Source organism: Quercus lobata, chromosome 2 (assembly GCF_001633185.2).
Source record: "Quercus lobata isolate SW786 chromosome 2, ValleyOak3.0 Primary Assembly, whole genome shotgun sequence".
Classification (NCBI taxonomy): domain Eukaryota; kingdom Viridiplantae; phylum Streptophyta; class Magnoliopsida; order Fagales; family Fagaceae; genus Quercus; species Quercus lobata.
Window position 1 is genome coordinate 33822411 of NC_044905.1, and position 55344 is coordinate 33877754.

The following is a 55344-nucleotide window of genomic DNA, read 5'->3' on the forward strand; positions in this document are numbered from 1 at the left end:
GTTGGCTACTAAGACAGTTTAGATTGTTACAGTGTTCTCTCTTTCTATTTTTCGATCCCACCTCCATGAAGAGTTTTCTACCTTATATATCCTCTTTAGTGTCATCTTTACCCTCAACTTGTTGATTATCTGAACCCCCACTTGAGTACTTGTCCCATCAGCCATCTTCCCTGGCACTCTGTGAGTAGCGGTAGCCAATGTGACACTGTTCAGAGGTCTTCTCCAGAAAAATGCGGCCAGTAAAGTAGCTGTTGTGCATTTAATGTGGTAGTGTCAGCCTTCTCTTAGATATTTTTAGGTTCTCTTCCTTCTCTCATGCCCATGAAGCACGTCTCTATCATTGAACCTTCTCGGCAGGCCACTTTAATTGTTGGGTTATATATTTTGAACCATATTCACTAAGTCACTCCTCGGACAGCCACTCATTTGCTCTCCACTTATAGGTCTTGGTTTGAGAATTTCTTATCATTAGTAGTTTCTCTTCGGACTTGTTTATCCCTTCGGATAAAGCCCAAGGTCCAATATGCGATCTTGGGCCCTTACTCCTACAATAATCATGTAGTGTATTGGTAGAACTTTTTATAAAAATAATTGATTGAGAGGAAAGTCACGTCATTAGTTTCGTTCACTATATATTAAATTGACTTAAATCAAATATTATCTCTAAACTATATTTTTTTACAGTTTTTTATTATGAATGAAACCATTCTTGAAAAAATGGCAACATGGTGGATGTGGTAACGTCAAAGAGTGAGTTTATACTTCCATGATTCCGTCTGTCTTAAGGTAACTGTCTTATTCTCTTGATAAATGGACTTTCATATTCCTCATCAATTCTTCTTCCATTTGTCATTTTTTTTAAATGTTAAATTGACTAAAAAGTCAATTTAGCAATGAATACCTTAAAAATGTATTCTACTGCAAAGAAGGCAAACTTAAAAAATTTTAAGTTTGAGCTATAGTGAGCTGCCAGAGATAGCTCAAAATAAAAACTAATTTTTTAATATGGGGTGTTAAAAAAATAGTATTTTAATGTGTTGATTGTTGTGTTTGTTGTTTATTGTGTTGGATATATTATTTTATTGTACTGTTTATATTATTTTAATATATTGAATGTTAAAATAAAATCTTTGATGTTATGTATATTATAAAGTGATGTGTTAAAATAGATAAAGTATTGTTTTAAATTACTAAAAACTATATTTTTTTAGCAACCTTGCTGTGAATGCTCTTAGCATTTATGATTTGGGCCATCACACACACACATACATACAATTTTTTTGGATAATTAAATAATTACAACAATAAGGTAGAAAGGATTCGAACCCTAATTCTCTTAATAAAAAAATTTAGAAAGAAACAAACTATACCTCTGAGACTTTGAGATACAAGACTCGTGGCCATCACACACATTTAAAAACTCTCTCATTTGTGTATTCTAACATATGTGTATACTCAATGGCAGCCACAAGGCCCTAGAGTTTTCTTTAGAGGTTGGAATCTTAACCGCTATTCTTGGTTACTCAAAGATTATTATCAACTTGCTCAAAGAAGATAATGAATCTCTTGCACCATACAAACACTTGATCTCTGATCCCAAAATGTTTGCAAAATCCTTCAATTTACTTGTCATGTATGTTGCGTAAAATATTCTATTTTAAGACATTTGTCCCACTTTTTATGTCTCACTTTGTGTTCCATTAATCATAACATGTAATATATTCGATTTTTTTCTATAAAATAATCAAAATTTAAAATAAAAATAAATAAATTAATTAAATACATGGCATATTATAGTGAAGCATAAAATGTGTCATAAAAAGTGTGATAGAGATTTTAAATTCACAGATAATCTTCTAAAAAATCATAGAGAAGTGTTTGACATTTGGATTTACATAATTGCAGTACTGACTACTGAATGCAAACAAAATTACAATTAAGTTGGCAATAAAACTTTCGGTCAAACGGGGAGAGAGGGAGAGAGGTCAAACGGCAATAATGGTGGAGACTGGAGAGGAAAAAAGGGGTAGAAAAATGTCACATGATTGGCTCTCAAAGAGTTAAAAATTTCAGTGAGAAAAACTTTGCAAAAAGTGAATTTGGTAGTTGACAATTGAAATACCAAATTGTATGGCAATCCGAGTTTGGTAATTGAAGTAATGCATTGCAAAAAGTGCCAAAAAGACACAAATTTCACCACCAAATTTGATGGTTCAAGAAATGAATAATTTCATGAGCCAAACCCACTTTAGTTTTTTGATATTTTCCCTCCTCATATGTGGCAACCCGGTAACATGTCACTATATAATTGCACATCAAATACCTTCGGATTTTTTTGTGAGTGCTAAAAATGTAACTCAGGATGCTCATGTTATCACAAGTCGTGTGAACATGTTCTGTACACATTCTTTGCACCTTGGATTGAAAGACAATTAGACAAACAACTCATTATTGAATCAGCATGTAAAAATAATAATCATGGTGTTCTAATTAATTTTCATGTGTTTTATCTTCAGATATAATGATTCATTGGATCAGTGCTTATTCGATATTGTAGGCAGTTTTTGGCTCGTTTGCACGGTTCACATTGTGGAGCCTAGCCATTCAGCGAGCCACTTTGAAATGGTTTAGATTGGGAGGAGGCCTACAAAATTATTGAGAATGTACATTGAGTAATGACTAGTCTTGAATTTGTATAAATATATTAAAACCTAGTTGAGTTCAAGTGGTAAGAACTATGAATGGAACTGACAAAAACAAGTTTTCAATATGAAAACATTTTAGTCCAGTTAGATTTTTATTAAGTTTAATAGTTGCTACAGTACTGCACACAATTATAACTTGATGAAGTCAATTTGTACCTCTTAGGTTAAGATTTATCTCAATCATGGTCAGACTCTTACTTAGGGTGAATTTAGTTGTGCTTTTTGAAAGAAAGTAACAGTTTTAATAAATACGATTTGAAATTGGGTCTTTTTAAAAAGTATAGTATTTGATAAAAAAATATTTAAAAAATACTTTTTGAAAAAACTAAGTATTTAATTAGCAGTAATATTTAATAAATAAATAAATATATATATATATATATATAGTTTCACCAACCACAAAAGTGTAATTTTATTTTTCTACCCATACACTGCCAAACGCCACCGGAATATTTGATTTGTTTTTTTTTTTTTTTTTTTTTTTTTTTTTTTTTTGGGTGAGTACTAAAAAGTAATTTATGAAATAAGATGCTCAATTAGAACTTAGCACAAGACGTGTGAACTAGTTTTGTACACGTAGAAGCTTTGTCCCTTAGATTGAAAATGAAGAGCCTATAATTATTGCATCAGCATGTAAAAATAATAATCATGGTGATTCTAGTTCATTTACATGTGTTTTATCTGATGCAGCGGTGGGGCTAGATCACTCAGTTATTGCCATTGTGGCGAGAGATTGGAGGGGGGATTTGATTTTTTCCATGTCCAAACGGGTGAAAACCAACATCCCCATCCAAGCAGAGGCTGAAGCCATTAATTTGGCGACTTGTGTAGCTGTTAACTGCGGGTTTGAGTTTGTTGTGGTTGAGAGTGATGCCAAAGCCTGCATTGATGCTCTCAAAGTCCCCTTTGATGAAGTGCCTTGGAGAATTTCATCCATTACAGCTGATACTCTTTTGCTGGTATTCCATGGTAAGAAGTTTGTTTTCAGGTGGAGTCCAAGAGAATCCAACAAAGCAGCCCATGTTTTAGCTTCTTGGTGCCTTGGAAAAAATGTATCTGGATGTTTTGGTCAGGGTTATGCTCCTAGACCTTTTTTAGATGTAATTAATTCTAACCTCTTAGCAGCTGTAGCCGCTGCCTAGCCTTTGTTTCTTTTCTGTTTCTTCAATAAAATTTTCTGTTCATCAAAAACATGTGTTTTATCTTTAGACATAATGATTCATTGGATCAGTACCTACTCGATACTGTAGGCAGTTTGGCCCCTTTGCACAGTTCACATTTTGCAGCCTGGCTATTCAGTCACATCAAAATGGTTCTGCAGAATGGGGAGGCGTACAAAAGTATAGATATGTTTTTTGAATAAAGAAAATATTGAATTTGTGTAAAGATATTAAAAACTATTAATTTGAGTTCAAGTGGTCAGCACTACGATTGAATGGAATTGACAAATACAAATTTTCAATTTTGAGTCCACTTATATATTTTTATTAAGTTTAATAATTGCTATAGATAGAGTACTGCACAACTTAGAACCTGATGAAGTCAATTTTTATCTCTCATGGCCGGTTACGATTTATCTCTATCATTGATCAGAGTCGGACCACCACTTATATGCTACCAAAGTGATCTCTACAGAAGCTAAGCTACCTGGCTTCGACTCAATCAGAAGATATTCATGACCATACAAATTTTTTTTTCTTTTTCTTTTTTGGCTGAATAAACAAAAATATTTTTTGAATATTTGAGGTACATATTTGCAGTTTTTCTTTCATGTTCCTATGTTCGTTTGCTTGCTTGTCTGTGGTAATCTTTTCTTTTATTAGTTGAGCAAGGCAAGTGATGAAAATGGTGGTAATGGACAAGCTTACAAAGATGCTGATAATTTATCCATCACCACTTGATAGGGTCGATCTTTCTTTACGCTTAAATATGGAACAGACCAAATTCTTCCTCTCTTTTTTTTTTTTTTTTTTTCTACAAAAAAGGAAAAAATAAAAAGAAGTTTAGATAAACAATAAATTTCACAACTAATAAATTATAATTTATGTACAATAAAAATGATATCAACAGTAATTTCAAATAAAACTGATATTAAACTAATCATAATCTACTACCTCAAATATAGTGAAAAAATATATATATATAAAATTTGATGGGTAAGCAGAATGGTTGAAAAAACTAAAAACAATTGGGAGGTGAATTGAGGATGATTCACCATAGTGGTACAAGAAAATGGCTCATTATCTAGTAAGGGTGGTGGGGTTGCTTTGGTGAACTAGAAATAGTGTGAATCAAGCAAGTGGGGTATTTGGGGCGGTTTGTGGGACTATAGGAGGTTGGGCTGCTTCGTCCCACATACATTAATGTAATGTATTATAACATCATTTTCAACCCTTCTCATAATATCCATATCTATGCCTTTTTTTTAAACAAGAAACATTCTAGATTATAATAGGGAAGAGAAGATTAATTTACTAAAATTGATGATGACTTGCAGAAACCTTCTAGAGATTCATATAGATAGAGAGAGAATGAGGCACAACCAAGGTTGATAATGACATGTCTCCTCACACAACCCAAGTTGTCCTTTCTTTTCTTTTCTTTTTCTTTAGCTATCTTATGGTTTTGTTAGATCTTACCTTAATGATATAAGAGACATAAGGAGTCATGATTACTTGTGGGGTTTATTCCTTTTGTCTGTTCTTGTCCTATTCCTATTTTCAATAATTTAATTAAGACAACAAAAATCTTTGACATTTGTGATATGGGGACCATGCAAAATGTGAGGCTTTTGTTTTCTTAGTTAAGTAACACTACGTGGAGTAACCAACTTCAATTCTCTCTAATAATAGCAACATGTTAAGAAATTTAAAACCAAGGGAGGCTTGATCAGTTTCTTTTATTTTTTTAAGTTCAGAAAGTTCTGTTTTATTCCTATGTTGTTCCCTTGTTACTTTGTTTGAAAATTGGATAACATATTCTACCATTAAAAGTTGCATATAGAGCCTGGATTTTATTTTTGTTTAATGGTATGTTACACATGTCAAGTGAGTTTTGAACTTATGATCTCATTCTTTGTATTTTCTTTGTAGAGAAAGAAGTGTCATTTAAGTTAAAACTTATTGAAACGGAACTTGGTATTTTAAGAAAATTAAGACCTATAAAAGAGTTCTTTATTTATCAATTGTATATCCAAATTAAATTTAGATATTTTATTTATTATAATTTGATAATTGGGGAGAGAAAATTTGAACCCTTGAAGGACATCTCTATTAGAATACCAGAAATTGATGAAGTGTCAATTGAACTATAAGACTTTTAGCATTATAAATTTTAGTTTTAAATGATGAAAAAAAGTGTCTTTTGGTGAAGATAGCATCAAACAGATCCAAAAAAAAAAAAAAACTATTGTATATGTGCCACTGCCATGAAGAAAACGGATTGCTTTAAGTGTTCGATATCCAAAGCATTCTCATTGCGAAATTTAAACCATACTCTTGTAGAGTTCACACAATCAAAGAAATCTTACAATTTTTATCAGGAAATCTATTCTTAAGATGAAATTGTGAATATTAAAATGAAGCAAAGAATACAATTACTAGTTGTTTGATACGTGCTTTATCACCAATTAAAATAGTGACGTCCAAGCATCTTGAAGAAGTCTAGTATATCAAAAGGCTACTCTTTGTAAGTTAAGTAAAACCAGACATATTTAGTCTTTGACAAAATTGAACCTAGATCCCTTAACCTGACTCAAACTTGAGGAAAATACCTGACTCGAGTAATTTTATTATACTTATAATTATGGTGAGAGCACATTGTCATTATATAACGCTTACTTTGAGTCATGTAGTGCATACACGTGATGTGTAAAATCCAACATTTATTGTTAAAGAAAATATGATACATGGCTTAAATAATTTGAAAGAAATAATAAAATGACAATGTTTGACTATAAACTTAGTTATGCCATTAATCAAGTGTTTAAATTTCAAGTTTTTGTAATTTAAAATTATACATAAAAAATAAGTTTATGAATCAAATAATAAATTACATCCGATTAACACGAAATTTGATATGTGTGTAAAGAATATAAATAACATGCAATTTTAGATTTTTAAAATATATAATTATGTTAATTTTTTTAGTTGGAGTTGTAGCCTTAGGCCAAACTTTGTCCATAATATTCTTTTATACGCGCGCGCACACATGGAAGGTGTACCATAGCTTGCTTGAGTTGCATCATATTGTCCCTTCTATGAATAGTTGCAAATGGAGAGATCTATCATTAAATCTTTTAATACATGCTAATACTCATTGTTAAAGTGGCTTCTCTCATCGCTATTTCAGCGATCAAACTTTTCCTTGTTGAGATCAACACAGCTTCTTTATTTAGTTGTCTTGCGATCCTCTTTGTTTCAAATAAAATTACCTTCTTACGTCACAATTTATATTTTATATATTATAGTTTATTGTATATATGGTCACCTTATTTAAACTTCTTAATGACCTAGATCCTCTTTAAAATTTATAATATTATATTACTCCCTCCGTTTTAATTTGTTTATCATGTTTGAAAAATCAAACTTTTTAAGAAAACATCATTTATTGTATTGTTTGCCTTATAAAAATGTATAAGTTTACAAAAATACCATTAAATAAATTTATCAGCTTTTAAAAATATATATATATATTCTTAATAAGACAGCCCCAATTAAATTGATTTTTTTAAATATTAGTTAGTTTTCTTTTCAAATAGTTTTGAAAATAAAGCAGGAGTATAATAAGAACATTAGTAAACTAATAATTTTTATTTTTAGAAACAGGACAATATTTTAGGACATTCTAAAATGAAATAAAGGACAAACAAACTGAGATGGAGGTAGTATATATCAAGGAGATTTTCCTTTAAATGCCTAACTTGTTTTTTGAGCTAAAGGTGATAAAATTAAAACAAAACTATTGTCATACTCACAATAGCATGACAAAACTACTTTGATGTTGGGCAATTGTCAAGTGTCAACCATGAGTTCTTTGACATGCCTGTTAGACAATCTAATGGTTCTTCTTCTTCCTCTTCTTCTTCCTTTTCTTCTTCTTCTTCTCAGTAATGAATCAATACATCCTTTTGTTTGTTTTTCTTTTCTGGATGAGTATATCATACAGTTAGTTAGCTTATTCATTGTCATGCGTTACCTAATTTGGACATCTTATGCCCTAATCTTTTCAATGACAAAACGTTGTGGACGGGTTTATACCATCACAAAAACAAAAATAAGAAAGAACATATCAAGAGTTTATGTGCATGAGGGTTTTTTGTTTGTTTGTGAGATCGATGCTTTGAGACTTGAAGCAACAAACGCATTATTAAGGGGAAGGTTTGTTTAAAACATAAAAAGGAAGGACAAAAAATAATAGAAGCTGAGTTAGCACCAAACCTCGAAAAGGGATACGAACTTAGGAGTTTGCATTATGGTCATCTTGAAAGAAAAAAATTAGAGTGTCACTCTGACCCCTTGAAGTGCCAATAAGAACACAAAGAGGTCGTTTCGGCACTTCAAGGTCTTTTTGAAATGCCGATCGGCCATACCCCTTGGATTTTCAATTTTTTTGTCTTTTTAGGTTTTTCCCAATTTTATTCCAATTTTAAAGAATAATAATTGGTTTCTTTTATAAATAATAATAATGGTTTTTTTTTTATTCGACTTGACTTTTCTTTGAATAATAATGATTCCAATTAAGAAAGGATCTCCCAAATTATCAACTTTATTTTTTAAATTAGTGTAAATAACCCCCACCTCTCTTGCGGTTTCAAATAATGACACTCCTAACTCTAGAGATTTATAAATGCAACATCTAGGTCTATTCCCTCTCACTCTAGAGATTTATAAATGCAACATCTAGGTCTATTCCCTCTCACAATGGGATGAAAAAACTTTCCTCCAGACTATTTGTGCCACCATCTAACATGAGTCTTCTCATCAAGGAAAAGTATGGTAAAGCTTGATATAAGTAAACTAGGCCCCTAAAATTTTTGTTTGACCCATTTATGCTTACACCAACTAGGTTCAATTGAAAATTGAAATAACAAAAGACTAGATTTCGAAGTAACAAATGACATGAAAAGACTATAGCTCGCTCATCAAAATGGTTATATATGGTCCATCGTTCCTCATGGCTTAATGTGGTGTCTTTGGAGGGAGAGAAATAGTCGTTGTTTTGAAGATATTGAGCGATCTATTCCGGACCTCAAGCTTTTCTTTTTTAGATCTTTGTTGGATTGGTTGTTTGCTTTGCAAAACAAATCTTTCCCTTCTTTTTTTGTTTTCCTAGATTCTTGCAATTTTTGTTGTTGATTTGTTGTTCCCTTGTTCACTCCCTGTGTACTAGGGTGCTTCCTCTTTGATATCAATATATCTTATTACTTATCAAAAAAAAAAAAAAAAGACTGTAGCTCGCTCAACTATAAGGCACAAACAAAGTTGTATTTGACTAGACATATAAAGCTATAACCTTACAATTGTCTAAAACCTAGCAACTCTTAGACCGACACTTCCTAATTGAGAGACATATCTTGGGATCGAATCCCCAAAAAAATTAAAAATGAAGGAAACAATTGCATAACCGCATAAGATATGAAACTAAGTTATTAAACATGTCTCGATAGAATAACATCAATCACACGACGCACCAAGAAAGAGAGAGGGAGAAAGTGTCATTAGAATATCCACTTTTCTCTAATTGATTAAACTATAATGTATGAACAAAAATATGAATGAAGGAGAACTGAAATGTCAAACTAATTTTATGTACTGCAGATATACAACCGCAAGGACTAAAGGAAGTTTCTTTGGAAGTCTCCAGAAGAAAACCTTGAGGTTAAACCTTCAGCCATGTTTTCTGAATCCAAGTTTATATTCTTTCTTCCAGCTCCCAAGTCCTTGTCACGATCCCAAGGCTTCCAAGGATGTTGCCCCACCCACTCTTGCTTCTCTGGCTGCACTTTGGTTTTTTTCTTTGAACGGCTTGTAGCCTCTTCCTGGTGCTTCTGTACCAAAGATTTTGATCGCTTTCCTTTATTATATTTATCCACCAAATCTGCATCTGAACTTTTCTGTACTTCATTGGAAGCAAGTGCTGCAGCCTCATTATACGCTTCTAAATAACTGCCATGGTAAACTAAATGCATTACAAAATACCTTCAACTAAGAGAGAGAGAGAGAGAGAGAGAGAGAGAGAGAGAGGAGAGTTGACTGCCCAAAGCATTCTGGAAACGAAAAAGTGAATACATACTTCATCTTTGCTTTCTGGGCTCTCTCTGTAGGGGTATCTGTCCAAACACTAGTATCGCCGCGTCCTGCTTTAGAGCTCTTGCTAAATGTAGTTGACTGCGTAGTCATACCGGGCTGAGAAGGAAAAGCATGAGGGTTATGAAATGGAAAACAACATAAAGGCTTGCATTTGGAGTTTCAGTGACCATCAAGTGAAACCTTCAGGGTGCTATCTTTTATTCCTTTCACTAAGTAAAAATATATTATTAGAATGAGGGGAATCTCTTGTACACAAAGCTCTCTTAAAAAATTAAATCTAAAGGAAAGAAAATCAATAAAGTTTACACAAGAAGTCTCAGGAGTGGTGCCAGGCACATGAGACCATTCAAATAACAATCTAAAAATACAGCTTTGCACTCAATAATAGACAACTCCACACCATTAAATGTATGATCGTTTCCACCAAATTGCCCACATGACACAGGACAAATTGAGGAACCAACTACTTGTGCTTGTAGTAGGCTCAGAATTTGAAGAATTTCCAAATTTAGGGTTTAAAACTTTAGAAAGAACAATTAGGGTTAAAAAATAACCAAAGTTTTTGGGTATAAAGCAAAAAACTAGATTAGCGGTTACAAAGGAGGTTTAGAGTACATGGAATGTAAGTCAAGTAGAAGTAGGCAGAGATGAAGAGGTTGTTTGACTCGATGGTCAAGAGATACCAAAGAGTGAGAGCTTTCGATATCATGGACCCATAATTCATAAAAATGGAGAGATTGAAGAGGATGTGAATCATAAGATAAGAGCAAGGTGGGTGAGGAGGAGTGACACATCAAAATTATTTTTTAATTGTAGAATACCAAATAAGTTAAAGGGAAAATTTTATAAGATAACAAGACTAGCTATGCTCTATGGTACTAAATGTTGGGCCATTAAAAGCATCATATTCATAAAATGAATGTAACGGAAATGAGGATGCTAAGATAGAAAGAGGAGGAAGAGTCACTTGAGATGGTTTACTCCTGATATAAACTTGACAAATATTCATGTGTGTGTGTGTGTGTATAAATATATATACATGGGTTGGGTTTAAATTACACTTGGGAGTAACTCTAATTTTTATTACACCACTCAATATTTTTTTATTGGATGCTAATTTTAACAAATCCGCCATTGGATTAGATTTTCTTTTTATACTCTACATGTTTAAATTTCAAGTTTTTGTATTTAAAATTGTGCATAAAAAATGGGTTTCTATAAGAGTGACATATACAGGAGGTTCCCAAGTCCCAACAACTAATGACAAAAGCAAAAGTAAATAATTTAAAAATCACAAAATGACAATTGAATGAGGAGGGCCTTACTTTTCTTTCAGGAGGCAATGTTGTCATCCATTCATCTCTTTTAGGTGCCACTTTAACATCCATATCTGCCAATAGCTCATCATCACCCTCCATAGATATACCTGCCAACACCACAGCTTTCTTGTGGTCAGTTCAGTAAATAATTTTGCAAGTCGCAAGCTGTAAATATCCACAAAAGGAGGAAGCTTGCCATCATACCAAGGTCCAACCTCTTGTAAAATACCCACTAAGGAAAGATAAAAATAACACCAACCTGAAATTATAAAAAATTTCTTACACAAGGACCTGAAGCGAGCTATAATACTATATTTTGTTATAAAGCTTAGACTGTAAGACACACACACAGCACAGCACAAGACAAACGCAACTAAAATGAGTTTTCTTTTGGCCCTTACCACAAGCTTCCCACCACCCTCTCCAATCTGTTTGGTAGCACCTTAACAATAATTTGAAGATGCCAGCATGAAACTATATGACCTGAAGTCCTAATGTGTAGCTCCAGTTTCTCCATAACTTGCAGGATGAAAGAAGTACCCCATGACTACTCAAACTTAGTGAGTGGATTATAGGTTTTTTATTTAGGGTGTTGTTGGAAAAGTAAATTGGGGTCATGCTCTGATACCAAGTTGCAGAACCAGTGACATAGAAATACAAAAAACAAAGGGAGAAATGGGAGAATGGGCTACAAAACCCTAGGCTTCACCAACTACAGATTGTTTAGGAGAGGGGAAAGGAATGGAATGAAAGGAAATTCTTCAAGATATTCCGTCTATTCTCCATATTGGAAGTTTAATTAGAATGAAGGACAGACTATAAGCAAATGCTCATTCCATTCAAAATTCCCTCCTAAGTATTCCTTCCAAAAGTGGGAGGAACAATCATTCCTTTATTGAAATAGAAGTGAAATATCAATTTTATCCCAATAAATATATAAACAATAAAAGGTGAATGGTATAATAGTAAAACTATATATTTCTTTCTTTCCATTCCTCCTTTTATAAACTCCCAAACACACTATAAAAGATACACCATTTTCAAGTCCATTCTTTTATAGACTATCCTTTTCATTCTTTTAAAACTCCTAAACATATGCTATGTTTGGATGTTGGGGGAAGGAGGGGGAATAGAGTAGAGGAAGGGAGAGTAATTTAATTACCTTGTTTGGATGTTTTTTAAGGAAGGAGGGAGAGGGGTTTGGAGGGGTTTGAACTACTTCTAACCCCTCATTTTTAATTCCCCCAAATTGGAGAGATTTGGGGGGAGAGTGGAGCATAAAAATATTTGACCAAATGAATTATCAAATTTACCCGTACTATATTAACAAAATTACAAATGAAAATACTAATTATTCCCCTCCCCCTTACTTAATTTTAAAAACATCCAAACAAGGTGGAGGATAACCATTCCCCTCTACTCTTCTCTCCACTACTCTCCTTCCCTCTACTCCCTTCTACTCTCCTCTCTCTCAAAACTTCCAAACATAGCAAGTGTTAGGGTGCTTAGAATCACTGCCAAGCTGTAGAGCAATCTCTAACTAGAAATATCTTATTCAAAATATACTGCTCAAACTATTGCAAGAATCTCTATTTAATTGGCGTCCAGAATCACATCAAATTGCTAGAGCCTCTTTTTAATAGGCTTCCAGGCTAGAGCCTCTTTTTAATAGGCTTCGATGATTACATCAACAAGGAGAGTCCTAACCAAATCATAAAATCATAAAATCCTCAACAACAATAAAGCCTGAATTCAAATTTCAAAAATGAGATCAGGTATCTCAAATAAGTAACAACCTAAAATATCAAATTCTGAAATAATTTTGGTTATACTCTTTACATCAACTGGAAGTGTCAAAGTGAGGGGACTTTTGTTGAATGATAGTCAATAAAAACGATTTGGTTGCTTCCCATTTGAGTGGTGAACATGGTTGGAATCTTCACTTTAACAAGTCACTTCAGAATTGGGAATTGGAGTCTATGTATGGCATTTTTTATATATTGTATTCAAATTTCCATTCTAGACTAGAGGACTGAATAGCTTCCAAACCTTCAAAAGCAGGAAATTTGAGGTTCACTCTCACTATGAAGTTCTGCGGGGCTATAAGGGTCAAATCCCATGTTCTGTATTTGTGGTGATCCTAGAAATATTGCCCCCTTTGCATAGATGGCAGCATTGGATATAATTTTATCAATAAATAATCTTTGAAAGCATAATATAATGATCATTGATTGGTGTTGTATGTGCAAGAGGAGCACGGAATTAGTTGAGCACCTTTTACTTCATTGTATGGTGTCTTGAGATATTTGGTCATTTGTGTTTGCTGTATATAGAGCATCATGGGTTATGCTGAAAACATTGGTTTAAATGCTAAGTTGTTGGAAATGGAGCTTTCATCATCAAAGAACCTTAGCTTGGAATGCAATTTGGCTGTGTATCTTATGGACAATTTAGCTTAAGCAATATAATAGAACTATTAATGAAATTGAACGTCTAATCCACATGATCAAACAATCAATGCTACAATGTTTGTATGATTAGATGATTGTTTTAGGCAATACTCCCCTATGTAATCTTTTAGAATTCTTTTTTTTTTTTTTGATAGGTAATCAGAAAATTAATATTAATGATAAAAACAAAGAGAAAAGTACAAGATGTTCATGATGATGAACAACAAGAAAGAAAAAAGAGCACACAGCACAACAAAAAGAGGGAAATCAGGAAACTAAGCTAAGAGAAGACATAAACTCAGAAAGAGAAGAACAATCAGTGAAACCCCAACAATGAGACCACTCCAAAAGTAGTATGTACTCTTGAAAATGTAGATATCAAGATATAGTATGTACTCTTGTTTGTTTCTTTCTGGAAGATCTTTTTTAGAATTCTCATATAGCTTAAACTTGAAAATGTCAATCTCAAGATATATTAATATTATATACTTTTGTTTGTTCCTTTTTTAATAAAATTATTTTTACTTACAGAAAAATCATTCTACTTCCTTTTTTTTACTTTTTATTATTAAGTTATACACAATTGATCCTGAACTTTACCATCCAGCCTAATATTTTTTTGATAATTCAATAGTTGGAGGAGAGGGGGTTTGAACCTTAGATATCTCCATTAGAAACACCAAGAGGTGTCAACCAATTAAGCTACGAGGCACCTGGCATCACCCAACCTAATGTTATGAGGCGAGAACTGCAATCTGAGCTAGAAGGTAAAACTTGAACCCACTACTTCACCCTATTCCCTGTTTTCTTTTATCAGTAAGTTATATACATACCCAATGAGATTTGTACCCACCACTAGACCCTCTATACATTCTGACACAAAGAAACAAACGTACACACACAGATAGAATGTAGAAAACCAAGAGAAACCCTTAGCATCTGCAGAAAATGGCTAACCTTGCAATCTTCTCCATTGTGCAGCTTCACGCATTGATTTCAACTCAGCCTATAAGAACAAAAAGAATTAATAATTTGATATAGGAACACACCAAAGAGAATTTCAGATATAACTTCTAAAGATATAGCCAGACCACTACTACAACAAATTCCTTAAAAAGAATTAATATTGTATGTACCTTAAATGCCTCCTGTTCTTCCTTGAGTTTAATTTTCTCATCCATTGCTTTCCGCTAAAACAAGCAAATGAAGTTAGAAAGAAAAATCAATGTCAAAATCGTATATCTCTGTTGTGAAGATGCCAAAATACAACTATAATCACCATATGATAATTGCATGATATGCTTTTAAAGGTAACATTGTCTCCTTAATGAAATTATGCAAGTTCACTTGAACCACCAAAATGTCTCAAGAAATTTCATTATAACCATCAAAGATATGTAAAAGAAAATTTTATGCACCAAACTACCAGTTCCGTGTGCACATATTCCAATATTCCATGACTAAAGTCTAAACAAGGTTCATACATAACAACTGCTACTATGATACAGACATTTATCAATTTTGCTTTTCAACTTGTAAGAAATTTTTTTAAGTAGAAGGAACAACTGAAGTACATAGTGTACTGTTGACCCCCCTCAAAAGTGACATTAAAAGACAAAAAGCTCAAAATGTTTCACAGGGAAGAAGTTATGCTGCCATATGCAAGTGGCCACTGAACCAAAGAAATAAAAAAAAAAAAGGTATTTATTCCTATCAAGGGGAAGCTCAATCCCATAAAATGTCCTTTCACACCAAATCATTTACATGAGGCAAAACAGCACTACATTCCATATCCTTCTACTATGCTATCGCCCAAACACTCATTTCAAACAAAGAAGCAAATCATACACCCTCATTGGCATAACACATTTGAGACCAAATGATTATCTAACCACAAATCATATTAAAAAGGGCAACTGAAATTCAAATATACTTATCAAGACCAAATCAACTGTAAGAGATCTCAATTTCGATGAATTAAAAGAAGTATCACAGAATGTGACTGCACAAATAGAAGCATTTTATAGATTCACATATTAACCATGTATGCATAAGAAACTCACCTTATCTGGATCTTGCAATTCTTTAAAAGATTTGTTCAATTTGATAAATGCTTGATGGGCCTGAGGATGAGGGCATTTATCCGGGTGCACTAAAAGAGACAACTTCCAGTACCTAATTCATGACCATGTCAATAATTAGATAAAGAGAAACAATTACATAATGCACAAGCTCACCAGTTTGCAACCATACAAGATCAATGAAAACTCTAACAAACAGCCTAGAATCCATTAATTAAGATAGTGATTGCAGCTTACAGATTGTGTCCATATCTTTGTTTTCAGCCATATAGTGAACTAAAAACCACTTTTTGACTGGTACTATCTCATTTTACAGCATGAAGATGTGTAAATTTTCCTCCTTAATTTCCGATTTGAACTTTTAAAGTAAATAAGCCTGATTGCAAAAATAAAACATCATTCACACCATGAAGGAGATGGTATTCGACCAAATATAAAGGTTTAATTAGACCGTTATGATGGTGGTGGTGTTCAACCAAAACTAAAGTTTTAATCAAATTAGACCACTGAAATAGGCACAAAATTATTTACCCGCTTCCCTAAATAAGTAGATTGCAAGAGAGACTATAAACAACTCTCTTCTTCACTATAGGACCTACACACTTAGGTCTTACTACTTTATACTAATAATTACTAGCTGTTACCCCCCAAGACATCTCCGATTCAAAGAGACTTAACTTTCCAGCTCTTAGGTGCTACGGATATATGGTCGAAAGCATTTTGTTCACAAGTTAAGAAACACCTTCAAGCCTTTTGAAGCTATATAAAAAATAACTTTTTGTGACAATTACATTCTGGATCTCAGCTTTCAAAGTTTTGGCATGCCTCAGCCCTATATTACTCTAGACTAGATGACTATTATCATTGATCTCAGAACAAATCCCTATCAGAAACCTTTCAAGTTACACTCTAGTGTAGTTAAGCCAAGCATCAAAAGATGCTTACTAGTGTAAAGTAGGCAGTTTAGGGGTATCTGGCACAGAAGGAATAATTTCATGATGGAAGAAAACATTATTCACCAAACAATAAAATTAGAATATAAAAAATATAAAATCCAGATCTAACTCCTAAATTTGCATCCCATGAACAAAATCAACCATTAAGTATCATAAACAATTCATGGAACAAGATAGGTTCCATTTTTTAAGAGATAAAAATAAAAAATAAACTTACCTTTTTTTAATGTTATCAGCGGACATATTATGGTTCACTCCTAGAACATCATACAGACAATCAGCATCGGCCTCCATGATTCTGGTGACCTGATCAGATAAATGTAACTAGTTTATGAGTTATTGCACTCATGCAATTACTAGGAAACCATCCACGATGCAATTATGTATGGTCAACAAAAAAGATATATCTTAACCTCATTTCACCAATAGTTCATAATAAATAAATAAATAAATAAGCATATATACTCCCCAAAAAGAAGATATTATATAATGCAACTTTTTTTTTCAATAAGTAGAGAGATTTTATTAACAGTAAGTCCTTAAGTTGTCATCTAGTTTGATGGCAAAAGAAGTAAACTGGGAGAAAAAGAAAGAGAAGAAGGAATGAGAGAAAAAAAAAAAAAAAAAACAATACAGGGTTTTGTGATGATTGAGCAGCATCATCACCATTACATAATATAAAATACACAAAAGCTCCAAAATTATCCTTACACAGATAGCATAGTTATCGTAATACTTTCCCCAATGCCAGTACCAGTACTACCTCTATCACTGCCCATGATTTGTTGGACACCTCTACTTGAAAAGTAGCATGCTTCCTATATTTGGAACTTTGGACCATTATGCTTGATGTGGCTATTGTGGGGAAGCATAATAATCGTACTTTTGAGGACACAGACAGATTAAACACTCAGAAGAATTGCTAATTCGGACACCTTTTATTGGTCTCGTGCGTGGGGTCTTACAGATAGTAACACTAATAGATTTCACATAATCACTTCTATTTCACAGAATCAAATCTTTTTTGTGCGTAATTCTTTGTAATTTTTTTTTTTTTTTTGATAAGTAATATAACTTCATTGAATAAAGAAAAAAAATACAGGAAACCAAAGCACACAGGCAGTGTACTAAGGAATCAGAAAAAAACAGCAAAAACTATAAAGCAAAGAGAATACAACTATCTAACAAATCTGTCAAAGAATTAAAAGTAAAAACACACAAAGCATTTGTCCACTCTAGCAAAGTTTGGAGAAAAAACAACTTCATATCATGAGTTGATCTCTCAATCCTTTAAAAGTACAAGCATTCCTCTCCCACCAAATACCCCACATAATACAATGGGGAATCATAAACCAAATCACCAAGGACTTACATCTGCTACATTTTTTTTTTTATAAGACTTAAGTTTGCTACATTTATACGACTAGCTTGCTAGAAGATCCACAACATCGCATGGCATAACCCAATGAACCCCAAATAAATAAAATACCATATTCCACAACTCCCTAGCTACATGGCAATGTAACAATAAATGATCAATGGACTCCCCATCCTTCTTGCACATGCAACACCAATCCAACACAACTACTCTGCATTTCCGCAAATCATCCATATTCTGTGCAATTCTTTTAGGTTATGGAGTACTCATCATCATGAGCTTGATCTAACCTACTATTTTAATAAATTTTGTAACTTATCAAAACAAAAATTAGCACATCAGACAGGTAGAACACCACACCCATACCTGAAACTTGTTATAGACTTAAAAAACAACAAAAATTACATTTTACTCCCTTGGGCTTGCCCATGAACACAATGCATCTCTTTGTTCTTTGGACTAAGGTTATATGGTTATGCCATTACCTTGGGCATCCAACTTTACAGCAAACATAGGGTGACATGCAAACATCAATTTGTGATGGAAAAGTAAATGAAATCTTCTTGTTTTTTCATGCTAAACATTTATGCCTCTATTTCTTGAGAAAAAAAATAAGCAATTTTTACAAAGGTAAATGACCCTTTGGATTGAGCAGAAATCAGTTATGGTCAATATGGCTGGCATCATTAAACCCGTGTCCTTAGCTTTTCATTATATCAATATTCGATACATAATATTTACAGCAAGCGCTACCATATTAAACTTTTGGTTCTAAATTGGTAAGAGTTGGCAACAATATCACTTGCAAAACGACAAACATGGAAACAGAACACTTAAATAACACACACACGATGCTTCGTGGTCGTCCTTTGGTGAATCGTTGTTGTATGTGCTGTTGTAATGAGGAATCTGTGGATCACCTGTTACTTTTCTGTCCGATAGCTCATTCTTTGTGGACTTATATGCTTCGGTTGTTTGGGATCAAGTGGGTCATGCCAGGTTCAATAGCGGACTTATTATTTTGTTGGTACCATTGGCTTGGGAAGCATAGCTCCGATATTTGGAATCTGGTTCCAGGCTGTTTAATGTAGAATATTTGGACTGAACGGAATCGGCGTTCTTTTGAGGATAAGGGGAAAACTATGGTTCAGTTAGTAGATTTTTGCCAACGGACCCTCTTTGATTGGTCTCGGTGTCGGGGTTTTTCGGATTGTTTTACCCTTATGGAATTCCTTTCGTCTATTAGCTTTTCTTAGTTTTTCTTAGTGGCTGTTTGTGTCTTTTTGTTCACTACCGTGAACCCTTTGTATTTTCATGCTTTTCCCTTATTAATAATATTTTCTTCTAACTTATCAAAAAAAATAAATAACACACACACGCACATACAGATATATATGTGTAGATATCCACATATACATATATACAAACATGTGCATGCTGGAATCAGTTGAACCTGCTAAAAGAATCTTGATATACAACAATATTCTAGATTCTCAAGCCAAGGGTGCTCTTTGAAGCAACTGTGATATATGCAGAGTATTATAATTTGATCAATATGCATAAGGAACAGGATAAGAATACCTCTTCAAATCGCTCCGCCTCATTTGCAGATTCAGCCTCAGCAACCACAGCAGGTGGTGGAGGTCCTATAAAAATCTCAGTATCTTCCTCCAACTCTGCTTCTCTGGAAGTATTTAGAAAATATTATTACAAGTCATCTTAATCACATTACTTTTTCATCATGATGTATCACCACAAAATCCAAAATTACAACCTCAAATAAATCCAGAAATACCTGAGCTCAGCCTGTGCTTCTGTTAGTTTGGCTGCAGCTGCGAGTAACTCAGCTGATGGCATCTCAGGACCAATAACTCTGCAACAAAAAGTAAACAAGAACAATAAAAAGTGTTCTTTATAAAAAATTAGATGATTGTTCGTTATATATTCCTTTTCTATCAGTTAGTAACATACATATACTATATCTCAATACCAGGCTTTGAGTTTTGAATCATCCAACAGGTTACCTTCAAGTTTAAAGTCCATAACTGTTATAATTTTTATTTATAAATAATAAAACTTCATTGTAAAAATGACAGGATATAATGAGCCAAAGCACACAGGCAGTGTACTACGATATGAGATCAACCACTGAAGCATCCCTATTGCATGCAATGTGAAACAACTCTGGAAAGACCTCCTCTAGTGGTCTTAGGCCTTTTCTTTTGCATTGTATATTTTACTGAAAACCTTCTTTCTTCTTTGCTTAAAATATACTGCCTGTCTTTTTAGGACGTAAGTGAGGTTAGAACTTTGGTGTAATTTTAAACCTTGGAATTCTAGGATAGATTCAATTAATAAAATGATGTCTATTGTGTTTTACTTAATTTGAACAACTGGCATATTTGGTTTTTACCCTGCAAAAGTTACTTTTGATATTTTGAATCATCTAACAGGGAGATCAAAATCATCATGGTGTCAATCTGGAGGCTTAAGAAAGCTCAGATGCACGTACACCAGAGGTAATGGTGAAAAGATTTTTATTGATAATAACCATGCTTTCACTTTTATCAGACTTATTGTATATTCTTTTATCCAATATTTACTTTTCACAATGTAGTTGATGACTTAAACATTTGCTTCCTAGACTGTATACAATTGTGACAATCCCAAGAAGCCTGAATCTCCCTGTTTTCAAGCTACACTACATGTCACAAGTGCATCTAGAAAGAGGTTTCCTGCTGATATCAAAAGTTTTTCTCATGAACTAAATTCCAAAGGTGTCCGACCCTTCCCATTTTGGAAGCCTCAAGGCTTAAATAACTTGGAGGTACTTAACTTTTAGTTTGCAATATATTTTCTTGAACAAGATGAGTTGTGCTTTTGGAAGGTCTAGTCATTCTTAATTTCCTTGCTGTTTTATGCAGGAAATATTGGTCGTCATCTGGGCAAAATTTGACAAAGCAAAGGAAGAAGTAAACTATGATTTGGCTATTTTTGCAGCAGATCTGGTTGGAATTCTGGAGAAAAATGCAGATAGTCATCCTAAGTGGAAGGAAACTCTACAGGATTTGCTGGTTTTGGCTCGGAGCTATGCTATGACATCTTCTGCAGAGTTTTGGCTTCAGTGTGAAGGCATAGTTCAGGAATTGGATAATAGGCGTCAAGAACTTCATCCAGGTATGCTGAAGCAGCTTCATGCCCGAATGCTTTTCATTCTCACAAGGTGTACCAGATTGCTGGTTCCACAAAGAAAGTGGGTTGGCCGAGGATGAAATATTTTTCAGCTTCGTCAATCTATAGTCCCGCATTCTGCAGAAAAACGAATTCCTCCAGGCATAGGAAGAGAGTCCAAAAGTTCTAGTGCTGCAAAGCCCTCAAAGGCAGCTGCAACTAGGAAATCTTACGTCAGGAGCAGATGGATTGGATGAAAAACCATTTTGTACCGCCAGGAAATTCTCTCACCTCCCCCTCCTACATATGAGTATATGACACTTCATAAACTTGGAGTCTCCCATAAGCAGGGACCGGATGGCTTCTTGGGAGAAACTCCCATCTCCAGCTGGGAAAAGCACGAAAGAAGCTGCTCCATTGAAGTTGCAGAGTTATGGTAAGGTTGAATCTTTGAATGGGAGAGGGGTTTCTGATGCAGATTTGGCAGGAAAGGTGCCTACTTTGAACATGATGATTTTCCACAGGTATTTCCTTTTCTTATCTAGTTCTATGTTTGGGTCTTGTAGGATCACTTATTGCCAAATTTCTTCCATAGGTTTGCTAATACCCATAGACTATCTTAATATGTTTTCCCAATGCAAACACTATATTGCTCTCATCTCGATGATCCCCTTTCTATTATCACAACATCTAACAAAATGTATACACAACATAGCTATCTAAATACTAATAAATGTAACTCAGGAACCACAAACCGGCACTTTATACAGAAACTCCACATTCTATGATGTCTTATAAAGTAGTATACAAACCTTTAAGCAAGAAAAAATTTGCAGATTTTGTTTTAGTATGGCTATGCAATCCATACAAGGAAAAAAAAAAAAAAAATGATAGAGAGAGGATCACAGCATACAAGAGTACATATGTCTAAATCTTGCACAAGTTGGTTATTTCTCATTAAAATGGACAAGACACTGTCAATAACTTATTCACCAGTCCATATTTGTGATTCTTTAGAATAAAACACATAGTGATTGATATTGCAGCTAATTAGGAAAAAAAAAATTAAAAAGTATTTTTGTACCTTCTTCTAGGAGGAATGGTATCATCTTCTAGACTTGGCCCTGCCACATTATTTTCAAGCATCACTTCTCCGCATTCTGCATCTTCCACTACTGAATGTACACCATTTGCTGATACAGAATGTTCAAGATGTTGCTCTTTAGGTTCCATATGAGCATGAATTAGGGGTCCTACAATTTCTAAAGTAGGACGAGCATTTGGTGGAAGTAAAAATAATCTATCACCACTCTCCTTCAGTCTTAATGAAAGGAACAGCTTCTTTAGATGTTTTATCAGAGATCTTTCAGATATACCCTTTATGTCTACAGCTTGCCCATCATCAATCATTTGCAGAAGCTGTATATCAAAAACAAGGTTAAAAATAATAATAATAATAATAATATTAATAAAATAAAATAAATAAAACTAACAATCATACAAACATCACAAAAAAGAGAATAAAAAATAATATAAAAGAAAGTAGCATATAAGAGAAAGACCAACAAAGTACAGCACAAAGAATACAACAACAACAACCAAGCGCCTTAGTCCCAATTTTTTTTATTAACTGATAAAAAGTACTCTTTGTTCACAATGATGAACACAAAATACCTAAAAAAAAAAAAAAAATACAAGAAAATCAATTCGAAAGGCTATCTGAAAACTAAAAATCCAAAATCGAAGTAAAATGCATAAACCCCCAAGCCCGAGACCAATCAAACAAAGTCCTAATTAGCAAGGATTTCATCTGGTCAATAGATTTCACAAAATCCTCAAAAGTAAAGCTATTTCATTCCTTCCATACTAACTAAATCAAACATGCTAGCTCCAGATTCCAAAGATTCCAAACATCTAAGGCATGTTTTCCAAACCAATTCCACCAACCAAAGAAAAGAGATGCTATCGTCTCCAGCATCACCCACTAAATCCCAAACATAAACTTCACTCCACAGCTCATGAGAAAAGTCATGATGGAGTAGGAGATGATCCACCATTTCCCCACTACACCGACACATACAACACCAATTTACTAGGGAGAAACCCTTCTTAATGAGATTATCAACTATAAGAATCCAACCACACGCCAAAATGCTCTTCCATGAGAAAGAAACAATATAAATGCCACTTATAGTATTATAAAAGCAAGGACAAAACTTAGGTACAATACCTTAGGTGTTGTTCCTTAAGTTCTCCTCTTAAGATTCTACCATGTGGCTACTTAACTAAAAAATACACTTCCATCTCATGAGAAAAAATCCATATGGCAGAATCTTAAGAAGAGAACTTAAGAAGCAGCACTTAAGTACTATACCTAAGTCTTGCTCTAAAACCAAACATCAAAATAACCATTCCTGTTCAAGCTCCAAATCATTCTATCTTACCTTTCCTCCCTAGGCATCTTGGAATAAATGTAATCAAAAAAAGAATGCACTTCTTCCAATTCCCAATCTTGAACAGCTCTATTGAACCTTTTATTCCAACTCCCAGTCCCCCCATTAGAGGAAGAAACCAGCACATCAAAAACTAGGGCTTCCTTATTAGTGATTTAATTGGGAGGTAAAGTGGAGAAGACAAGAATTGAACTCAGGATCTCTCGCTCTAATACCAAATGTTAAAAATCTCACGTGTTGGACCTCACTTATTAAAAAGAAGTTTGAGCCCACACGTGAGAGGAAGTATTAGAATTATGGTTAAGTGACTAAATTCACAATTTCCTAATAGTTTAAGCTTTTGAAAGAATCGGTAATTTAACATGGTATCAAAGCAGGAGATCCTAAGTTCGATACCTGCCTTTGCTCTACCTCACTTTTAAAATGTTAAATTCCTAATTGTTGGGCCCCCAATTATTAAGGGGAAGTTTAGGCACACAAATGAAGGGGAGTGTTAGAATCATGGTTAAGTGATTAAATTCATCATTTCCTAATAGTTTAAACTTTTGGGACAATCGGTAATTTAAGAATACTCTTTGTTACTTCCTTAATTGATATATTCTTTTTCACTACTTCTACTAATTTTACTTTTGCTCTTCCTCTACCTCTTTTTTCATTCCCTAAACTTAACTCAACTCACCATTTCCCATTGGTGCATTAATGACTCTCCTCTGAACATGAACAAACCATCTCAAGTGACTCTCCCTCATCTTTTCATCCTTAGAAGTCACCCCTATCTTTAAGCCTAAAAATTAGTCACTCAGAGCCTTGGTGAGATGGCAACTGGCAAGTGGCTTCTGCCAAAAGTGACAGCTTTTGGCAGGTTGCTATTCGATCCCGGAATTAGCCTCTCCAACAAAATTGGGGGTACATACCCCCACAAAAGTGGGAGCTTTTGCACTCGGTACCCACATTTTTAAATTATAAAATGGCAAAAAGAATAACAATAGGGAAAATTCAATTCCTAAGTGGTGACAAGCTGTGCTTTCATAAAAAATAAAAATTAATTAAAAATGTCAGAAACAGAATTTGCATGCTGTAAGGATAATCATGCTAATAACAAAACAGATAATAGCATAACTACTTTGGCCAATGAAACATCAAATTCAAAGTTGAAAAATTCCTAATTACCCACCAAATATCACAAAATAACATTCAAAATTGTTGTTGCAAAACCTAAAAATCGATTAGTATTGAATTTAGAAGCTTCGGATTCACAAGAAAAATGGATACCTGGATCAAGTCATTGGAAACATTAGGAAATTGGTTCAACAAGTCTCCCACCACCGCTTCGGGCTCTAACTCGGGCTCGGACTCGGACTCAGATTCGGACTCGTAAGCCCTACTCTTCTTTCTCGATTTCCTTCTCTTCCTCTCTCTCTCGTCCCTTTCTCTCCTCCTCTCTCTATCTCTCCTTTTACTTTTATCACTGCTCCTGTGCCTGTGCCGGTGCCGGCGCCGCCTCTTCGACGAGTCGTCATCAGAGCTCGGTGACGACGACGACGACGACGGCGACGCCGAAGTCTCGGTGTCATCTATATGCTTCCTCTTCTTACGCTTCGATTTATCGCCCATTTTAGAATGCAACTACTACAGCTTTTGCTCACTCAACGAAAAATTCCTGATTTTCTCAGGAGCGGCTCACTTCCAATTCACCACCGCAACAATTTCTCTTATATCGCCTCTTCAATCCCTTCCTTCTCCTCAGCCTTCACCAATCCATGAATCACTGCACTGTTCGGTTGGGGTTTCACTGTTTCAGTTTACGCTGTGTAATATTTTTCTGTTTAAAAGAGAAATTGTTAGGCTTTTTTTCTAACCGTTGGATAATGTTTTTTTTGTTACACGTTTCACTCATCTAATGCGAACTGGATTTGGGCCTTTGGGGGACTTGGGCTGCTTGGTTTTCGTGTTTTAAATTTGAATGTTTGTGACTACGGGCCTACCCATAAGCCCACTTATTTAATGGTCTAAAACATAGACCAAACTAGAAACCATCTAGATTCTCAAAAAAAAAAACAAAAAAACTAGAAACCATCTAAAATGAGTTTATCAAGTGACATATATTGATGTTTCTAGTCTAGATGTCTAGGGTTAATCTCCTCTCCATCAGCAATCAAATTATAAAAAATAAACAATCACCAGGAACAAACACTATAGGTTAAAACAATTTCTTAAAAAAATTATATAAAATAAAATGAATTTAGTATAAAAATCTGCTAGCTAATAACTAACTGAATTTATGTTTTTTTTGTTGAGGTTGTAAAAGAACTCTTGTTATAATTAATCTCACTAACCTTCCATATGCTATTCATTCATTGGCTTGTAACATAGTTGAATTGGCATATCTATCATAAGAGGTACTTTCTAGTTTGAAAAACAGCATAAGTTATTTATCCTTGACTTTTGAGAGTTTTTTAAGGATCCTTTAGGTCTCAAAAGAATACCAAGCAAAAACTTAATGAAATTATCTTTCCCGTGACATAAAGTTTATATAAATTGAATGTTAGGGTGAGGAGTTATGGTTTCCGAAAGTTGACACATCATAAACTTGTTTCATTTATCATAACGAAAGTTTACGCATTTCAATGGAGACCTTGTTGAACTCGGAATTAGGCGAGCCATACGCCATTTACTTAATATAAACTTTATGACCATGCTTTGGTTTGGAAGGATATTACATCCTTTTAAGAAGTTGTAGGCCTTTGAAATGTCTGTTTATATGCCTTTTGAAGTCTCATTGTTATGTAATTATATATATATATATATATATATATATGTGAGTTTTTTTTTTTTTTTTTTTTGGGGGGGCTACCCCAAGCAACTAAAAAAAAGCCTTTTGCTCAATCTTTCCAATGATATGTTACTCATACTATTCGAAAATTGTTTGACTTAGTTTCAAACAAACCCTAGGCTAGGATTAGGGTTTCTAGGGGTTTTCATTTTTGTGATATCTTGTTTGTTTACCTAAAATTTGATGATCCACCCCTCATTTCAAATGTGACTAAAATATTTTTGAGTTAGTGCAAGAATCGTTTCAATCAAATGAATGAATTTTTAGTCAAAGTTCTATCAAACTAAATCAAACCTCATATTTTGCTCTAAAACTACTATGTTGGAGCATTTTAATATTAATTAATTAAAATGGGTTTATATGACAATATAAATGTAAAGATGTGGGAGTTAATATGGAAGATAAGGAGTTAGTGAAAATGTTTAATCCCACATTAAAAATGAGAGAGACTTTTTTTCAACAGTGCATATGCAGTAGGAGTGCTTAGTAGATTTACTAGCAAACCTAATAGAGATCATTGACTGGCTATTGAGCGAGTCATGAGATATTTAATTGGTACCAAAAGTTATGGCTTATTTTATAAAAAGTACCCTGCTGTGATTGAAACTTTTAGTAATGTCGATAGGAATACTTTGTCAGGCAATTCTCTCTCAACAATTGCTAACTCAACAATGGAAGCTAAATTTCCACCTATATTAATTCATTATGATACCACTGCCGCAATTGGTAGAGTTAAAAACCATTATTACAACGGTAAATCCAGACCTATAAGAAGAAAGCATAGTACTGTGCGATCTTATTTGAGTAGTGACATCATAACTGTGGGTTATGTTAAATTTAATGATAATCTTGCAGATCCATTTACCAAGGCCTTGACAAAAGATAGGGTCTAGAATACATCGAGGGGGATTTTAGCGTGTATAAGTGGGGTTTTAAAATTATAGGAGCACCCCTGACAAAATTTCACCTATGTGAGTATGGGGTGGGGTTGCTTCCTATGAGATTTGAACTTAATCTCAAATACACTCATGAAATTGGGATCTGCACATAGTCGTGACCACTACAACTTTGGAGTTGAGATGACTGTTTTACTAAGTGAAGATTCAATGCAGAGCACACCTTCATGATGCATAGTGACTCATCTTTGCCTGGTAATCTCTTTTTAACTAATAAAATTTAATATTAAAATGAGTGGGGGATTGTTGGAGCATTTTAATATTAATTAATTAAAATGGGTTTATATGACAATATAAATGTAAAGATGTGAGAGCTAATATGGAAGATAAAACATTAGTGAAAATGTTTAATCCCACATTAAAAATGAGAGAGACTATTTTATTCTTTTTAATTGTGATAATTAATAGGTTGATATGTATTGGAGCAAATTGTGCGCTAGATACATTCAAAATATTTCCTTATTCATTGGTGAGAAAATGGATTATTTAATATGGAAAAATGAAAAGCCATTCACCCACTTAATGGATTTGTTGTTTCGGCCTATTTATTTCTTCAAAAACTCCTTATCTCATCCATTAATAGTGTAACTCTAGCCCATCAGATTTATGTCCAGCAATTAATCTTGTAACACATGCTATATCATAATTATGGACCTAATAAATCAGATTAATTTGGGTAATAATTTTGTGAGGCCCATTGAGCCTATAAATAGACTCATTCAGACCCAATCCAAGCAATTGCAATATAATAACATTACAAATCCAGTAATTGCAAGCATTCTTATATATTAAAAAAATAGAGAGGTTCTTAGCAAAAAAGGGTATTCTTTCTAGTGGGTTTGAATACTTTGTGCAGAGGTTGTTCTAGTTATACGACATTTGTTGGACTGTTGTATCCTCGGGGAGATAAGTCGAAGAAGGTCTACACCGATTACAAAATTTAGTCAACCAAGGGCTTGAATCTCCTTAAATAGAGTGAGTGTCACGCTTTAGTCTAAATAGTTTTGTGTATTTTCTAATCTCAAATTAATAATATTCAGAAGTATTATTCAGTTTCTCTTTGTATTATTTCCATTATTATTGTGTTTACACCAACATAACACCTATCTTTAAATCGAAATCTCTAAAGTGTATAAAATATTGGTGGACTGACACACTACTCACAAATGGAAAAGAAATGAGAGAAGATCTTTTTTCCTTTTTACTATTTCTCTTCTTTCACTCTTGGTATGCAAATGGACATAAGGATGGATATATGGTCTTTCCATCCATCTCATAAACTATATGACATTTATTAGTTTAGGGAACTTCACTTAAATTTATTAACTTAAGCATATTACTTTAATAACTCTTTTCCTTTTAAGAGCTTTTATATATATATGTATATATATATATATTGAAGATCACTTTTTTTTATTTAATGTAAAAATTCACTAACACTTACCAATGAAAACTATGTTGGCATTCTAAAAACTTATTACTAACCCAAGATATTGGTGGGATTTTAAATCACTTTTTCTATATTAAAACGATATCTTTATTTATTAAGAGTTTTGTAACTCAATTGACAATTTCTAGTAATTCTAATAAAAATGTCTATAATTCAAATTTCCACACTTTCAACTATCAAATTATTATAATAATTTTTTTTTCTTTAAAAAAAAGCAATTTCTTTATGTTTTTTTAGACAAAAAAAATGGGGGTGTTTATGGTTATATTAAACCCTTGGGGAGAGCACACATGCTTAGAGATGTGATGCCCACTAACGGACTCCTGCTGGTAGCGGGAATCGAACCTAAGCGTGTTAGGCAGAGCGAACGAACCATACCCAGCTGAGCCAAGCCCCCCCCCCCCCCCGGTTGGCTCCTTATATTTTAACTTCCCCCTTAAAGATACAAGAATCCTCTAAAGTTTAGGAAGAACGTATTACAATAAAATTTTATGATTGTTTGCTTTCACATGGGATGGACCATACATTGCACCTTCAACGCTAAAAGCCAGCATATACCATATACGTTTTGCCAACCTAGCAGCAACGAAAATAATGCGTCTTCATCCTTCATATCTTATATCTTTATATAAAAAGCGGTTAAGCCGCTACAGTGCTTTGGCACTGGGCACTCAGTGTGTTTGCACTGTGCAAGCACTGTAGCGGCAACAGTGCTTTAGTTTCGTGAGTCTTTTTTTTTTTTTTTTTTTTTTGTGCTTTTTGTTTTTTTGTCTTTTCTTTCTTCTTTATGGGTCTGTTTGGATAGAACTTATTTTGCTGAAACTGAAAACTTAAAACTGAAAACACTGTAGCAAAATAATTTTTAAATGTGTGAATAGTACCGTGGGACCCATTTTTAATGAAAAAGTTGATAAAAAGTGTAATTTGTGGGTCCGTGAACAGTGCATATGTGCACTGTTCACTGCAGAAAGTCAACAATTGCGGTTACTGTTCATTGAACAGTAACCGCAATACTCCAAATGAAAACGCGTGAAAAAAAAAAAAAAAAAAAAACAGAAACACAACGCAACGCACATAAAGTCGAACCCAAACACACACTATATACAGTGCTTTTGGTTTAGTTAATCGGCACTGGAGCTACAGTCCCTAAAGTTTTTTTTTTTTTTTTTAAATATTTATGTAAGCTGGTATATATATTGTTATACTGACGCAACAAATTTCACAATATTTTCACAATTATTGACCAGCACTATAGCTACAGTGCCTAAAGTTTTTTTTTTTTTTTCAATAATCGGTTTGTGTTTTTTTTTTTTCTTTTAAATATTTATGTAAGTTGGTATATATATTGTTATACTGACACAACAAATTTCACAATATTTTTGCAATTATTGACGTGTCAATTTCTTATAAGTCAAAATAAAATAATAAAATATGAGACTGTGACCAATCACAATTAAAAATAAATGTTTTGAGAAAATGTTACAACAATTATTGTGTAGTGCTTTTGCTTTATCGCGAATGCGCGTATGCATGGTAGCTATAGTGCTTTTGGTTTAGTTAACTGACATTGTAGCTATAGTGCCTAAAGTTTTTTTTTTTTTTCCCTGTAATCGGTTTGTATTTAAAAAAAAAAAAAATTATGTAAGCTAGTATATATATTGTTATACTGACACAACAAATTTCATAATATTTTTACAATTATTGACATGCCAATTTCTTACAAGTCGAAATAAAATAATAAAATATGAGACTATGACAAACTACAACAAAAAATAAATGTTTTGAGAAAATGTTACAATACTTATTATGCAGTGCTTTTGCTTTATTCAACTGGCACTATACAGTGCCTAAAGCTTTTTTTTTTTTTTTAGTAATCGGTTTATGTTTTTTTTTTTTTCCTTTTAAATATTTATGTAAGCTAGTATATATATTATTATACTAATATTATAACGCAACAAATTTCACAATATTTTCACAATTATTGACGTGTCAATTTCTTACAAGTTGAAATAAAATAATAAAATATGAGATTGTGACCAACCACAACTAAAATTAAATGTTTTGAGAATATCTTACAACGCTTATTGTGCAGTGCTTTTGGTTTATTCAATTGACATGGTAGATACAGTGCCTAAAGTTTTTTTTTTTTTTTTCTAGTAATCGGTTTGTTTTTTTTTTTTTTTTAAATATTTATGTAAGCTGGTATATATATTGTTATATTGACATAACAAATTTCACAATATTTTCACAATTATTTACGTGTCAATTTCTTACAAGTCAAAATAAAATAATAAAATATGAGACCGTGACCAACCACAACTAAAAATAAATGTTTCGAGAAAATATTACAACACTTATTGTTATCACAATATTTTCACAATTCTTGAGCTCTCAGTTTTTTATAGATCAAATAAAAAAATGCTAAGTCTACAACTGTAAGGACTCAATTTGTAACGACCCAAAATGATACTGGGTTCGCACGTAAAAAATGCCCAAACAATATCATTTGTAGAGCGTGGGTTTGAAAGGCTAGGTCTTGGTCACCGGACGGTGGTTAGTCGTGGTATTCACACAGAATTAAACTGTGTTCGCTCGAGGAGTCTTTCTCCTTTAGGCGGTCTGGGAGGCTCTGGTTCTTGGCCTTTTTTCCCAACCCTCTCTCCAGATTTTTGTTTTTTCTTTTATATTAGCCTGTATCCCTTATCCTACGTCCACGTGTAGGATCGACTTTCCAGGACTGATACTTATTCCATCAGCCCATACCCAAAGTGGTTGGGAGTGGTTGTAAAAAGTTGAAGAGTATGGCTCTGTCAGGTGCAGAGTATTCAATGGCAGTAATGACAGCTTTCCCTTTGTCTTTGGTCGTTATACTATCCAGCGTCCCATTCTCTATTGACATAGATATTTTAGGTTTTTCCCAAAACTGTTCCAATACCGTTCTTGCCCTTTCTTTCAGGAGTACCTCGGATATGCCGATGACAGAATTATCCTTGACTATGTCTCAAGATTACTTGAACTTTTATTACACATCCTCGGCTATATCCTTCCTCGGCTCGGGCCTTGGGCCCCAATGTAAAAATGGGCCAGGACCACAAATTCTTGGGCCCCACAACAACATTTTAACATTAATTTCTACAGTGCTTAAAGTTTTTTTTTTTTTTTTTTTTTTCAGTTATCGGTTTGTGTTTTTTTTTTTCCCTTTTAAATATTTATGTAGCTGGCATATCTATTAACTATATAAAAGGAGCCAAAGGCTCATGAATAGTGTTTTTTGGTTTATTCAATTAGTGAGGTGCACTTTTTGTTTTTTTTTTTTTTCTTCAAGTATGCCAGTTGATTTGAGCTTTTTTTTTTTTTTTTTTTTTTTAAGATATTTATATGTTTACTTTGTACTTGCAATGCAAGTTTACATTGTAAATACACAAAAATAGTTAATATTATACACGTTTGCACAAAAAATGGTAAATATTGTACAAATTTTGTAAATGTGTACAAAATTTGACAATTTTTTTGTGTCTACAATATAAATTTACATTGTAATTAAGTACAATGTATACATAGATATATTGTGAAAATGTTGTGATGCATGTGTCAATTCCTTATGGGTCAAAATAAATTAAAATAAAATAATAAAATATCATACCGAGATCTAGCACAACTCTAAAAATGTCGTAACATATTTGTTGTTATTATAATATATTCACAACTAATGAGGTGTAAATTATAGGTCAAAATAAAATAATAAAATATTGAACTGGGATCCGTCATGGTCTTATATGAATGAGATTAATTTTTTATGACATAATTATCAAAATTCTTAAAATTAATGTCTCTTTTGATTAATGTAAATCTCTACGTATTTTAAAAATCAAATGATTTATATCTTTATTTTGTGATACAAATAAAATTTAGAATGGATCATAATCACTACTTTTTTTCCATGGCTAGCACGTGCCTTGCACGTGCTGCCCTAACTAGTAGTCAAAAAAATTTTTATAATATTTGTCACATATTCACATGGTCATTTTCTCCTTCATTTATTTATTTTTGATTTTCCATTTTGTTGGTCCATTGAGATTAATTAAGTGAGAGGAATGGGGTTATTTGTGGAACCTACTTAGCTTATTTACTTAAGTAAAACTATATAAAGCCTCACTTTTTATTGGTAAAACCGTACTTTTGCCCATTTTATGAAAATCAAAACCAACACAAGTAAGGGAAACCAAAATGTCTATAACCCTAGATTATATCTATTTCTGTTTCGTTTCAATATTTTAGCTTGGTTGGAAGATCAAATTTGGGAAGTGCAATGTCTTTCTGATTACCATTTAACACATACAGACAAATAAATTAGTATAAATTTCTAGAGGTGCAGTTTTTCGAAAGAAGGGACCCTTGTCAGGCTTACAAAATGGATGACTAATGTACCCAAGTGTCATGAGGCTAAGGTAGTTACATTCACTTTGAATCTTTTGTAATGAGACCATAATAATGGTCAAGGAAAAAAGGTAGAAAATGTGAAGAATTTTGTTTTGCCGATAGTCAGCACCCAAATTGACATATCTGCATATTCTTATGTTTCAAACAGTTGGAAATTTCATTCTCAAGTACATTACTTATATTATGTAGACTGTTGAGAAAATCAGGGTCTTTACATCTTTTGCTTTTCCATAATTTAGATTTCATTGATGTCAATGACTAACACATCAAAATTTGTTTTGAAGAGAACATTAAGTGTGTCCTATAACTCATCAAAATTCCAAGGAGCCATTATTAACATTCGTAATGGATAAAGCAATAGTTAGGTTTGCACAATGTAATCATAAATGTAGGTAATAGTTTATCCAAAAGGCTCGTCATACAAGAGGCTAATCCAATTCCTATGTTGTTTCCTATAAGTAATAGACATATCTGTCTAAACTTGTCCTCTATTATAAGAGATCAGCCAATAGGTTGAAATTTCTCTAATCCACATGTCTTTCACTTGAATTGGGTCCCTTCTTGTACCATCAAATATACTGTCTCAATCACTGCCAAGTTCTTGATGATGAATTGGAAGACAGGTCCATGTGACCCTTCAAATGCTTATGTCTATCACACAACCCCAGCCAACTTCCTTTATGCCAGTTTTTTCACACATTCTATTCATCTATATATATGCACACACATATAATCAAAATCCAAAACCAAGTCTTCACATCCTCTGATATCAAATCCTTACTTTCTTCTCCCTTTTGTTTGTGATCTTAATCATCTTTCTTAGCAATACTTCATAGATAGATTGCTATGGCCATTCATTTGCCTCCTATTATAAATGCTAAGAACATTCTCTGGTGATCATACTCATCTAGAAAGCAAGTTGCTTCAACATCTGTAGATGTTCCAAAAGGCAACGTTGCAGTATATGTTGGAGAGAGCGAAAAGAGGCACTTCATAATTCCTATATCATTCTTGAACCAGCCTTCTTTTTTAGAATTGCTAAGTAAGGCTGAAGAAGAATTTGGGTATGATCATCCAATGGGTGGTCTCACAATTCCTTGCAGATGAAGACATCTTCATTGATTTCACTTCTCGCTTACATGAATTGTGATATGGCACCACTAAGATAAAACAGTAGAAGCAATTTTGTAAATCCATGTAAATTCTTTATTTCTTATAGGCTGAAGAGATGGGGATTGCCTATCCATTAAAGATGTTACAAATAGAATTACCAGTCCCTTTCACATTCTCCCAAGAAATGTAAAAATTGAGACACCTATTGGTTGAAATTGATCCTCTTTTGATTCTGTGATATTTCTAGTAACTATATAAAAAGCGGCTATGCCGCTACAGTGACTTTTGGTTTCGTGAGTCACTTACTTTTTTTATTTTTTTATTTTTTAAGCTCTGAACAGTAGCTATAGTACCAAGAGGCACTGTAGCTACAATAGCTATAGTTTTTTTTTTTTTTTAGTCTTCCGTTTGTACTTTTTTCATTTTATATATATTGTTATTCTGATACAACAAATTTCACAATATTTTTACAATTATTGAGGTATCAATTTCTTATAAGTCAAAATAAAATAATAAAATATGAAACTATGACCAACCATAACTGAAAATAAATATTTTGTGAAAATGTTGTGACACTTGTTGGGTGAATATGTAAAAGTTATAGTACTTTTGGTTTGTTTAATATGTACTGTTCATCGCTTTTTTTTTTTTCCAGTCATCGATTTGTGCTCTTTTTTTTCTATATATAAAAAGAGCAAATAGGCTCATGAATAGTGTTATGAACAATATTTTTGGTTTAGTGACTTGCCTTTTTCCCCTTTTTTTTTCCTTCAAGTTCATCAACTTGGTTTGAGCTTGTTTTTTTCTTTTAAAGGATCTTTATATGTTTACTTTCTACTTGTAATGTAACCTTACATTGTATACACACAAAAAGTAGCAAATATTATATACATTTGCAAAAAAAAATTGTACAAATTTTGCAAATGTGTACAACATTTACCAATTTTTATATGTTTACAATATAAATTTACATTGTAAGTACAATGTATATTTCTATATATATTTATATTATATATAAAAAGAGTGAATAGGAAAAGTTATAGTAATTTCGCTACAGTAGTTTTGGTTTATTTAACTTTCATTGTTTTGCTGGCCATTTTTTTTTTTTTTTTTTTTTGTGAATGCATAAAGTTGTAGTATATTTGCTATATTATTTTTGGTTTGTCCACAATAATATTCACAACACTTTCATAACAAATCAAATATGGTAAATCGTTATTCGTTCTAATTTAAACTTACCAATGAAACTACCTTTTTGCCCACCAATAACAACTTGTAGTAACCTACTACTTATGATTTGTTGTGAAAATGTCATGGACATAACATTTTTTGTGTGAAAAATGTTAAGGAATTTTGATGTTGTCACAATATTTTCAAATCTGCTAAGCTATCAATTCTTTACAAGTTAAAATAAAATATAACTAAATTATAAAGGTATTATGAAAATGTTGCATCATTATGTTGTGTTTTTTGAAATTTTTTGTTGGTTTAATCAACTTTGTTGAGACAAAATTCACTATTCCACATATAATTGTCTTGGGTTGACTTTTTGTATATTTTTTTCTTTACACACTATTTTAAGTAAAAACACATTGTTTTGCACACAAAAACAAAAACAAAAACTTAGGAAAAAAACATTTTTCATCCTTTATGTTTGGGGTAGTTTACAATTATTCCTTAAACTTTAAAATCAAGCAATTTTTCCCTTAATATTTTGGAAATGAACAAATATGTCATATTGTTATTCTCTCAGTTAAACCCTAATGAAAGCTTATGATTTTTAAAATATTTTATTGTGTAATGTCTAAATTACTTTTGCTAAAGACCAATGGCTTGGAGGAGGACCCTCATGCCCCTCTTTTGAATATTTTTAATAACTAAGAGAGACCAATAATTTGTCATTTGGTAGCTATGGAGATGATACTACTAACAAGAGAGAGAGGGAAACTTTTAGGGATTTTAGAACCATTTAAGAGATGAATCTAATTGTGTGTAGATTTTAAGAACCACACGTGCCACAAAAATACACCTGTTGCTCCTGGAGTTAATGGAAACAAAGTCATTGATCCAACTAAAACCTTTGTTCTTGGCCAAGATGAAAGTATGGGACAGCGTAGGGTCAATTAAGAAAGACCAATGGCTTGGAGGAGGACCCTCATGGCCCTCTTTTGAATATATTTTAATAACTAAGAGAGACCAATAATTTGTCATTTGGTAGCTATGGAGATGATACTACTAACAAGAGAGAGATGGAAATTTTTAGGGATTTTAGAACCATTTATGAGATGAATCTGATTGTGTGTAGATTTTATTTTTATTTTTTAAAATTTGATGTGGCAGTACAATTGGCAATTGATGTTGTATGAAAAATAATTTTTTACTATTCCATTTGATACATCAGTTTTTTCCATCTAAAAAATAACGGTAAAGACTAAATTGATAGACACTAAAAAAATTAAGAACCAAATTGACACAATTAAAATGTTAAGAACCAAATTGACATTTAATGTAAAAAATAGGAATTAAATTTGTAATTTATAATTTTTATATTGTTGTTAGTTTTCTATTTTATTTTGGAATTGAGTCATCTACCCCCATTTTATTGTAAAAAAATAATAAATCTAAAAGCAAATCTGTACTGTACCATACTTAATGAGCTAAAAAGAATATTTTAAAAAAATAAAAATATATATAAACATTTAAGCATCTTACGTAATGGTATAGGTTGTGGACAATGGACACGATCTTCGATACAGTTGCCATGTGGACCAAACTTATCATTAAATGAAGGAGAGAAGGAAAGAATTGGAGGTTGAAATCAAGAGTTTCATCAAGGTATATATCATAGTCATCATCACAGCTAAGTCGTTGCTAGAGAGAGAGAGGCAAAAAGAGAAATGGATGCTGAAATCAAGAACTTCATAAAGGTATGGATCACAGCCATCACATCTCTTTGTTATTGTTACTACATAGTTGCAAGGATCCCAAGAGGAATGATGAGGCTCCTCTTCCTCCTCCCCATCTTTTACCTCTTCACCATGCTCCCTTGTAACCTCAACTCTGCCCATCTTGGTGGCTCCACTGCCTTCTTCCTTGGTTGGCTTGGTAACTTCAAGCTCCTCCTCTTTGCTTTTGACCAAGGCCCTTTATCACCACCCCTACCAAAACTTCTTCATTTCATATCCATTGCCTGCCTTCCCATTAAACTCAAACAAGACCCACCTCCAAACACCAAAAACAATAAAAACCCATCTCACCAAAACACCCCAAAATCCCATAATCTTACAAAAGTGACTAGATCTCTGTTGTTGGTTATAAAAGCCTTGTTTCTTGCCATGATAATACAGGCATATGAATATAGGGCAAATTTACATCCATATGTTATTTTATCTCTCTATTGTTGCCACACCTACCTTGCTGTGGAAATTGTCCTAGCCTTAGCTGCTGCCCCAGTTCAAGCCTTTTTTGGGTTTGAGATTGAGCTACAATTCAATGAGCCCTATCTTGCTACCTCACTACAAGACTTTTGGGGCCATAGGTGGAACCTTATGGTTTCAAGTATTCTACGACCTACCGTTTACATTCCCATCCGTCGTATTGCTGCTAATGTAATTGGGTCACGTTGGGCTGCTCTACCAGCCATAATTTCGACCTTCATAGTGTCTGGCCTAGCTCATGAAGTAATATACTTTTACTTCACACGTGTGCATCCCACGTGGGAGGTAACATGGTTCTTTGTCCTACATGGCGTGTGTACAGCTATTGAGATTGTGGTGAAGAAGGCAGCGACCAACAAGTGGCAGTTACATCGGGCGATTTCGGGACCGTTGACGGTTGGGTTTGTGGCGGTAACCGGTTTTTGGTTGTTCTTTCCACAATTAATAAGAAATGGTGTGGTTGAGAAGGCAATAAAAGAGTACTCAATTTTTTGCTAATTTTGTCAAAGTCAACACTGTATGGAAATGTTGTTTTAGAAATGTTATTTGTATTTTTTGAAAATACGTGTAAGTAAAAAAGTGTGTAAAAATATATATAATGTTGTTTAAGTATTGGAAATATGTGTAATGTCTTATTTTTCAAAGATGCATACCACACTTTTATGTTGTAACTTCATCGGTCCCTACCTTACTCCCTGCAAAAGTCACATTTATTTGTTTGTTTAGTCAATAGCTTAAGATGAAAAATATTTTTCACAATGGATGAAGCTTGGTATAATGAAACAAAATAAAGATGACAATCTTTTAAAAATGCTCTTAAATGGTTCACACTTGTTTTTATAACTTCATTGCTTGATGTTATGTATTTTATGAACAAAGTTTCCCTCTAGTCTTATATATAAAAGCGGCAATGCTGCTATAGTGTTTTGTCACTGTTCATTCTATGTGTTTGCATTGTTCATCTACAGTGCCATTTTGGTGAGGCACTCTGTCTTTTTTTTTTTTGTAGCTATAGTACCAAGTGGCACTGTAGCTACAGTAGCTACATTTATTTATTTATTTATTTTTTCAGTCTTTTGTTTGTACTTTTTTTTTCTTTTATATATATTGTTCTATTGACACAATAAATTTTACCATATTTTCACAATTATTGAAGTGTCAATTTCTTATAAGTCAAAATAAAATAAGAAACTGTGACCAACCACAACTGAAAATAAATGTTTTGTGAAAATATTGTGACACTTGTTAGATGAAAGTGTAAAAATATAGTACTTTTGGTTTGTTCAATATGTATTTTTTTTTTTCCAATCATCGATTTGTATTCTTTTTTCTACTAACTATATAAGATGAGGCAATGCCTCTACAGTGCCCCTTTTGGTGTAGTGAGCCTTTTTTTTCCCCCCAAGTTTTGAGCAGTTGCTACAATGCCACTTTGATTTGTTCAAGTTGCACTGTAGCTACAGTAGCTACAGCGTTTTTTTTTTTTTTCTTCTTCAGTCTTCCATTTGTACTTTTTTTTCTTTTAAATATTTATAAGAACCCACATATATTGTTATATTGACACAATAAATTTCACAATATTTTCACAATTATTAAGGTGTTAATTTCTTATAAGTCAAAATAAAATAATAAAATATGAAACTGTGACCAACTACAAATGAAAATAAATATTTTATGAAAATGTTGTGACACTTGTTGGGTGAATGTGTAAAAGCTACAATACTTTTGGTTTGTTCAATATGTATTGTTCATCGTTTTTTTTTTTTTTTTTTCCCCAGTCATCAATTTGTGCTCTTTTTTTCTACAGTGTTTTTGCACTATTCATACAACGTTTTTCACTGTTCATCTGCAGCTCCATTTTGGTGAGCCACTTTTTTTTTTTTTTTTAACAGTAGCTACAGTACCAAGTGGCACTGTAGCTACAGTAGCTACATTGTTTTTAGTCTTCCATTTGTACTTTTTTTTTCTCTTATATATATTGTTATACTGACACAACAAATTTCATAATATTTTCACAATTATTGAGGTGTCAATTTCTTATAGGTCAAAATAAAATAATAAAATATAAAATTATGACCAACCACAACTGAAATATATATAAAAGTGCGAATGCACTAAAGCACTGTAGCTATAGTGCTTTGGTTTAGTGAGTCCCTTTCTTTTTTTTTTTTTTTTTTTTTTTTTTTCAAGTTTTGAACAGTTGCTGCTTTTTTTTTTTGGGTAATATCTTGTCCACTCTTTTTTTTTATGCACTGTGCTTTGGTTTAGTGAGTCCCTTTCTTTTGTTTTTTTTCAAGTTTTGAACAATTGCTGCTTTTTTTTTTTCCCACTACTTTCTTTTCTTTTCTTTTTTTGCTCTATTTTTTTTTCGGGGTAATATCCTACCCACTCTTATATATATATATATATATATATATATATATATAAAACTGTTAGTTAACACAATAAATTGTCACAATATTTTTGCAACTGTTGATATGTTAATTCCTTATAGGTTAAAATAAAATATCATACTAGAATCATCCACAACTAAAACTAAAGGTATTATAAAAAAGAAGTGCTACATTCACAACATTTTTCTCAACACTTTCACAACATTGTTCATAAGGTTTTTTTTTTTTTTTTCTCCCACAAACCATAGTATGCCAGTTTTGGTTGTGCTGTTTTTGTCTTTTCTTTTAAATATTTATATGTGTATGTACAGTTACACTGACTTAACAAATTCTTACAATATTTTCACAATTATTGACAATTTGCATTGTTCATTGCCCCCCCCCCTTTTTTTTTTCACAATACGATGGTTTTGCTTGTGCTTTTAAATATTATATGTGCATACACAATTACACTTACACAACAAATTTTTACAATATTTTCATAGTTATTGAGATGTCAATTTTTTAAAGTTCAAAATAAAATAATAAAATAAGAGACTAAGAACAATCACAACTAAAAATAAATGTATTATGAAAATGTTATAACATCTTCTTCTTGTCACAATATTTTCACAATCGCAAAATCTCAGTTCCTTATAGATCAAAATAAAATAAAATAAAAAGAAATGCTATGTCCACAACATTTTCACAATAATTTTGAAACAAATTTTATGTGGCAAGGTATTTTTGAATGATAAAAAAGTGATATTAGTAGTGGGTTCAATTTAAAACCAATAACAACTTGTCATTTATAATTTGTTCTAAAAATGTTATGAATGTAGCATTTCTCTCAAATAAAATAAAAATATATCTATTCGGATCCTAAAAATAAAAATACTGTGAAAGTGTTTTAATATTTTGTTATATTCTTAGACTTCTTTTTTAGTATATATAGTCACGCACAATTTTCTTGTATTGCCTTTTTGTTTTTTTTTTTTTTTAATGCATAATTTTAAAGCCAGCAATAATTTTTTACCTAAGATTCGTTGTGAAAATGCTGTGAACATAAAAATTAAATAATAAAATATCAAATTGGGACCTACCACAGCTAGAAATAAAAAATATTACGAAAATGTTGTGACGTTTTGTTATATTCCTAAACTTCTTTTTTGTGTGACATTTTGTTTTGTTCCTAAGTTTCTTTTTTTGTTTAGTCAAATTTAGTAAGCCAAAACTCATTGTTTTAGGCACAATTTTCTTAAATTGGCCTTTTATTTTATTTTTAAATACACAGTTAAAAGTGGTTAGTCCAATTTAAAACCAGTAGCAATTTACCACCTAAGATTCATTATGAAAATATTGTGGACGTAACATTACTCTAAAATAAAATAATAAAATATCAGACTAGGACCCACCATAGCTAAAAATAAAGGTGTAAGGGCTGAAATTGGGTTGGATCCAAAATATGATTGGGTTCTGGCCCAAGCAACCCAAACAATAAATTTGTAGAGCGTGGATAAAAGAACTAGATTTATTCCAGAATAAAAAATGATTAAATTTGGTAATTTAAGACTGTTAGACACAAGTAGGATGAGAAAATCTGTCCTCGGGGTAACTCCAGGAATTTTTATTAAACTGTCCTGTTGAACCACAAAATTACACAAGAGTTCGCAGTCTTATTCTCCAATTGCTTCCTCCTTCTTTTTTTTTCTTAGTACATCTTTCAATGTTATATACTACAATCTTGTTGTCATCCTTACCACACACGTGTAGGTTAGATTTGGAGAACTCCTTCCTGTCCCATCCAGCACCTCCTAAAACCATCAACCAGTAGCTGTAAGGTTGCTTAATTGCTGTAAGGTTGCTTAATTACTGTTCAGGCATCACTTCCACATTAATGCGGCCAGAGATTTTGTTGAGAGGCATTTACTACGAAGGTAGCAATTTTTGAAGATATTTGTTTACCTTTCTTTTCTTACCCCTAGTCCAATGTCCAACCCTTAGTTGTGATGTAACTCCGAAGTAAGTCCGTGATGATATGGCACTCAGATCAACCTCAGACACAAGTTGCCGAGAAGGCTTTTGTCCTCGGATGCTTATTGGATCTATCTCATATTGTCTCTACTCCTCTCTTCATTCTGTTCTCCTCATAATCTTATTTGGACCTCCTCAGACGGTCTAACTTCCTCGGATTGGGCCATAGGCCCAGTTAACAATGTCTTAACAGTACTTCCTAATTAATTGGCCCCCACAAAAGATATTGTAAAAATATCGTGACTTGTTGTTGTGTTTCTAGACTTCTTTTTTGGTTTATTCAATTTGTTGAACTAAAATTCATTGTTTAATGCATAATTTTTTTAGGTTGATCTTTTTTTACACATCGTTTCAAATTTTTTTTTTTTTTTTAAATAAAAATAAAAACACTCACACACACATATTTTTTTATACACACATAACACACACACAAATTAACGAAGTATAACACTTTCCTCCTTTATGTTCGGGGTAGTTGCATTCCCTCCTAAAGTAAAGTTGAATAATTTCATTATTTATATTTTGTAAATGAGCATAAACCCCTATTGTTTATCTCTTAGTTAAACCCTAACAAAATCTTATAATTCCTAAAATATTCCATTGTGCAATGCCTAATATACCCCTACTAAATTTTAATGTCCCAAAAAATTTCTTTGTGTATTTTGAATTTTATGTAGTAGACTGATAGTCATGCTTCGAAAGTTAGAATAATGATATATGGTGTTCTATTTGTTATCTAGAGAACACTAATTTATTAGGTTTAAATCTTCTACACTTATAATTTTATCTAATAAAAACGTTGATGATGTATGTCTTTTGTTATTTTGTTCTTATTTTAATTTATTTTCCTACTTAAAAGGGTATTCCTTAAAAATAAGTAAGTTAAACACTGTAGTTAAACTCATAAAATAAGATAATAAAGAATGAAATATGAGTAACAAAATCTTCATTGTAGATGATTGCAAATATTTAATTTAATGAAGATCTTCAAAAAAATTGTAGCATATATTATCATTCATTACGAAAATTTAAATATTATAGAAAGATGATGACATTCATTATCATTTTTTGTAGCATTTTTTGGTATATAGATACTACATTTAGCAAATAAGTTCTAAAAAATTATCATAATACATAAATATTGAAATAACTATTTTAAATTTAAGTACATAATTTTTTTTTTTTTTTAAGTCTTTATTAATTATCTTACTAAAGGACTAACACGTGGCTTGCACCTGCAACCCACACTAGTAATGGTACAAACTACAAAGGCACAGCGTGAACTGATTCCTTTCTTGGCAGATTTCCAATGCTTTTATGAGTTGGTGAAATTTGACTCCTCCCAACAACCTACCCTATTGGCTATTGCTCTATGATTCACATGCAAACTAAAAGCCTAAAACAAGACAAGGCCATGACCCACGAGCATTATAGCCCCAACTATTGAGGGGACCACCTTGCCTCTATCGCCCTACTCTTGTCCATGCACTGCAAGCATTAACAGCTGTACTCACAGTCTCACACTATTGCAAAAGATAAAAGGAGTTAAACACATTATTTTCATAATAAATTTCATATGATAAAATGTTAAAGATGGGAAAAGCCTAAATTTTTGTGCACTAGATTTGATAGGATGACATTGAACCTAATCAAACTAGTTAATAATAGTTAAAAAAGTGATATATGTTGTTGATAAAATTATTAAATTATTAATGTTTTAATTTTTATTGTGAAATTGTTGTAAAAATCTCGCTAATAAAGCACTGTCTATAGTAATAGTAAAAGGAACAAAAGTGATAGAGAAGCTTCCAAAGAATATTTCCCTGAGCACTCAACTCAAAGGCTGTGACTTTGCTCTAATCTTTGCATGTGAATCGTAAAAGAGACAGGTGAAAAAAGCATCCAAAAAAATAACCATATATAATGCCTCTTTGTCCTTCACTTATTCTCATCATACTTATCAAGTTATCATCCGAGTCCTAAAGATGAAGCTCTTCATCATTTTCGCCATTGTCATCCTCCTCTTACAGGTACATATTGCCATTAAAGATGGTCTCATAATGTAGAAAATTAATGTTTTATCTAACTTTATTTTGTAAATTGGTGTACCTTTAATTTCCAGGCTCTTGCAGAGGCTTCATCATATAGTACTGCAGCAAATACTCTGGCTAATGTGAGGCTCTCTACCTATATATGTTCCATTTTCTATATCAAATATGCTTCGGTTGCCAACATGTTTTGTGATCTTACAATAATGATTTAAAATCCAAATAAATATAAGATGTCTAGCAAGACTGAACAAACCATTATTTAAAAATTCAATGAAGCAAATTGCATTTGATATTTGAGACTAATAGGAAAAGTTCTGTAATTCCTTGGGTTTTCTGAGTGTGTGTGCCATTAATTTTCTTTAATTTTATTCCATGTTTTTGTGTTAATCAATCACTGCATAAATTGACAGTATAAAAATTTGAATTTGAACCTGGGGCTCATTTTTGTCATGTCACTTTTGGATTCAGATGGATGAAGGGGAAAACGAACTAGCGCTTCACAGTAAACATAAACCCCAGAAAATCAGTAAGTTTTACTTTGCTAGACCTGAAATTCATTCCCTTCCAATTTTTTTTTTTTTTTTTTAAATACATTTAGTTATTGCTAAAAATATTACAAATTTAACTGCATAACATTTACAGATTAATGTGGTAATAATCAAACAACATAATAAATAAATATCATAATTATTTTTTTGTTATTGATGATACGTCAATTTTGTAAAGATAGTGTAATAAAATTTGCAATATCCTTCATAGTACAGATTATTATTATTATTATTATTTTTTACTTTTTTTTTTGATAAATATGATATGATAAAATTTTAACATATGCAGTCTATTCCTTAATAATTGTTCTTTATCATACCAATTAATTTTTTATGTATACATAGTTCAACCATAAATCTTTTATTCAATAATAAGATATTTTATCAATTGAATTAACTGAAATCCTCAAATCCACGGTTGAAAAGGGTTATTTGATTTGTATAGGTTAATGTCCTAAATTGGAATCCTCAGAAAATACAATACATGGTTCCTTTAAGGATGCCAAAAAAAAAAAAAAAAAAAAAAAAAAAATTCTGGGACAGGGATTACTACGATCCTGGTAATTTCCATTTTCTATCATTGTTCTCCTATAAAGCAGAATAGTCCATCAGTCATGAGTACTTATAAAATCACATCATTGGAGGCCGTGGCCAACACACTATGCCACTATGTAGTAGTATATCTTTTTTTTTTTTTGGCTGAATTATGTAGTAGTACATCAACTAGAAGGATTCACGTGCCTTGTTATTTTTTTATTTTTAGACCCACAAAAGTAATTTTTTCTTAATTGATATTTTTATCTTATGCGCAATTAACAGAGTCACATTGAATAAGTATAAAAATTGTTTCTTATTAAAAAAATTTGTATAAAATTTTTCAAGAAGTAACTAAATTTTTTTTTTTTAATATTATCTATAAAGACATTTGGGATTTTTAAATCTCTTCTTCTCTAATAATTGAATTATCAAAATTAACGATAACAGCTTCTATATTGATCAATTAACTATATATTTATTATAATTTTATAAATGTATTTAAATTATTAGACTTCTCTTTTAAAATATGCGCTGTTAAAAAAATTATTTATAAATTTTAATTGAGATTTATGATATCATAAATATAACTACTTTTTGTGTTCATTTGTCTATGTATACATAGACAAATGAAGATACTCATTTTAGTAATTTACTGGTTATACCTGAAAGATATGAAGCATTAATACTTTGTTCATATTATTACTTGAATCAAAGGTATTTTAGTCATTTTGAGAATTATTTGATTATTTTTGCACATTTTTGGGTATTTTGATATGTTTGAAGGTTTTTAGGATATTTTTGTTATTTTAGAAGTTTTGAGGGTATTTTGAAGGTTAAATGTGGCATTTTTGAAGCTTTGATAATTTTGAAAAAGAGTTTCAAACCCTAATTTACGGGTTATCAAAGCATTCAAATAATAATATGAAAATTCTAAATTTCGAATCCTCCTATCCTATGTATGAAATGAACCAAATAAGAAATTTTAAAATTGTTAGATTTAGGTTCAAGGAATTCCAAATCCATTGATTTAAAACCAAATCCAAGTATCCAAATATAACTTTAGAGTATTGATATTTCTAGTTTTCTACCATCCATAATGAAGTAATTTTCACCATATTTTGATATAAAATTGAAATTAATTTTTCATTTTCGGTGATTTAGATTGTAATTATGCATGCTCAAGGAGATGCAAAAAGGCATCAAGAAAGAACAGGTGCACTAGAGCATGCAAAAGTTGTTGCATGAGATGCCATTGTGTTCCACCTGGTACCTATGGCAACAAGAACGCTTGCCCATGTTATGCTCGCCTCAAAACCCATGGAAACAAGCTCAAGTGCCCTTGAACTATCGACGAGAGAATGGGAGAATTGGACATTCAAAATACATTTTGAGTTCAATACTTTCATTGTTATTATGTACTTTTATTGTTGTTATTATGTAAAGAATAAATGTTGAGACCGATCGAGTCAGCGATGATGCCAATCTAGCTTAATAAGTGCATTCTATAATTTCTTAATTTACTTGATATTTTTGTTGGTAATGTTGGAATGCTAATAGAATTATTTACTTTCTTTAATTGGTTCAAAATCACCTAGCATAACAATTTATTTTTAGGTTAGATGAACATTAACTCAGTTGTCAAAACCAGATTTTGAAACAAGTTATAATTTTGTGTTTGTGTCAAATTTAATTTTGTTAATTCTTGTACCAAGTGGCCCTTTCATAATATTCAACAAGAAACCGACAGGATCGTCTTACTCAGGGCCGGCTGAATAGTGGAGCAATAGATGCGATCGTCTAAGGCCCCAAGTAAAAAAAAAGGCCCCCAAATTTTAACCAATAGGGTTATATATAATCAATAAATAAAATAATATTTTTTTTATTAAATGAAAAACAAACAAAAAAGTGAGAAAAATACTAAATCCACAATATTTTTCACAACATTTTTACAACAAATGCTGACTAGCATATTGTTACAACCTGTTATTGATGACAAAAAAATAATTATAGTGGTGTTTTCAAATAGAAAACAAGAAGTAACTTAAAACTTAGGATTTGTTGTGAAAAATATTGTGAATGTTACACTACTAAAAAATAAAATAATAATAAGAGTTTTTTTTTTTTTTTTTTTGAGGAACAAAATAATAATAAGAGTTGAGTTAGTATAGTGAAGTTGAAAAATTACCACTATCAATTTGCACATCAACAAATGTGAAAAGGTTTGTCAAATTTTTTATGTATAAAATTTCTATTAAAAAAAAAATTCTACATAGTTCATGTTAATTAGTAGTAATTTTACATCTAAAACAAGATAATCAATTTTCGCCTTAGGCCCCTAAACGCATCAAGCTGCCCCTCTTACTCATCATGTTTAAATCACCTCTTCATCACTACATACAGTTGAATGTTTATATACGTAAGCACGAGTTATAAATAAATATAAATTGTTGGATATGGAAGAAAGACAATCATTTCCCTTGTGTGAGGGAGAGAATAGATGAAAAGTTACTTACAAAAACAGGAAAAAAGAACATCTGAAAAGTATGCACTGAAATCACACATACCATAATACCATTCAATTAGCTCTAGTAAACACGACTGAGCATACACATGATTGTATAAATTGATAAGCACACAGTAAAGGAGGACCGAGAACACAAACTTATGTTTGATGTTTCTCTAGGACCTCTCAACACTTTAATATAACATTTAATTTATTTTTTATTTTGTTATTGTGACATTACATTGTATCTTTTTAAGGACACTTGCGTCTACCACCATGAGTCTTCATATGCCAATAGCAAGGGCATTTTTCATAGTTCCCAGAAGTCCCCGGAGGCACGCAATGGCACCTTTGGCAGCACGTATTGCACGCCCTTATGCACATCTTCTGCCGAGACGACTTGCTGCATCTGTAACCACACCTAGCTCCGCAGTCTGGGTATTCATAGAATACATAATATATAAGGAAAAATATTATTTCACACTTTTCATAGTATTATTTCCAATTGGCAATGTTAAGAGTGCACCAAGAAAAGTTATTTCTAAATGCACCTTAAATTTAGCTTATAATGAGTAATCTAGTGACTAGTGAATATGGTGTCCCAATGCGAAAATGAAATTGAGGTTCAAGTTGGACCGGAAATATTTGTCTAATTCCTTTTTGGGTACAAAATTAGAGGTTGAAAACTTTTGAATGGTCTAAAAAAAATATTACGAAAAAACAGATGGGTAAAATATAAAGGTCCAACAATGATATTAAAGGGTTCGTAGAAAAAGAAAATTGATATGTGAACTATGAGAGCACTTCCTACCCCTTACATACGTCTAACACTAAAGTTAGGCTTCTTATCATTATTCCAACTTCTAAGTTAAATATTGATCAATTCTCACATCGGCTAAGTCTGACCAAACTTTTTCCATTTTTGAGATTTAAGTTGATTTCTCAAACAAAATATCAAATTTTCATTCTCGTGAGCAAAAATTTTATATACTGATAGACTTTTTTTTTTTTTTTTTTGAGAAGATATATATTGATAGACTAAATGACTGAATTTATCATTGTTAAGATTGCATAATATAGACAAAAGTCTTGTAGTTCAATGATATACTCATATACACTTACTTATGTGGCCAGCTTCAACCATGAACTGTGGTCCGCCAAAGATCTCCCACTGAATTTTTTTGAAAAGAAGTATCAATAACAGTCACAATCAAAATTTTGTTCCCCAAAAAAAGAACTATTCTAATTCTTTCTGGTGCTATAATAATAGGTACATTTGTTTTATCAAAACAATCCAGCAGGAGTGCATGACCACCAAAGATAAAATTGAAAGATAAATCTTAGATAGATACAGGTTTTTTTAGATTATGAAAATTGTTATGATATATCCCATACATGAATGCTTTAAAGTTTAAACAATCACCTCAGGCATCAGGACAAAGAAGAGAATTGTCAAAACAAGAGCAATGTTAGTGCGAGCCATTTCCTGCCTCCTTGGAACAAGAGAAACACAAAAGTTGTGGAGAGAGGGAGAGGTAAGGTGCTTGTGGATTCTAAAGCTAGCACAAACTGTCTTTATAAAGACAAGGTGTTCTGTTTAATGATTTATTTTTATGTGTCATCAAAATGACATTCCCAACGAACTTCCGTGTACCACTTCATAGTTCATACAGTAATCTCTCTATCATCTCAAGCTTCAAGCAGTTCCAATTAATTGCCTTGACCTTTTCTCTATTTGGTTAAGTAATAATTGTCTTGACTTGGTAAATTCTAACTATAAGCATCCGTAGCAGCGGTTGCAAAAATTATGCTATTTTACCATATCAAAAGTCTACTTTATTATTTTACCACATTATTTTACAATATCTCATTTATCAGATGTTCTATATTTTTACCACTTCATTTAAATATTATTTCTTAATCATTTTTAATTCTTATTTTAAAACCTGGGGACTATAGCCACAGATGGGGACTGGGGACTGTAGCCACAGATGTCAAGATGCCCGTACCATATGCCACAGATGTCACAAATTTAAAAACTCAGAACCTGGGGACTGAGGAGAAAGAGGAATAAAAAAATAATAAAACCATATTCCACATATGTCCGTATCGTGCCAAATATATGAGAATACTGTAGCATGTTGTAAAAATTATGAGATTTGGAACATCTGATATTTGGTATGCCAAATGTGCCAAATATTTGGCATTTGGCACATTTAGCACATCTAGTGTGGGTGCTCTAAATTCCTTTTGGCAATGGGCTATAGGCTAATTGCACGACCAAACCTATAAGCTATGAAGTATATCTGGTCCAATCCCCCACCCCCTTACCAAGGAAAAAAAAAAATTTCAAACAGAAATTGTATTTTTCTATTAAAAAAAAAAGAAAAATAAAAATATATGAATTTGGATTGAATTCAGAGCTCCTATGTACTATACACGACACAAATACAACAAACATCCTAAAATAATCACGTATTGGTCGTGTATCCCATAATAAGCCTTATCCAAATTGTAGGTATTGATCTCAAATGAAAAATCTAATATAACCTCTTATCTGTTATGGTACTACTGTTTTCCTTTTTTATTTCTAGTTTGCAATTGATCCTTGAAGTAAATTATCCAAACTTGGTGGCACCATTGCCGCGTAGCTTAGCGTAGGTGAATAACAATGCTTTACATTTAGAAGTTCATAACTAAATTAATCTCTTTTCACTTTTATTTTGTTCTAGAAAGTAACTCTATTTTTTTTACCTAAGAAAATACACTGGTATGTAAGATAAGTACCAAATTGGTTACAACTGAAGTGCAGTTTTACATTCTTATTAAAAGAAAAAAAAAAGAAACAAAAGGTGCTGCTTTCCGTTCTACATCACTCAACAAGTCGAGAACAAAAATACTAAAACAGTTTCAAAAAAAAGAACAACAAGGTTCCAAAAGATTGCCACCCATGAGCTAATGTTGTTTTATAGATATACATGGCCTACTGTTCCTCGCCAATTCTTAGTGAGTTGCATCTTGTAATCAGAAGCCAAAATAATATACTAGGTGGAGATCAAAATATTTTTTTAGTAAGAAATTAATTTAATAACTAAAGGGAGAAAAGAAAGAAAGAAAGAAAACTAGAAAGAAAGAAAAAAAAGAGAGTCGGAGAAAGAGAGAGCCGTTGGGTGCAAGCTGGCATGACAGGACAAGGTAATTCTGTGGGTCCATAAGTTGAATGAAATTACCATATTGCCATCGTGACTCAGTTACCATAACTTGAAAACACCTAAAAGTTGTTTTCAATTTTGCTAATTCGTTATTCAAAAATCAGAGAATTGAGTGATGGAAACAAGAACTGAAAACAAATCCAAACACACCCTTTTATCGTGAGACCCACCAGTTTTGAGTTATAAGTGATAAAAACAGAGCGATGGGTGATGGAAAACATGAAATCTAAACAGCCCCTTACTTCTTCTATTCATCCAAAGAGAGAGTTAACTTCTATCATTGAAACCCATTTGTCAGGCTAGATTGAGTCCTTCGTGGACAACCCATTATTCAATGAATCTACTGTTGTAGCTAATAGTCATGGGAAAGCTTGCTAGCCATTGCCGTTTCTGATCTCTGATAGTACTATCCCCAACCGAAGGGTTAAGATTAGCTCTCTTATTCTTTTTTTTCTTTTTCTTTTTTTGGTTGTTGTTGTGGTGAGAAAGGGGTTTAGATTAGCTTTAGAGCTACCATTCATATTTAATGAATTAATTGATTTGTATAAAAAAAAAGTCCGCAAAACCCAATTGGGGTTGGATGTCCAGCATTTAAGCTCCACCAAAAGTTACTTTATCTATTTTACATACACACATGTTGCAGCAGTGGATTTATTTTAGCTTTCAACACAATAAAATAATATAAATATCACAATAAAATAATATATCTCATATAATAAAATAATATAACCCACTACCCGAAAAACATCCACAGCACCAACCACAACCACCTCTATCATCAACTACAGCCACGACCACACCCACAACCACCACCACAACTTCACCACCACCACCATTCACCAACCAGAGAAACCCAACCACCATTCATCAACCATCAACAAACCCCATTCATCAACCATCAACAAAATCAAAACTCATTCATCAAAATAGAAATAGAACCCATCATCAACAATCAAATTAGCCGAAAGCCACCACGAAACCAGAGAAACCCAGCCACCATCAACAAACCCCATTCATCAACCATCAACAAAATCAAAACTCATTCATCAAAATAAAAATAGAACCCATCAACATAAAACCCAATCAGAGAGATAGCAGAGAGATAAGGGGGGAGAACGAAGAGATTAATCGGCGCTGGGCAAAGGCTTGGGTCGGCACTAGGTAGGGGCTTGGGTCGTTGGCACTGGGCGGGGCTTGGGTCGTCGGCGCTGGGTAGGGCTTGGGTCTGCGCTGGGCAAGGGCTTAGGTCATCGGCACTGGGCAGGGGCTTGGATCGGCTGCGAGTGGAGGACCGATTGAGGGGAGAGAGGAGCAGCGGGTAGAAATAGGGAAGGACTGAAGGAGGAGAAAGAAAAAAAAAAAAATATATATATATATATTATAATCAAAACACAAAATAAAATAATAATTTTTTTTTTAGCTTTGAGCTACAGTGCACATCTATCTTTAGATGTGCACTGTAGCTGAGAAGCAAATTTTTTTGCTTATAGCTCCACTGCTGCGCTCTTCTTTTGTGATCAGTGGTGCTAAAAAATAGCAATATAGTTATTTGGCATCACTGTTGTGAGTGCTCTAATATGTCAAAAAAGCTTTATGACTTGTTGAAATAGCAACTTGTGAGTGGTAGAAATAAAAGTAATATTAGTAAGTCTATGTAAAATTAATTATCCATCATTCACAACATATCATTTCAGTAAGTTGTGAAAAAATTTATCTCTGTATCAAAGTTGTAATATTAATTTTTCTATGGCCACACACTTTGTCACAACTAGATGACACGTGCAATTGTAATTGATTAACTATCATTACAAAATAATAACGCGCTCTGCTATATTATTTGTGATGGTGCCTAGATTGATAGATAATCATTTTGATCCATTGGCGTTGCCAATTTCTAAGAATGCCTCCCCCTCCAACGAGGTATTGTGCATATCAGATTTCTTCAGCCATTCAAAATAGTAAGTTAGGCACGTTTTCAAACATTTAAGAAAACTAACATCTCGAGTTTTTGAAACTCGAGATTCAACTTAAAAACCGAGTCTTATAGAATCGCTTTCCATTTGTTCTGAACTGCTGAGGTGGCAAAAATTGCCATGCAGATCTCGAGTCTTTAAGACTTGAGTTTCGCTTGGCACAAACCAAGTCTATAAGACTCGAGATTAAATTAGAGGAATAATAATAATTTCAACAGATCTCAAGTCTTATAGACTCGAGTTTTGCCTGGCACAAACCGAGTCTATAAGACTCGGGATTTACTTATCCAAACATTGTTCTAAATAAATTTTGAACAGAACTCGAGTCTTATAGACTCGAGTTCTGGTGGAACTATTTTACTAACCCGTTCTGTCCACACTCATAAACAGATAGCAGTATATTACTAACGTGTTCCTGGGACTATATTATTCAGTCCACACTCAGCCTCACTAAACTCTCACCCAAAAACAGAGCATCCTCAACTCTCACCCATACACTCAGCCTCACTAACTCTCACACCTCTCACTCTCACTCACCACATTGCCTCTCTCACTGCTCTTCCCTCTCAACAATTTCATATTTCAGGTATGGGTTTTTTGATTTGATTGTTATTGTAGTTGGGTATTAGTTGTGTATGGGTTTTGCCACTAAGAGAACTTCCCAATGACTTTATGGGTTTTCCAATGACTCCATGTTTTTTCCTAATATAAGATGTTCTTCTTGTAGTATCTTTTTGTTGTTGATTTCAATTCCGTGTTTTTATTGGCTTGCATGTCATTTGAGCTATATATTATTTGTTATATTTTCTTTGATTTATTACTAATTCATGTGATTAATCTTAACCATCTTGATAAAAATATGTTTTTGCATTAGCCATTTTGGTGAAATAAAAAAAATTCTGTTCTCATTGACTTTATTCTTTTTGAGGTGTTTTCCTACATTAATTCTTCTTGATCAAATCTGCCAATTTTAAAGAGAATCAATCTTTCTTGAATTAGATTCACTAAATTCTTGTAGGTTAGAAAATTTTATGAAAGATTCATAGCAATGTGCATTTCCCTTGTTATCTGAGATGTGGAGTGTTGCTTGATTGTGGAGTCACCACTTTATCTTGAAGGAGCTAGTGGATTGTTTGAATTTATTGTTAAAAGACAAAGAAAATGGGCACATGGTTATAATAATTGTTGAAGTTACAAAACTTCTTCTTGAAATAATGCGTACAAAAGACTAGCAGGACATGAGTATGCAGATATCTCAGGGGATTTAGGTGTGGATGCTAGGATGTAAGTCTTACTTTAGAGTTGACTGTGTTGTTTGCCATGCCTGGAAATTGTGAACATCTCAGAATATAGTAAAAAAAGAACTTGGAGAGGATTATTTGTGTAGTGACTAAGAAGTACTTTAAGGGCTGCCTAATATTTCCTTCATTTTGCTTTCTGACATGGTGCTAGAGACATTAATGTAATTTTAACTGCTTGAGTTGCCCCTTTTCAGTTTAGTAAATGGTAAACGTAGCACTAGAACATGACAGTTCCTTTATTTAGGAATTGTCTGCCTCTATACAAGATGCAAACTTAAGAACCATTGATTTTGTTATAGGTAAATCATGTGGACGTTTACATTTTTTTTTTTCAGTGAAACCTTTAAAGTCCCTAACACTTTTTATAGTGGTGTAGCAGATTGAGTTTAGATGTGTATAGGTTAATATAGATGTGTATAGGTTAGTACAGGTTAATATAGGTTAGATGTGTATAGGTTAGTATAGGTTAGTACAGGTTAATATAGATGTGTATGTGTGAACAAAATATTATGGACTTTAATCTTGTAACGACTTTTCATGGAATCATTATGAAAGTGGTCTGTACATAATAGCAGAGGTTCTCTTATTCATTTTTGAAGGGGCTTTTGTTGAGAACAGTCATAATGTTGAAGCAGATTTAATTTGTAATGAGTGTGTATCGTGTGTTCATTAGGCTAAAAGGTCCACTCTGATGTGGTTATTAAAGGTAGTCTTGGAATCTAATAAAATAGTTGATTGGGATTTCAGTTGATACTAATGTC

General features: G+C 32.6%; 4 protein-coding genes across 4 annotated transcripts; 2 read left to right on the top strand and 2 right to left on the bottom strand.

The window, feature by feature from the left end:
• Nucleotides 1-9334: 9334 nt before the first annotated feature.
• On the bottom strand, nt 9335-25642 carry LOC115975400. Its single transcript, XM_031096163.1, has 11 exons — nt 25096-25642; nt 22455-22789; nt 19995-20072; nt 19781-19883; nt 17039-17127; nt 15848-15959; nt 14921-14974; nt 14742-14790; nt 11341-11441; nt 9999-10111; nt 9335-9871 (listed from the first exon to the last, which is right to left on the bottom strand). The coding sequence occupies exons 1-11, from the start codon at nt 25435-25437 to the stop codon at nt 9541-9543; spliced, it is 1707 nt and encodes a 568-aa protein (XP_030952023.1). The 5' UTR covers nt 25438-25642; the 3' UTR covers nt 9335-9540.
• Nucleotides 25643-37389: 11747 nt separating this feature from the next.
• LOC115975401 (long-chain-alcohol O-fatty-acyltransferase-like) lies at nt 37390-38628 on the top strand. Its single transcript, XM_031096164.1, has one exon. The coding sequence runs from the start codon at nt 37513-37515 to the stop codon at nt 38548-38550; it is 1038 nt and encodes a 345-aa protein (XP_030952024.1). The 5' UTR covers nt 37390-37512; the 3' UTR covers nt 38551-38628.
• A 5702-nt stretch (nt 38629-44330) lies between these two features.
• Nucleotides 44331-47134, top strand: LOC115975403 (gibberellin-regulated protein 9-like). Its single transcript, XM_031096165.1, has 4 exons — nt 44331-44488; nt 44581-44631; nt 44978-45035; nt 46756-47134. The coding sequence occupies exons 1-4, from the start codon at nt 44444-44446 to the stop codon at nt 46935-46937; spliced, it is 336 nt and encodes a 111-aa protein (XP_030952025.1). The 5' UTR covers nt 44331-44443; the 3' UTR covers nt 46938-47134.
• Nucleotides 47135-48122: 988 nt separating this feature from the next.
• LOC115977917 (gibberellin-regulated protein 11-like) lies at nt 48123-49664 on the bottom strand. The gene is made up of 3 exons (XM_031099947.1): nt 49521-49664; nt 49220-49268; nt 48123-48531 (listed from the first exon to the last, which is right to left on the bottom strand). Exons 1-3 carry the CDS (start codon nt 49578-49580, stop codon nt 48350-48352), a joined length of 291 nt encoding a protein of 96 aa, XP_030955807.1. The 5' UTR covers nt 49581-49664; the 3' UTR covers nt 48123-48349.
• Nucleotides 49665-55344: the final 5680 nt, after the last annotated feature.

Bases quoted from the DNA above. Each gene is read 5' to 3' on its own strand.
- LOC115975403 (XM_031096165.1), top strand. From the start codon at position 44,444: ATGAAGCTCTTCATCATTTTCGCCATTGTCATCCTCCTCTTACAG. The intron at 44,489-44,580 runs GTACATATTGCC...TTTAATTTCCAG, and splicing joins TTGTCATCCTCCTCTTACAG to GCTCTTGCAGAGGCTTCATC. The intron at 44,632-44,977 runs GTGAGGCTCTCT...TTTTGGATTCAG, and splicing joins CAGCAAATACTCTGGCTAAT to ATGGATGAAGGGGAAAACGA.
- LOC115977917 (XM_031099947.1), bottom strand. From the start codon at position 49,580: ATGGCTCGCACTAACATTGCTCTTGTTTTGACAATTCTCTTCTTTGTC. The intron at 49,269-49,520 runs GTGATTGTTTAA...AAAAAAATTCAG, and splicing joins TCTTTGTCCTGATGCCTGAG to TGGGAGATCTTTGGCGGACC. The intron at 48,532-49,219 runs GTAAGTGTATAT...ATGAATACCCAG, and splicing joins GGTTGAAGCTGGCCACATAA to ACTGCGGAGCTAGGTGTGGT.
- LOC115975400 (XM_031096163.1), bottom strand. From the start codon at position 25,437: ATGGGCGATAAATCGAAGCGTAAGAAGAGGAAGCATATAGATGACACC. The intron at 14,975-15,847 runs GTGAGTTTCTTA...TGCTTGTTTTAG, and splicing joins AATTGCAAGATCCAGATAAG to CGGAAAGCAATGGATGAGAA. The intron at 10,112-11,340 runs GTAAGGCCCTCC...TTTCCTTCTCAG, and splicing joins CATTGCCTCCTGAAAGAAAA to CCCGGTATGACTACGCAGTC.
- LOC115975401 (XM_031096164.1), top strand. From the start codon at position 37,513: ATGGATGCTGAAATCAAGAACTTCATAAAGGTATGGATCACAGCCATC.